Below are 72,089 nucleotides of genomic sequence, written 5' to 3' on the forward strand. Positions count from 1 at the left end.
TTTGCATGGATGGACATTTCATTTTAAAATTTTGCATTTATGTTTAAATATTTGGGCACAGTACACGGGGTGTTGATATATTTGAAAGTGTATATTGGTAAAATATTACAGTTAGCACGGCTATCTATACATATAATTTTATATGCACAATCAGTCCCCACACTTGTAAAAGTGGGGGTGCAAATCCAGAAGGCTTTAAAGGGGTTAGCTGACCTCTGAGTTTGAGCCTTGTGGACTAAGTGGGGTCAGTCTCAGAGATCCTGGGAGAATTTACTTAAAAAATAGATAAAGACAAAGGGTGTGGTTCAGCCATGCTCTCACTAGACCACCTAGGTTGGTACAGGAGCATTCTCTGGTCTTCTGTGATGTTATTTATTAAAGTGTCTAATGTCCCTTAAAAGCCAACTGTTCTTTAGTAGGGATGATCAAACGGTTCGGGTCGACCATCGGTTCGACCCGAACATTGGGTGTTCGAAATTCGGCCGAATTCCGAACTTTTTGTGGTAAAAGTTTGGAATTCGGGTTACCAGAACCGCCCAAAATGCAATGAGACAGAAAGTGGGCTTTAAAAGCCTGTGATTGGCCCAGAAACTTCAGTAAAAGCCAATGAGGGGGCAGGAGTCTGCTAGGAAGGTGATTGGAGTGACTACGTGGACCAGAGGCCAATCAGGAGTGAATAGGCCCCCCAGTATATAACATAGCCCCGCCTAACCTCTAACACTGTAATACAGAGGCTTTGGAAGAGAGTGGAAGCATTTGTGTTTCTCCTGCTGTGTTAAACAACGTTTGCTGCATAGCCAATTGCTTGTAAAGCTCCATATCAGCAGAAGAGCAGTCAGCTTACAGACAGTCAGTGTAGTTAGAAATACAGCAATTGTGCTGTTTGAGTTAGAAAAAAATAAATAAAACATTTAAAGGGACAGTGTCATTTAGAAATGATCTTCTGCTGTATGCAGCTGTTCTTTTAGTGTGAGGAAAGGGATATGCAGATTAGTTAGGGTACTATATACCACTATAGTTAGATTCAACAATCTAGTTTTTGTAGGGATACTTTTAAGTGTCAGGGTTCTGTCTAGTGAGCACGTTGCACTGCTGATATATCTACAGCAGGGTATACGTGCTTGCTAGTCAGCTATTGTGCAAAATACATTTAAGCGATACACACATCTGCTGTATTTAGCGACAACTTTGGGTCGCATAGCAGCGTGCGTCTTGCAAGTGATTTTCACATCGCACAGTTGATAAAGCCTCAGTGACAACTATACACAAGTTAAAATTCATCACCAAAAAAACAGATTATTTTTCTTAGAATTTCAGTAGCGCAGGGATGGTGTTACCCTCCTTTCATAAAGTGCAAATAAATAAAGTGCATAAATTGCATAAATAATCCAAAACATCCAACTAGGCAAGAACGGAGTCCTTCAAAAGTCTTTGTTTATGTAGTGCCAGAGCAATACACAGTGCCTTTAATGCAGGGTCATTGGAGTCAGTAATAGGAACCACCGTACAATGTCACCACCACCAGCTCTAGCACTACATAAGCAAAGACTTTTGAAGGACTCTGTTCTTGCTTAGTTGGATGCTTTGGATTATTTATGCAATTTATGCATTTTATTTATTTGCACTTTTTAAACGGAGGGTAACACTATCCCTATGCTACTGAAATTTTTTTTGTGATGAATTTTAATTTATGTATAGTTGTCACCGAGGCTTTATCAACTGTGTGATGCGAAAATCACCTGCAAAACGCACACTGCTATGCGACCCAAAGTTGTCGCTAAATAAAGCAGATGTGTGTGATACAGAGTAGCAAAGCCTTTTGCTGTGGACTTAACGCAAGAACAGTCGTTAAGTTGTCACTGAGGCTTTGGCAACTCTGCGCGGTGAAAATCACCTGCAAAACGCATACTGCTATGTGACCCAAAGTTGTCGCTAAAAAAAGCAGAAGTGCATCTACATACATCTTTTGACTTCTTGAAAACATATGGTAATAATAGCCCCATTGTGAAAATGCACCCGTTAATTATATCCACATTTAAAGAGACAGCACCTTTTTCCAAAAAAAACTTTTAATCTTGTTCCCAGTGCACTGCATTATGTTCCCATCATACACATTGGCTGTGCAGTTGATTAGGAGCAAAAGAGAGGCGCGGTTAAGCAAAAAAGTCATTTTTGAAGGTTTGGCATGCTATAATTCTGATGCTGGACATGCTACAGAGCTGAAACTTCACAGGTACACTTTTTAGACCCCCCCCCAGACACTAAATCCAAAGAAATCTCATTTTTTTTTCCAATAATTTTTTCACTAATTGGCTCTCTATCAAAAACGACAATTTTTAAGAACTTTTTTTTGCCTGATTCATAGTCCCTGTGGCATGACCCAAAACCCCAGGCACTTTTTAGGGGCATTTATTAGGTTTTAGGGCTTCAAAATGGTGTTTTTTGATTCCTGAAGTTCGGGTCCCATTGATTTCAATGGGGTCCGGGAATCCGAACCGAACTTTCTGGAAATTCGGGTGTTCTGGTCGAACCAAACTTTTCAAAAGTTCGATCATCCCTATTCTTTAGATATGTCATCAGCATCCTAGCAGCAAAACCATAGTGCCCTGCACATTTGAATAGTCCGATGCGGTATGTAGGTTTAGTTGCTTGTTACAAGCCAACACAACTAAAGCTTAAGGAGCCAGAGATTTGCTCCACCTGGTTTCTGAGACTGGAGTCCACCCAGGCAGTTGAGAGATCCCTTTGTAAGGAACTAAAATCAGTTTAAACTGGGATTTGTAGAGGCAGTGCATGGCTAACCTTTACACACAGGTCTAGAAAACACCACAATGCAGTGTTCAAAGGTCACATTGCAGGCTAGCGCTACATGTCCAGTTCATCAGGGTCTAGGAATGGCCCCCAATGCCAGGGTACAGAAAAGTGGATCTAGATAGCTTCTAAATAGAAACTAGCTCAAACAGCAATGTAGCAAGGAATCTTGAGTGAAGTCAATAAAAGAGGAATCCATGATCAATAAAAAGCTGAGGAGAGCTGGAGAAAATATGTCTCCTACAGCATAAGCAAAATCTGAGGCATTCTAGATAGATCAAAGGCTGGCTTATTTTTTTTTTTTTTTTTTTTTTTTTTTTTATCTTTGCAAGTGTCCAATCATCCAGTAGCTGTCAGTATGAGCCCAATGTATCTGAATTACTGTGTCCCTCAATGGGCAAGAAACAAATTCTAAATTCAAATATTTCAAAGCATTAGTTTGCGTTAAAGAAAAAACAAATACTGTATTTTCTGGCGTATAAGACTACTTTTGAACCTCAAAAAAATCCCCCAAAAATGGGGGGTCGTCTTATACGCTGAGTATAATATCTCCAAGGTAACCTAAGTATAAGTATTACCGGTAGATGAAAATTAGGGGGGGTCGTCTTATACGCCCAGTCGTCTTATACGCCGGAAAATACGGTACGTTTTTTTTTTAAAGTTTCTATCAAAACCTTGTCAAGAAAGGTGATGATTCATCCTCTTGTGCAAGTGTAAATTGCAACTTAGGATAAATAACCTGAAAACAAATGATGATACATACAAGGACAGCATTTCAAAGTTGCACTTACTGGCTCAAAAACAGAATGCAAGATATTACGAGAAATTTTTATTCATATTTACCCAATACATTTTCTTCCTGACAATAGTAAATAAAGAAATTATGTGTAAAACTACTACATTTGCCTTTTAGGAACACTTTATTGTTCTATGTTTAACCATAGCAATTCATATGAAATGGTAATTTTGTCAGGTCAGGCTAAACACTTTTATTTTATTTACGGTATGTTGAATGTACAGTATTACCCGTCTTCTTTTTTTGCTATTCCTGTGTCTTAATCGATGGCTGTTTTAGGCTTGGTAGCAACCTTCTTCAACACTTTGACTGCCAATGAAATAGGATTGCTTTGTCAATCATTGTGGCTGTTATTCACTTGTCACAGATGTGGATCTCATCACACACTCTTACAGGTTGAAGGTTTTCAAAAATTAGCCAGTAACCCAAGCGGAAACAGACTGTGGACCTAACATATGTTTCTCCAGGAAACTAACACCCAAGGTGTGATGTCAGTGGCTGCAGGGAGCACACCTTTCACCCATTCAGCACAGAAAATATACTGATGGGTGTGCATCTCAGCCAGCTGTCACTAAAGATTGATTGCACAGAGGATGCTTTTGAGATTAAAAATTGAGAGCATAAGATTTCTGGTCTAATGATATATGCAGGGCTAGGATTCAATGGTAATTCAACAAAAAAAGATAAATAAGAGACTCAGAACATATGGCTTTTGTGTGATATCACTTAAGCAAACAATCACTTAATACTTTCCATACTACACCAGAGACTCGTTATTTTTTTCTCTTGCAGGAATTTGTAAGACCGGTGTATGAACATCAGTATTTTTCTTAATTGATTTCAAAAGTCACTGCAAACTAGAACATGAAAGAATTTTGGGACGAGATGCCACTGTTAAAGTGAAACATACTATGTACGCTCATATATTGCATGAATTGTACCGAAAATGCTTGCAGTTTTCAGGCTGCTTCTGTTTTGTACATGAAAAAGTTTTTCTTCTATGGACAACTAAAAATGATAACATTTGAAAAAATGGGGGAGGGGGGCAAGAAATGAGGTCAGGGCAGAGCATGAAATTTCATGTAGCAAACCATGTATGCACAGTATGTTGCATGTAGCAAACCACTCACATATCTACTTTTCTTATTAAAGGCAATTCTGTATACCTGGATGGGCAACCCATCGACAGCGATCTACCTGTTGTATGTTAGGACTATAACATATATTGTGTGGATTGCACCAAAAACTCTTGCAGTTTTCAGGCTGTTTTGTACATTAAAAAGTTTTTCTTCTATGGACAACTGGAAATTATAAAAAATTGGTAAGGGGGCGGGAAATGAGGTCAGGGCAGAGCATGGAAATGTATGTAGCAAACCACGTACCTACTGTATGTTGCATGTAGTAAACCACTCACATATCTATTTTTCTTATTGAAGGCAAATTTGTATATCTGGATGGGCAACATCGACTGTGTTCTACCTATTGCTTGCGGGCAGGTGATGGGTTGATCAAGGTCCTGCTGTGCTGACTATCCTTCTGAAGTGTTCCTCCCCCCATATGCAGAACAGTGCAGAGAAGTCACATAGCTTTATTTGTCTGCACTGATCCCCACAGGCTCTTCTACAGGAGATTTCACAGATGTAGCAACCCCCCCAACCCCGCAGCCGTTGTCTTTGAGAAGTCCTCTGAAGCTGTTTCTTTCCCAACTGATTGGAATGTTACCTCTACCACCCATTAAATAAGGTAAGCTAAATGGTTTTTATGCAGAGCTGCCCCAGGTGCTGCACTCTCCAGGTTTAGTAAATCAATCCCAATGTATATTAGAAAATGGATTGGTCAAATAAAAGGAAGATATTAAAAACTATGACCAAAATGTATTAACCCATTCTTCCTATACAGGGTGATTCAATATCAACATTGCATATAGAACGCAACACCAGAGGTAACTGGGCCCGGGTTTTACCATATACCTTGACAAACCTAAACTAGAACAGGGTCACTATGAATGCAAAAGGGCAGCTTGAGGAAGGATAGTATAAACCCCCTGAGGCTGCATTTCCACCAGAAACCTGGAGTGACCTTGCTAGGCCCAAATCTGCCTGCAGGACGTTACTATAAAACTGGTGAAGCAGTTTTTGGGCTCTTTCACACGGGCGATCCAATCGGATCCGCCTGTCAGTTTTTTAGGCGGATCTGATCGGATCCTCCATGCAGCTCTATGGGGCAGCGGGTGTCAGCGGAGACACCTCCGCTGACACCCGCTGCCATCCGCATCCGATCCTGTGCGTGAAATCTGGATGGCTGGAAACTCTATTTTTCCATCCGTTCAGTAATCGGAGCGGAGCGGATCTGATGAGAGCGGACAAGCGGTCCGCTCTCATCCGATCCCCCATAGAGGGCAGCGGGTGCTGAGACACCTCCCTCTCCGCTCTGCAAGCTGAGACGGAGCTGTCACCCGCCGGCTCAGCGGGGATCGCGGATCGATCCCCGCTGAGCAACACGGATCCACCTACGGAGCGGACCGTGTGAAAGAGCCCTTAAAGAACTTTGGGTGGCAAGATCTTTACAGATTGCTGAGAGACAGAATGGGGCAGTCTTATGGGCCATACACACTTCAGATTTTCCGAAGACTTTTTCCTTTAGACTTACCAAAACCATATAATATGAGGTCAAACCTAAACACTTTCAATTTGTATGCAATCTGGCAGGCCCTTGCACTACATAGAAAAGGTAAATCTGAAGGAAATCTACTAACAAAAGTTGTATAGTGTGTATCCAGCTTTAGAATAGTTATTTCTGCCACCATTTGTTGTGGCCCTAATGGTGGTGAAGAGCTAATGATGTTCAGTGGCTTTCGTCTGCTTTTAATTTAAAGGAACAAACTATTGGGGAGTCGTTTAGTGGAGTTAGTTTGTAGAAGAACTTAATGTGATATGAACCGCTTCAATACTGGACACTATTACGACCTTCTTGCCCAGGCCAATTTTCAGCTTTCAGCGCTGTCACAATTTGAATGCCAATTGCCCAGTCACTCAACACTCTACCCAGATTACATTTTTATCATTTTTTTTTTTCACACAAATAGAGCTTTCTTTCAGTGGCATTTAATAACCCCTGTTTTTTTTTTATTTTTTTGCAAAAAAAAGAAAAAGACTGAAAATTTTGAAAAAAAAAACATGTTTTTCTTATTTTCTATTTCTAAATAATCTTTCTTCAATCATTTAGGACAAAATGTATACTGCTACATTTCTTTGGTGAAAATAACCCAAATCAGTGCATATTATTTAGTCTGTGGGAAGGTTCTAGAGTACACACTATGGTATATATATCTGAAATAGCAAGAATGAAGGTAAGATATCTGCACTCGGATATAAACATAAAGCTGCTGTGCACTGTACCCTTGATACTAAAGCCCCGTACACACGTACCGATGGTCGGCTTACAAATGTTCCTCTTTTCTCCCCGGGATGTCGGTGTCTGCTGAAAAGTGCAAAGACAGCACAAGGACAGCACAAGAATTTTGTCCGCCGACTGCAGAAGTGATGTCATGTAATGGTTAACTTTCCCTGTGTTTTCTATTTTCTGAGCATGCCCAGTCTTGCAAATCTGCGGTCTGTCGGCCGAATTGTGTACTGACAGGCGAACAATCGTCCGTTCTGGTGTCGGCATACAAATATTTTCATGTTTGCACGAAAGACTTTTGTCCGCGGATTGTGCGCAGACATCTGTCGGAGGCACCATACTAACACGCGTACAATCGGCAGATCCTTCGTCCACCGACGTTTGTATGCCGACGATCGGTACGTGTGTACGGGCCTTGAGTGTGCATAAACAATGCAAAACAAAGTGAAGCACTGTTACCTGATATGTAAATTTTCAATATTGAAATACCTTGACAAATGTGATAGATAAATAAAAAAGTCCCTTTTCATGTGAAAATTGCCAACACAAATTAAAATTCAAAACAATTTTATAAAAACACCAATCATGAACGTAAAAATGTCCTTCAGCCCAATGTGAAAAAAGGAGGAATCCAGAGATAGCAGTAGTGAGTGACACTCAAAAGATTCCACACAGGAGGCTTACCAGATAGCCAGCGATCCCCCTTATTCAGGGAGATCAATGAGCGCTTAATCTTAAACACCACACTGTTGGAATGTGGAAGCACAACTCTAGAAACTCCAGGAAGCCCATTCACAGATGCAGTCCTCATATGATTTCAGACAGATCATCCACCATTTTATTCATGTTATAGGTCACATAGGTATGAAACAAAGGCTCCACATAGTGGGATATTGTAAACTAATCACATTTATTAACCACTTAAGGACCAAGCCTATTTCTGACACATGTTGTTTACAAGTTAAAATCAGTATTTTTTTGAAAATTACTTAGAACCCCCAAACATTATATATACACTTTTTTAGCAAAGACTCTGGAGAATAAAATGGTGTTTGTTGCAATATTCTTTGTCATGCGGTATTTGCGCAGCAATCTTTTAAACGCAATTTTTTCTGCAAAAATAAATTTCACTGCATTTAAATAAAACTAAATAGTAAAGTTAGCCCATTTTTTTGTATATTGTGAATGATGAGGTCATGCCGAGTAAACAGATATCTAACATGTTACTGTTTAAAATTGCGCACAGTCCTGGAATGGCGACAAACTACAGCACTTAAAAATCTCCCTTTGGCGACGCTTTAAAAACTTTTAACGGTTACCAGTTTAGAGTTACAGAGGAGGTCTTTTTCTTGAATTATTGCTCTCGCTCTGGCAATAGTGGCGATATCTCACATGTGTGGTTGGAACACCGTTTTCATTTGCGGGCGTGACTTACTCTACGTATGCAGTTTTTTTCGTGCACGAGCTCACGGCGACGGGGGGTGCTTTAAAATGTTTTTTTTTTTTCCTATTTATTTTATGTAAACATCCCTTGTGACAGTAATAGGCAGTGACAGGTACTCTTTATGAAAGGATTGGGTCTAAAAGACCCCAGACCTCTTCACTGCACTTCAAAGTATTCAAAATGCCAAAATCTGCATTTTTGAATACTGCCACTTTTTTAAAATTGGCACCGCTAGCATCCTAGTAAACCGGAAGTGACGTTGTGACGTTGCTTCCGGGTTACTACATGAATCCAGCTTTGTTCGGGACTCCAACTACCCGGCAGACATGCCAGCTGGTTGCCCAAGAGACCCGGGCAGAGCTGCGGAGGTTGGCGGTGGATGTCCCCTCCCACTCGCTGAGATAAAGGCTGAGCGGCAGCTGAGCCACATCGGCGGTTATCTACTGAAAGCCGACCGATGGCTCTAAAAAGGTACATCGTTTAGTGGGAAGTGGTTAAATAAAATATTGCACTTACAAGTAAACAGCAATGATTTGCATGTGTATCATTTCAGTGCCGCAAAACCATCTGTTTTTAGTAACCAAGATGGCCAAATAGCGATCGTGCATGGGCTGTGGCATGTGTTCGTGGCTCTGCCCTATGTGTTTCATCATACTTGACGTCATCAGGGGCATCCATCTGTTTCCATCTTGCGCAAGCAGTGCTAATGGGAACATAGTGAACGGGCATGCCGGGACTTGTTGCCCCACAACAGGAATCTGCCAAGTTCATCTTTATTTTTTCTGTCACTTCACTTGCCATGAATGAGATGTCCCAGAGGTTTGGTCTCCCGGATGATGTCATTGACCAAATATGAACATGGCCATATTTGGTCAGTGATGCCACCTAGAAGACCCCGTCCCTTTGTTTAGTTTTTGGGGTCAGGGACCAGTACAAGTCATTTATTGTGAGTAAAGTGATGAAAGCAGATCATATTGAGGAGTTTTTTTCCTCGGCAAGCATCATTCATTATGACTCAAGTGGATCTGCTCTGCAGAATGACATGACTGATGAAAAATTTACATTGTGCGACCTTCTTGCATGTTTCATTTTTTTTTTTTTTTTTTTTTATTAAAGACTTGTCAAAAAGGGTGTATCATTATTTAATGTTTACATTTTTTTTTTCATTCACAAAAAGGAGAGAACAGTATCTGGAGGCTCCCTTATTGTTAATGGCTTCTAGATTCCCAGAAGTCCCCAGCCTGCAAATCTCCACAACCACTGAGCTAGGGTTGTAGTGAAAAGATTCTTGTCCCCCTCAGCAGAAGGACAAGGTACTTTTAGCAGGGGGTTCTCATGTTGAGGGAATGTGGCCTGGTATGGTTTAAGAGGTAGGGCAAATGCTACAGGAATGGCAAATGTGTTACTTACTAGCAATTATATCCATGGACTACTGGATGTCAAGAAAGTACAACTGGCTGGACCCGAACCAATATGCACTTGAAGTATGAGCCTGGCCTGCTGCAGGTGCCATGTCAGACATCTGACAGCAGTTGAGGAGGGGTGGTTTCCACTTGTTTTGAGAAGCTAACTTTTGGAGGAGGAATTTTTTAATGTTTACATATACTGCAGCAGGTCGGCTCATTCCCGTAAAACGGCGTACCTGTACATCGATTCGCGGGACCTTGAGAAGGGGCCCGCACGCAGTGGAAGGCGCATGCATGCACCCATTCGCCACAGGGAAAGATGATCTGTAGGTCAGGTGGCCGCGAATGTCGCTAAGCACCCGTGATTGCTCCCTGTGGAGACAGAACGGCGACTGCCGTTGTAAACTTGGCAGACCACTGTTCTGTCAGCAATGAACACAGGGCTCCTGTGATCCTCTTATTTAGGAAAACAGATCCCTGTGTTCATTCCCAAAGCCCATCCCCTACACAGTTAGAAAGCACGCCCTAGGGACACATTTAACCCTTTGATCCCCCCTGGTGTTAACCCCTTCCTTGCTAGTATCAGTATTACAGTAACAGTGTATATTTTTAGCACTATTTTTGGGGGCAATGCAAGAAGGGGAGGATCTGTGCATACAGAATCAAACAGCCTTTTTGCATAATGCAGAGGATTACCCCTTAGGCTCCAAAGTGAGTATAACACTCATAGTCTATGACCTCATAGTCTATGGTTTTGATAAATCAAAAGGAAAAAAATCTATAGAAAATTGTATAGTGTGTATCCAGCTTTATCAAGGGTGCAGGCAGCTAAGGAGCCCATCCATCGGCTCTGTAGCATATACTGGAAAGGGAGAAACGCTACCACACACCAACCTGGCCTGAAAGGTGAATCAACAAGACGGCTTTAGCTTGACTCCACCTAGGCCATTCCCCCAATGGATTTGGCCCAGACATGGGCTAAGTCATGGAGAACATCCAAAATAAAAGAACCACAGACAATCACAGACATCCAAAACACCAAAACAAAAGAAAAGCCTCCAAATCAGCTAAGTTCCACAATGCTAAAAAGGACACATCAAGGGGTATCTATCCCAAACGGGTAACAGGAAATCTGCAGAGGGATCACAAGGGGGAAAAAACAGGACTATATGATACCCAATGTATAAAGAGTAAAACACGAATAGAAAAAAGAAGGAATTACAGTAAATTAAAAATTTCTTGTTTTACTCTTTATTCATTTGGTATCGTATTGTCCCATTTCTTTTCCCCATGTAATCCCACTGTAGATTTCCTATTAAAAGAAAAGCCTCCATATAGCGCAATTCCATAAAACACCCACTGTATTTAAAATTAGAATGCCACTTCAGGGGCGTAGATGTTTGGCAACCTGAAGTGATGTCAGAGCCGGACCTGGGCGTGACGCACCAGAAGTGATGAGGTATCTGACCAGGTGAGACGCTGATATTGTCAACCTTACTGGCTCAGTACTTTTATATGGAAGATTTTATTAGATGGCCTGGATTATTCAGCAAGCTTGTGAATGGCATTTTAATTTTAAATAAAGTGGATTTTTTATAGAATTACAGTATTGGAGTGTTTTTGTTTATTTTTGGTGTGAGCTACGTAAAAGAAGAATTGGTGAAGCATTGATGCTCCTGGGTAACAATGGATATATCAACACGTGAAAGCGCAATATACTGATCATGAGATCATGAGAAGCAATGTGTTCTGGTGAGTCTTTGACCTGGGGGACTGGTATCTCACTGGCTCACATGGTGTTACAATGATGATTATTGAACACAGGAATGCTTGGATGGTGTTAGTGAAGATTTATTTTGACTTTGAGAGCAAGGTCAATGTGGACTTTTATATCACGTATGTTTACACGGGGTGCATTCTATGTTGTTTTGCTTAGATATTGACGCATGGTTATACGCTTTTGTTGAAAGTTGTAGATCACAGTGCTACCTCAAATTTCGAACTTATGTGGGCTTAAAATTCAAGTTTGATTTTTTAGTTTCAGGTCTGATATTTGGTAAGTTGGCAGCAGTGATTATAAGCTTTGTTGAAAGTTGTAGTACACCGTGCTACCTCAAATTTTTAATTTATGTTGGCTTAAAATTCAAGTTTGATTTTCAGTTTCAGGTTTGATATTTGGTAAGTTGGCAGCAGTGACACATTTATATTTTAAGTCAGTTTTCAATTTGCACATATAAATGTTATTATTATTATTATTATTATTATTTCTCTTTCGCGTGGAATGTATTTGATTTAGTAAGGACATAGTTTAGCACTTTGAGATAGATAAACCCTAGAGCAACAACACTTAGGTTGTGGAAGAAATTTGTAAAATATTGGTTCCATTTGAAAATATGCAAAATAGGAAATGTATAAATATACTTTCAAAGTATTGAGAGTGTGGTGTAACCCCTAAGAATAATACCTTAATACCTTAAATTCCATTCATGGAAATTTCTTTAAAAAATGTACTTAAAGAGACCTTGCCAACTAGGCTATTCAAGGGTGTTTGTAAAGTCCAACCAAAAAACCTTAAACTCCCCTGTTTAGTTCTCCCAAGCTACTCTTTCTGCCTCTTAATTATGTAGCCAGACACCTGGCTAAGCAAAAAGGATCAATTAAGGACACATTGTTGCAAATGCTCCGTGTGCTTTCACCAGACTGTCAAGTCAAAATAATGATTTCTGTCCCGTCTCCAGCCTTCAGAGGGAGCTAACAGATATAAGGAACTCAAGAGACTTTGGTGCAAGCAGCATTGAACTGTGGGAGTTGGGGTTTAGAGAAAGAAGACTGGAGTCACTCTAAGGCCCCTTTTCACACTTGCGGACCTTTCAGGCACCCTCACACATTTTATTTAAAGCATTGTGTTATGTTTGCAGCTGCATGGGGGTGCGGGAACACATGTGATTTACATGAATTCCAGCACCTGCACAGATGTGAACCTGGCCTTACAGACTGACTTGAGACTGCACTGCCCAGTATTAAGTCTTTCCTGTGAAGACCATAAGTTAAGGGAAACAACACTAAGAAAGCAAAAGCCAGTAGCAATACAAGCTGTAAACTGCAAGGGCTGGGGTATGAATTTTAACAAATCGTATACTGAGTAAAATGCCCCTAGGGTTAAAGCCCTGAAACTCACACCAAGTGAGGTATGCCTTCCATGTCTGATCTAGGGTTATATGTAAAGAGTACTGCCCTACTGAATTACATATGCTGAAGAATTGTTGAAAACAACCCCTTGCTCCAATCTTCCACCCTGTCCTCTGTCTATTCCTCCTCCCATTTTTCTTCAACATCTTCTAACCTGCTGCGTAGTAACCACAAGGGTTCGCTCGCTCGGCACAGACACCATTCACAGAATGCCTTGCAATTTTCTTAATGAATACAAGGCATATTCTAAATGGACAAGGTGGAGGAGGGGGCGATGACATCACACTCTCCACCTCCAAATAAATAAGGCCCTAAATTTATTGAGAAAAATGCAAGGCGTTCTGTGAAAGGTGCCTGTATAGGCAAGTGACCTCCGTGGTTACTATGCAGCAGGACAGCCATGACACAGGACCTGGATAACGATTGCTATAGTAGCAGTGACTACTACATTAATTCTCTGCTTCCACAGCAGTCCCACAGACATTATATATATATATATATATATATATATATATATATATATAAACATACATTGGACCAAGCTGACCAATGTAAATATGCAATAAAATCTATACCTGAAGTTCAGCTTTAATTTTCATTTATTTAATTATAGTAAGGGCACTGGGGGCATAGCTGACGGGGAAAATTCTATGGCCAAGGGAAGGGCAGACAGCACTGAATTCTATGGCCATAATTAAAAGGTAAGTACCTGTGCTTATGAAAATAAAAGAAAGTGCGCTGATAATGATGTTGTGCTGCTACCAAGATCTAATGTGTGGAAATAAATGTTTGTGAAAATTGATTGGTGCGCTACAATGTGATCAGTATTCATATAAATAAAAACATATATATATATATATATATATATATATATATATATATTAATATAAACAAAAGTTCAATAAATTATCCACCACGTGATGTCAATTGAAACAAGGATTGGGGAGTGTTCATACATGTGCTAAGTCAACAACTTGACCACACATAAATGTCCAAAGTGAATGTCCAAAAATCAATAAGTTGTCCACCAGGTGAATACAATTTTTAAACAATCAAAGGTGAGTGTTCATACACGTGCTGAGTCAACTGCTTGATGACACATAAATGTCCAATATATCTGTTGAACAAACTCGATCTCTTTCCCACGAAAAATAGTGATGTAAATGTGATGAAAATAAACTGGTGATAAAGTGATCATGACAAGTTGGGGACAGTTTCCCACCACCTTCTAAATGTGCTTCTTACCAGATAGAAAATTAAAAAGGGCATATATATGATCGCTATCGAGAAACTCCTGATAACACCTCAGAAACTCAGGGTAAATCAATATTCTCTTCACCAAATATTCAGACAGCTCCTTACCAGATGTAAAGAAATGAAGAGCATTTCAAAACATTTCTTTTCTTCCTGTACTGAAATGATGGGAAAGTTTCTCCTGGCACTTGTACTCGATTTACCATCCACAGCAATTCCACTGGGTGAAGGAGTTCAGCACGTCCCGCTCCCGTAGTCTCCGTTCTGTTAATGAGGTAGTTCCGGCCGTGGGTCAGTAGCGGGGACGGTGTGAGGGTCTCGGTGGAAGGGCGAAGCTCTCCCGTCTCGCTCGGTTCTCTCTTCACTTAGATGCTTAGGAGATAAATATCTATAAATAATTACAAGCTGCTGCTGATAAAAAAAGGGGGAACCTTTCTCATGTGCTATATTAAAAAGTATCAGCGCTGCTGTGTGATAATAAATTATATCTATACTATAAATATGTGAAAATAAGGTATTAAATTATGTGCTAAAAATTAATAAGTAAATATTATAAATCCAATATACACCTATATAAATGAACAATATTTTAGCTAATATGCAAATATAAGCATACATAATATATATATATATATATATATATATATATATATATATATATATATATATATATATATATATATATAAATAGAGGTGATTATAAATTATCCATAGGTTGGCCACCCTTCCTCAAGTTTTGCTTCAAGGGTCAAACATATGAGAAAGGCAGTCTAGAGCCAGTCTAGAGGCTGACATTCACTGTCAGATTGTGATGGCAGGTTGCAGAGGAATCTGACCACTTGTAGTGTGTTGTATGTGATAAGTAAATCTGGCAAAAAACATCTACAGAAAGTCCATTGCAAAGGTTTTGATGTGACCAGTCCACTCAAGAAAACATCCACTACAACTAATTCCATATTTATTGTAATGTTTCTGGTTTGTATGGTCCCACAATAACATTCCCAACCCCTAAACATTTTTTACTTATATTTTATTTAATTATTTACAAATTACATATTTATTTTACTTTATTTACAGTTTAATTATTTTTTCTTTTTTCCTTGTAAGCTACATATAAGTAAACTGTATATTTATGTAGTGACCCTGCCTGAGATGGCTAATTGTAGAATATAGGAGTACTGTACAAAAGTTTTAGGCAATTGTGAAAAAAGAATGTAAATTAAGAATACTTGCAGAAATAGAAGTGTAAATAGACCAAAAAAGGTAACAAATTTAGGACATTTTTAAAAAAAAAATAAGAGCAACACTATGAGGGAGATTTACTAAAACTGGTATGCACAAAATCTGATACAGCTGTGCATGGTAACCAATCACCTTTTAACTTCAGCTTGTTCAATTAAGCTTTGACAATAAAACCTAGACACTAATGGGCCATACACACTATAGGATTTTCTGAAGACTTTTTCCTTTAGACTTACCAAAACCATATAATATGAGGTCAAACCTAAACACTTTCAATTTGTATGCAATCTGGCAGGCCGTTGCACTACATAGAAAAGGTAAATCTGAAGGAAATCTAACCACAAAAGTTGGATAGTGTGTATCCAGCTTTAGGCCCCTTTCACACATACGGTCCGTTTGTCCGTTTTTCATCCATCCGTTGATGGATGAAAAACGGACATCAATGCATCTCTATGTAAAAACGGATGATCATCCGTTAACATCCGTTTTCATCCGCTTCCGTCAATGTCCGCTTTTTGGAACGGAGGAATGCCCTATTTTTCATCAGGTCAAAAAAATGGATCAGACGAAAAACAGATGTAAATGGACAAACGGTCCGTTTTTTAACCGTTTTTGCATTGGTAGTGGATGTAAAAAAAAACTGATGAAAAATGGATGAAAAACGTATGAAAGCGGACGAAAAACGGACAAAAAACTGATACATTTCGACGTGACTGAACTGATGAACTGAATGGACCGTATGTGTGAAAGGGGCCTAAGGCCCCTTTTTACACGGGCGATCGGATCCACCTGTCAGTTGTTCAGGCGGACCTGATCGGACGCTCAATGCATCCCTATGGGGCAGCGGATGTCATCGGTGACATGTCCGCTGACGCCCTCTGCTCTCCGATCTGATCCTGTCTGTGAAATCCGGATGGATGGATGGAAAATAGGGCTTCCATCCATCTGGAGGATCGGATTGGATCGGATGAGAACGGACAGGCAGTCCGTTCTCATCCGATCTCCCCATAGAGGACAGCGGGGATCTGACAGCTCCGTCTCCGCACACAGAGCAAATGAGCTGTCATCCGCCTGCTCAGCAGCGATCGGTGGATCAATCCCCCGCTGAGCAGAACGGACTCCGTCGGGCGGTGCGCCCCTGTGAAAAAGGCCTAAGGCTGGCCATACATGTTTATGTTCAATTTCCTTCTAAATTTTCTGTTAGATTTACCAAAAACCATATAATATGAGGTCAAAACTAAACAGCACTTTCAATTGTATCCAATTAGGCAGGCCCTTGAACTACATAGTTGAAGGTAAATGTAAAGAAAATTGAACAGCAAATTGTAAGAAAATTGTATAATGTATGGCCAGCCTAACAGGCTTTCTCTAAAGTGGTAAAACTTTATATATACCCAGTGAAGTGACTGGTCTCAGGTGATATATAGAGATTAAACAAATCCTTCTACATAGGTTGTACCTGTCTATCTGCAGTCTCCTCAATTTTACATCCCTTCAAAGTCCAGAATTTATAAAGCTTGTCTGAACTGTCAGAAAATAGGGGGCAGAGAGCTGAAGTTACACTCTGCTGAGCTCAGTGAGGGGATTTCTGAGAGCTGATTGGAGGTAAAGGACACATCCCCATTCACACAGCACACAGGAACATAGCTGAGGCTGTCAATCACAGGTTGTGTGCTGAAGGGCCCTCCCCTGTTACCTTGTTTCTTTTAGTGTCAGGAAAACTTGTCAGAAGTGATTCATGCTGACTGCAGAGGAATGATGAAGCAGAGAGAAATAGCACTTAGTGCTCTTAAAAAGACAAGTACACACTAGAAAGAGATATGCTTTGCTCATATTTCATGTTGGAGGTTTACAACCACTTTAAATGAAAAATACATGGTGGAAATTCTAACTGTGGTTTTCCTGATATCTGTACCATACACTGAGATACCGTATGAGTTAAATAATTTACTCTGAGCCTTGCAGGTTCTCCAAGGTTGCACTATTTAACATTTAATTCCAGGAATACCTTGAACCACCTTATCTCTAATTGATTTTATTATCTTTTCTTTCTACAGTGAAGAAATTTACTTTTAAAAGGTTAGAGGTGCTCTACAACTACCTTTGTCATTTTATTTAACCCTGTTAATATCAAACACTATTATGGCCTTTTCTTTATTCTCATTAGCAGAAAAGTAGAATAAAGATGTTCAGGAGCTGAATAAATATTCATAAAATAAATCTTTTATTCTCTAGATATTATTTAACTGTGTGGTGTGTAAAGCTTTATGTATAAATAACAATGAGATAATTATATAAGTGCTTTTAATTAGAAGGCACTTTTCTTACTCGGGAGGCATACTGGCTTACTTAGGTTGGCACTGCACAACAGAAGGGAAACCGACATAGGGCAAAATATATTTCTGCATTGTGAGGAATGGGTATCATGCAGTTTATTCATTAATGGGACTTGGTGTTTCCCTTGGTAGATAGTAGTGTAGCGCTACCCCCTATTACTGCACAGCCAGGCAACATGCATTTTTCAACTTCCGTCCAGACACAGAAACCAGTCCTTGGGCTTGTTTTTATGTTTTATTGAGGTAATATAAATTGTATAGGGATGAAGAGTTATGGGATTCCCAAAACTAAGCTCAGCAACAACTTGGAGGACAACTTCTTTATGTACAATTTGCAGCAAAAAATGGATCCTAGACTGTACTCCCTCCGGAATAATGTCAGTCTCTAATGGATCAGTAGAAAATATCTTCTGGCAGGAGTCCGGTCCTCTTTGTAGAAATAGCAAAGTCCCAAACCGTATGCAGGAGCACTGTGTCCCCTTGCTAGAAATAGCAAAGTCCTATCGGTTTGCAGGAGCACTATGTCCCCTTGGTGGAAAATAACACACTCTCTACTATATGTAGGAGCTCTCTGTCTCCTTAGTAGAAATATCAAAGCTTCAACGGTATGTAGGAGCTCCATGTCTCCTTAGTAAATAATACCAGCCCACCTGGCCATTTTGAGAAATGTTCCAGAGCAAGGGGTTTAGGTTAGCTTTGGAACTGTCCCATGAAAGCATGCCGGATATTGCATCTGGGAGCCTTCTGCCTTTTTGGCCCATAGGATGATCAAGTAAAGGTACTCACACTGTCACTTGAATCCTGCTGTTGGCATATAATGCTGTTCAGGCCTCCTGCTGGACAGATCTTTGCTCGCTGGGCAGGGTGTCTCTTGAATGAGAAGATAGGTTAGTGGAGATCCCTTTGTAGCTTCTCTGCCTCGCTCTTCAGGAGAGATGAGCTCAGGCGTGTTCGAGTTGCTACGTGCGTGATCCCACCAGGAGGCCGACAATGCACTCCATTAATCACAGGCAGTGAGACATTATCCGATCTGTGCAGCTGCGGATAGGGAAATGTCTCACTGCCTGTGATTAGCAGAGTACAGTGTCGACTTCCTGGTGGGATCGGGGACGTACGAACTCGAACACGCCCAAGCTCATCCCTCCTCTTCAGCTTCAGCCTGGAGGCAGATTACCCCCCCCCCCCCCCCGCCAGCCTCACGACTCCAGCCTCAACACTCTATCACCCACCCAACAGCAACCCTTGCTGGCCAGGCTCTTCCATACTTATGAGCCTATCCAATCACAGTGCCATGCCTCCTGATCAGGGATTGGTCAGATGCTCACAAATATGCTCACCACTGCCCCCTCACCTCCACACACTAGCTTCTAGAATTTTCTAGTAGTTTCTAGAGCCAGGGGAAAGCGCTGATCTGTAGAGCCCTCCAGTCTGACCTACATCTGAACCCACAGTAATTACCCAGACTCACTTAAGCTACTGTGACCATGTAAAGAAATCTTTTAAGAAAAGTACTATCATAACTAGTATATATGGATAAAGTTTCTTGTTTTTTTTTTTTTTTTTTTATTTTAGTTCTGGAAAGAGTGAAATGGGTGTATAACCTATGTCAGGATTTTTTCTGCTGCTTGTGCCCCTGTTAGACAAAATTGAAGGGGAAAGCTTCCAATAGGTCTGGTGATAACCATGGATTACCCTCACTTTTTGGGAATTTTCTCTCTCTTCCTGTTTTAGCTATAGGACAGGAATTGGGACACTGATGGCAAAAAACTGACAGGAGTTATAAACCTTCCTTACCCTAGCCAATATGAAAATGTTTTGCCTTTGGTTATACTTTAAAGCCCAATTGAACCTTTGGTTTAAGGCAGCTAAATACATTCAAGGTGCAACTAAACATAAGGTGTTCATTGTCTCATTGTCTGACTGTTTCTTTTGAAAGCAGCCACTGTCTGAGTAGAAAAGGTTATTTCAGCAGGGGAAGAGGGGGTTTAAAGTGATTTGGTTAATAAAATCTGAGCCTGCTCTGCTATGGGCTAAGAGTGTAAAATGCACAGACTGCAGAGGTCAGAAGTGCAAAAAGGCACAGAGCACAAGTGGCAGGAGTGCAGAACATGGAACACAGGGGTCAGGAGTGCATAAGGCACAGAAAATGAGGTTCAGGAGTGTGTAATACAGAACATAGGGGTCATGAGTGTATGAGCACAGGAGTCAGGAGTACATACCACATAGCACAGGGGTCTGTAGTGCATGGCGCAGAAGTAAAGCAATGAGTGCAGGGATCAAGAGTTTGAAATGCACAGAGTGCAGGGGTCAAATATGTGTAACACACAGAGTGCAGGAGTCAGGAGTATAGAAGTGTGTAAGGCACACAGTGCATTGATCAGTAGTATGTAATGCAAAGAGAACAAGGTTTAGGACTGGAGTATGTAAATCACAGAGTGCGCCCTTCCTGTTGGAGTAGCTCGGCGTTCTGACAGAGCCTGAGCTCGCCACCACTTATTATAAGCTCAGCAGCTTCACTCAGAAGCTGGTCGGGGCGGCGACGGTGGAGGCTTACAGTCCGCAGGGTTTCCAACCATTTACTAACCCTGAGGCTCCAGCACCCATTTTTGCAACACCGACAAAACTTCCAGGTGAATCCTCCGCTTCAGACTCCCTGATCAAAAACAGTGCCAGAGCTACAGAAACTTTTCCAGAAACCTGATGGCATACCTGTCCACTTTAAAGGAGGATATTCTGACAGACTTCTGTAACGAACCAATATGGCATTAGCATCGGAGGAGGGGCAATCTATTGCCTCATAGTGATCTTCATGGCCTCACAGCCCAAAAGAAATAAATGAGTCTGGGACTGATCGCAGCTAATGTCAAACATCTAAGATTTTATTTTTTTCAATATATCTATCTTAGTTCCAAAAACATTAGTTTTACTTTGGGGGGGGGGGGGGGAAGGTGTTCCAGCCATTTCCTCAATCACATAGGCTGTGAGTACTGATCAAATTAAGGAATGATTACAAAGCTGGCTGTATTTATTGGTAATTCCTCTTTCATTTTTTATGCAGATTTAAGAAATGATCTTTCTGAACAGAGCCCTAACCAGGATATTTTTTTTTCTATTCAGTTGTCACGAGCTGCTCAGGCCATCATACCAGGTTGATTTAACTCTTGTAACACACAGGTTGTGTTAATGCATCTGTATCAGTTATGGCATTAAAGCAAAGGGTCACATGTACAGTGAAAGGAAGACTTCTGTGCAAAGTATGGAGCACAATGTAACAAATAACTTCCATCTAAAAAAAAAAAAAAAAAATCACAGAGTGCAGGGGTCAGGAGGGTGTAATGTACAGAGTGCAGGGATCAGAGGAGTGTAGCACAGCATGTAGGGGTCAGTAACATATAATGTACAGACCAATGTACATAGTAGAATGAAACGTTTCACTCTTTTCCGAGTAAAACAGTACAAACACCCTTCTCCCAGTACTGCCACCTCTAAATCTTTGCCGTTACAGAGGTCTCACTCTTAAAGCTCTCCTAGAACAGAGCTCTCTGCCACCCTAATCCTGCTAAGTACAGATCAATCAAATCATATCCAAGTACAGACTGCTCCACCAAATGGCCCTTAGTACAGAACTCTCCCTTCCAATACAGAATTCTCCCACCCCTCTCTTAGTACAGACCACTGCATGTCAGATCTTCGGAGGAGCTTGTTTCACAGGGACAGACCCTTCAAAATGAAAGATCCCCATAATAGGGACAACTGGTAACTATAAGTCTGATTTGGTAAGGGGTATGTCAGACTTCTGCAGAAAGGCCACTGCATCCATACAGGGAGCAAGGGTCCCACTTTACAGCTTCTAGAAGGGAACACATTGAACTATAACACAATGAACACCTTTTGTTTTGAAGTACCTGAAATGCATTTAGATGATTAAAGCTGAAAGTGGTTCTAAAGGCAGAAGGTTTTTTTTTTTTTTTATCTTAATGCATTCTATGAATTACCTGAGCCCCATCTCAATCCAGAGATGTTGCACAAGAGCCACAAAGTCTTGGGACTCTCCCTCCTCGTTGGCTGAGACAGCAGCGGCGCCATTGGCTCCCTTTGCTGTCAGACAGTGATCCAATGAGGAGAGAGAGAAGGTGGGGCCGAGCTGCGGCTCCATGTCTAAATAGACACACAGAGCAAAGGCTCAGCTCGGGTGCCCCCATAGCAAGCTGCTTCCTGTGGGGGCACTCGGCAGGAGGGAGGGGCCATGAGCACTGGCAAGGGATCAGAGAACAGGAGGATCAGGGCTGCTCTGTGCAAAACCACTGCACAGGTAAGTGTAACATGTTTGTTATTTTTAATTAAAAAAAAAAAAAACAAGACTTTAAACATCCACAGTTAAATGCCCACAGTTAAATGCCCACAGAGTGGTGCGGCACTCGTTCTGGGGTTACATTATATAAGGGGGCACTTTACCCATGTGATAGGCTGTGCCCATTCACAGCCGATCACATGTAAACAAGGAAGTGCCATTTATGGAGTTTTCCTCTCTCACACTGACAGTGTGTGAGGAGAGCTGATAAGCGGCATCTCCTCACAGGGTTTACACGTAAAGGTAATCAGGGCACTGATCATCAGTGCTCAGATTACAATGCAGCCCCAAAAGTGCCCATAAGTGAGGCCAATGGGTGCTGCCCATCAGCGTCACTTATTAGTGCCCATCAGTGCCACCTATGAGTGCTTCATATCAGTGCCAACTCATCAACGCACATCAGTGAAGGAGAAAAATTATTTATTTACAAAATTAGCATCCAGAAACTAAGAATTTTTTTTTTTACATTTTTTTTAAGCAAAAAATAAAAAACCCAGGGCAGGGTGATTAAATACCACCAAAAGAAAGCTCAAATTGTCATTTGTGTACAGTGTTGTGTGACCGCACAATTCTCATTCAAAGTGTGACCGCACTTAAAGCTGAAAATTGGCCTGGGCAGGAAGGGGGTGAAAGTGCCCAATATTGAAGTATATATTATCAACTGAAGCTTCAATTGGGATGTAAAGGAATTTGATAAATGTATATATACTAAAGTTTAGTCATGGTATAAAAATGAATAAATATGTAAACAAAATGTTTGTCTGTTACACTCAGAAATTACTCTCGGGCCATGAGAGTTGTCAAACACACTATAGATGTAATTAGATGGATATAATTAGCTAACTGTGTCTGAGGAGTTTAATTCATGGGAAATAATGTGGTATCATCACCTATAGAGCTGCACCAGATTAACTTAATTCATATCATTAATTAGTGCTGAAAGACCTACCTTTTAAAACTTGTTCTGCAAGGTTGACTATATACATCACTGTCCTCAGACATGCGTATAATTGCTGTTCTTCTATAAGGAAGCAGAGATATGTCATTGTTTTCTATTACCAGCACCTGAAATTTCTTGGAGTGTTTACATTGGAGAGTACTTCTCAGGGCTCTTGCAGATAACTAGCAGGTAGGCACAGGTCTGATTTTGGATACTTTCCAGCCTTGTTTGAGCACATGTGCTATTACTCTCATAAATTGATTCCACGCCCTGGAAAACAAAGAATCAGTAGGTGCCACTGCCAAGGCTTGAAAGAGTCATTAGTTAATGCAATCATTTATTTCAAAGAGTCACATTGCAATGTTGCTGCAGCTATCTTTTGCGTGTTTTGTGGAAGAGCTTTCCATCAAAGGAGGAAAAACAAAGTAGTGTCATGGGCTGACAAATCTATGCCCCTAGTTTCATAACTTGGACAACTCAACATTTCCTAGACTTGGAAGTATGTGTGGTGCATATGGAACATGCTTATGAAGAACTAATGACTTGATCTATTGTCATGTCAGCGTAAAGCAAATCTAACTAATCAGTGAGCCAGGACTCCAAGCTGAGTTCAAGTGCAATGTCCACAAGCTGAGTTCTGAGTTCAATGTCCAGTGCCATGATACTACTACGTCTGAAAAAGAGAAAACAAATCCAGATAATTGAATAAACCTTTTACAACAGTTCGACATGAGTTTCCTTTAAAACTACCAGCATCTAATTCAGGCAAGTTTTGCGTCATTTTTGGTAACTGTACCAACACATATGACACAGTCAGGTCATTTTTACTACCACCAATTTAAGAACCTACCCCAATGGCTGTGACAGATTCAAAAAGAGTTACCACCAGTTTGCAGACTAGGAAACTGACAGTAAATAGGACTAAAGCCCCGTACACACGAGTAGAAATTTGGCCGGGAAATTTCATCCGACGACCGATCTGCCGATTTTTGGCTTGTTAGTATGGTGCTTCCGACAACCGACTCCGACTTTTTGGCCGAAAAAATCCTGGTGTGCAGGCTATAAAATTTTTGTCGATCGTCAAAACACGGCCGATTTTCGTCTCATTAGTACTGATTTTGATGGGGAAAAATCTTATGAGCAAAACTAGGCATGCTCAGAGATGAAAGAAAGCAATCCAACACATGACATAACTTCTGAAGTAGAATTCTGTCATGCCGGAAAATTCCAACCAACAGACACCACTCTGGACAAAAGACGGACGACCGGTCAGCGGAAATTCGTTGCGTGTGTACGAGGCTTAAGGCTGGCCATACATTATACAAATTTCTTGTTCAATTTTTCATTTAGGGCTCTTTCACACTGCTCTGTGGTTATGAGTAAGTGAGTGTAAGCTCGGGAAACGTGTCAACCTTTTGTCCTTGTCCGTGATGTTTTGATGTCCGGTTTTGGATCTACAGTGGTGAATAAACTTCACATGTTCACTTACATCCGTGTGCAGTCATCACTTTGTGTTTAAAGATACCACCAGTTTGCAGACTAGGAAACTGACAGTAAATAGGACTAAGGCTGGTCATACATTATACAATTTTTTTGCACAATTTTTCATTTAGGGCCCTTTCACACTGCTAGTAAATTCGTAATTAACCACTTGCCGCCCATCCGCCGTCAAATGACGGCGGGACGGTGCGGCCATTGTTCTGGGCGGACGTCATATGACGTGATCCCATCCAAGCAGGGCAGGCGCGCAATCGTGTGCGCGCCGCCCTGCACTGCCGGCGTGTCCCAGGGACACACCCCGTCACCGGCAGGGGGGAAACAGCCATTGGCTGTTTCCCACGTGATCGGCTGTGTTCCAATGACACAGCTGATCACAATAGCAAAGCCCGGAATCAGACCGCGCATGCACGATCGGGAGCGTGCAGCGCGGTCATGTCGGTGGCTCTGTGTTCCCTAGGAACACAACTAGTCACCGGCAGTAGTAAACAGTCACTGATAGTGACTGTTTACTATGTGATCGGCTGTGAATCCATTCACAGCCGATCACAAAATGTAAACACAGTGCAGTAACTCACTGTTACTAGCTCTTCTCCCCTCACACAGTTTCCAGTGTGAGGAGAGCAGAGCCAGAAACCGTGAGTTACTGCTCTGTACACCTGTAAAAGTAAAATCACAAAAATAAATGTCCCCACACAGTCCTCAGCCCCCTCCAATTGCACCTGTCACCCAACAGTCACCTCATCAGTGCCCAGAAATTGACACCCATAAGGCTACGTTCACATGTGAGCGTAGCGATCGCGAGCAGAATCACTGCGATTCTGCCCGCGATCCGGAAATCATTGCAAATTGCGGGACTCCTGTGCGTTGCCCGTGATTTGCAATAGCACCCCAAACGCTGTGCGATGTTGCCGCGATTTCCACCTGCCGAATCACGGTAACATCACGCAAACAACGCATGACGCCCAAAAAAGGTACAAGAGCTTCTTTGGGGCGTCATGCGTTGTTTGCGCGATGTTACCGCGATTCGGCAGGCGGGAATCGCTGCAACATCGCACAGCGTTTGGGGTGCTATTGCAAATCACGGGCAACGCACAGGCGTCCCTCGATTTGCAATGATTTCTGGATCGCGGGCAGAATCGCAGTGATTCTGCCCGCGATCGCTACGCTCACATGTGAACATAGCCTAAAGTGCACCTGTCACCAGAGACTGCCATCAGTACCGCCGTGCACCATCGCCCGTCACCTGTCACCCATCGGTGACCATCGCCCGTCACCTGTCACCCCATCAATCACCGTCACCTGTCACCCCATCAGTCATCGTCATCTGTCACCCTATCAATCATCGTCACTTGTCACCTCATCAATGATCGTCATCTGTCACCTCATCAATCATCGTCACCTGTCACCTCCTCAATCATCGTCACCTGTCACCTCCTCAATCATCGTCACCTGTCACCCCATCAGTCATTGTCACCTGTCACCCCATCAGTCATTGTCACCTGTCACCCCATCAGTCATCGTCACCTGTCACCCCATCAGTCATCGTCACCTGTTTGCCATAAACTTGCAACCACTTACCGACCGCCTAATGACTATATGCGTCGGCCATTAAAAGCTAAATACTGGGGTTATGGCAGCAGATAGCTGCCATAACCCTGGTATTTTTTTAAATGGCGGGCGGGCGGCTTTCAGATAAGGGTAGTCCCAGTGGTGTATTCGCCGCAGAATTACCCTTACTGTGCAGGGGAAGAGGTGCCCCCCCCCTCCCACCGCGTCCCAGACGTTTTCCCAGCTTACTGGACCCGCCAGAAGCGGGGAAAACTATCCGGTCCCGGATCCTCAGAGACAGGAAGTCGAGTGAGGGCAAGATGGCCCTCACTCGACTCTATGGTCTTGGAGGACCGGAGCTACGTCAAAAGTCGTTGCCTAGCAACCGGTTTAAAGGGCCGCTTTTTTTTTTTTTTTCCTTTTTCAACATTTTTTTTTTTCTTTTTTAGTGTAGTTGTGAGGTGTGAGGTCTTTTTGACCACAGATCTCACAATAAAGAGGACCTGTCATGCCTATTTCTATTACAAGGGATGTTTACATTCCTTGTAATAGGAATAAAAATGATCAAAACATTTTTTTTTTAAACTGTGTAAAAATAAAAAAAATAATAAATAAAATAAATAGGAAAAAAAAAAAATTAAAGCACCCTGTCCCCGTTCGCTCGCGCGCAGAAGCAAACGCATACGCAAGTCCCGCCCACATATGTAAACGATGTTCAAACCATACATGTGAGGTATCTCCGCGATCGTTAGAGCAAGAGCAATAATTTGAGCCCTAGACCTCCTCTGTAACTCTAAGCTGGTAACCTGCAGAAATTTTTAAAATGTTGCCTATGGGGATTTTTAAGTACCAATGTTTGGCGCCATTCTGTGAGCATGCGCAATTTTGAAGCATGACATGTAGGGTATCTAATTACTCGGCGTAACATTATCTTTCACATTATGGAAAAAAAATTGGCTAAATTTACTGGTTTCTTATTTTTTAGTTCAAAAAAGTCATTTTTTTTCCAAAAAAATGCATTTGGAAGACTGCTGCGCAAATATAGTGTGATAAAAAATATTGCAACAATCTCCAATTTATTCTCTAGGGTCTCTGCTAAAAAAATATATATATATAATGTTTGGGGGTTCTAAATAGTTTTCTAGCAAAAAAAATGATTTTAGCTTGTAAACACCAAGTGTCAAAAATAGGCCCAGTCTTAAAGTGGATAAATGGACAACATTGTGAAAAGTGCTACTTGGATGTTAGGCCTCTGTATGTGGCTAGGCTGTGTAAAAGTGTTACACATGTGGTATCACCATACTCAGGAGGAATAGCAGAATGTATTTTGGGGTGCAATTTTTGCTATGTACATGCTATGTATTAGAAATATTGCATAAATGGACAGCTTTGTGTAAAAAAAAATGCGTTTTCATTTTCTTTCCACATTTTCCAAAAACTTGTGGAAAAAAATTACATATTCAAAAGACTCATTATGCCTCAAAAATTATACGTTGAGCTGTTTGCTTTCCAAAATGGGGTCATTTTATGGGGGTTTCCATTGTCCTGGTGCTCCAGGGCCTTCAAAAGTGCGATAGGTTCTCAGGAAATTATATGTGTAATTTGTGCTCCTAGAATGCCTGACGGTGCTACTTGGATGTTAGGCCTCTGTATGTGGCCAGGCTGTGAAAAAGTCTCACACATGTGGTATCGCCATACTCAGGAGGAGTAGTAGAATGTGTTTTGGGGTGTAGTTGCAAGTATACATATGCTGTGTGAGAGAAATAACCTGTTAATACGTCAATTTGTAAAAAAAACAAACAAATCTTCATTTTGTAAAGAGTTCTGGGAAAAAATTACAACTTCAAAAAAACTCACCATGCCCCTTATTAAATACCTTGGAATGTCTACTTTCCAAAAAGGGGTCATTTGGGGGGTATTTGTACTTTCCTGACTTTTTAGTGTCTCAAGAAATGAGATAGGCCTTCAGTACATCAGGTGTGATCAACTGTGATAAATTTTCAGTGATTAGCACCATAACTTGTGGACTCTATAACTTTCACAAAGACCAAATAATATATACTTATTTGGGTTATTTTTACCAAAGATAAGTGGCAGTATAAATTTTGGCCAAAATTTGTGAAGAAAAATTACTCATTTGCTAAATTTTATGACAGAAACAAAGAAAAATGCATTTTATCACAATATTTTCAGTCTTTTTTTATTTATCGCACAAAAAATAAAAAACCCAGTAGTGATTAAATACCATCAAAAGAAAGCTCTATTTGTGTGAAAAAAAGGACACAAATTTTTTATGGGTACAGTGTTGCATGACTGAGTAATTGTCATTCAAAGTGTGAGAGCGCTGAAAGCTGAAAATCAGTCTGGGCAGGAAGGGGGTGAAAGTGCACTGTAGGCAAGTGGTTAAAATGCATATGTGTTTTTATCGCAGTTTTGCTGTATTACAGATGCATTTCCAGTGCGTTTCTGGTGCATTTTTAGATTGCCTGCACCTGTGAAAAAATGGACATGTGACTCAAAAACGCACCAAAAAACGCAAATTGTGCTGCGATTTCCATTAATTTCAAAGGGAGGCTGCATTTTTGGTGCGGTTTTCAAAACTGCACCAAAGATGCAGCATGCAGGACTTTTCAAAACACACCAAACCCACAGCGCAGTGGTGTGAAAATGTCTCTTAGGATTTAAAGGGAAACTTTTTTCTTGCAAAGTAAAAATGCAAGAAAAACATAGTGTGAAAAGGGCCTGAGATTTACCAAAACCATATAATATGAGGTCAAACCTAAACACTTTCAATTTGTATGCAATCAGGCAACCCCTTGCACTACATAGTTGAAGGTAAATCTAAAGGAAATTGAACAAGAAAATTGTATAATATATACTATATAGCCAGCTTTACTCTGACCTAGGGTAAAGAGAGACACCAGTGCTCAAAGTGGGGCATGTCTGTGTGGCAATGCTGTCATGAATGTGACAGCTTCCTGCACAGGGTTCTTTCCCCACCACCATTTAGCTATCAGCCAGGAGATTTCCTGGCTTAAGGCGGAATGTAAACAAAATAGCTGAGGATACCAGCTGATGTTATTCCCAAAATATGACAATGCCATGCAAGAAGCAGACCTGATGGAGGACTAATCTCCATAGATGCAGTGCCTGTTGGGTGGGTGAAGCCTGGTGAGAGTATGGTTCCCAATCAGGTCTGCCTTGCTTTTGATTGGCAGTTTATAACAGTGGGTGAATTCCATAGCCATGGCTTGATCGCCTTAAAGTGTATTTCTACTTTTGCTGCCATATTGGGACAAGACCTACTTTATATGTAGTACATGTCTTCAGCCAGCCACATATCATAACTTAAAAAAAGATGAAAAACCCTAGGTAGTTTTCTTTGTTTATGAATTGGATGAGCAGCTGTGTTTGCATTAATTAACCACTTGCCTACTGGGCACTTTCACTCCGTTACTGCCCAGGCCTATTTTCAGCTTTTCTGTTAATCTTTTCAGATTCTGTTAAGCCCCCCACCTGCAGACCCCGACAACCACAGCCCAGGGTTGTTGGGAAGAGGCCCTTGTCCTCATTAACATGGTGACAAGGTGCTTTGGGGTGGAGGGGCAAAGCCCCCCTGCCCCAAAGCATTCAACCCCCTATGTTGAGGGCATGTAGCCTGGTATGGTTCGGAGGGGAGGGGTGCTTGTTCATCCCCTCCCCTTTTCCTGACCTGCCGGCTGCATGCTCAGATAAGGGTCTAGTATAGAATGAGGAGGGGGGTAACTGGCAACTGTAACTGTGAGTCATTTTAAATGGGATTTGACTTTTTTCTTTTTTTTTCTTTAGAAATTTCATTTTTGCTATAGCATGTTTTATGCATGCTACAGATGCGCCACTTTACAGGCACTATATTTAAAGGAATTTTTCATTTTTATTGTTGCACTTTAAGCATAATTAAAATCACTGTTCATGAAAAAAATTATCGTTTTTATTTTTTACATTTTTTCCTTGATACATGTCCCCCAGGGCTGTACCCAGACTGCCTGTCATTGATTTGAACAGGCTGCCTGTATGTCCCTGATCGGAACACCGAACACTGAATCCAAGGCAAAGGTGGTACAGAACTGCTAGAACTGCACAGAACTGCTATTTGACAGGATCAAGAAACACAAGGTGACCTTGCCTAGCAGATCAGATCCTTGTGAACTATGAGTATTTTTCTTGCTTTTGGCTGATTCATCCAGTATAACTGGCTGAGATTTTATGGTTTACCCTTTTGGACGTTTGGGAGATACATCATAGCCTGAGAAGAAAGATATTATTACCTGAAGCCATAATTGCTGTCCTATAATATAGACAGTTATTATTTCTGGTGAGTTTGTATTTCAGCCCTTTGGTGGAGGCCTATTGTGCACAAATTATTTCCTATGTAGCACTTCTATCTTCCACCGTTTTTACTTTTGACGGAATATTCCTATTATCAAGGACTCTTCATCACATCTGTTTTCACTGTAACAGAATATCTTGATGGACATCCAGCACTCTCTAATCATATTATTTTCACAGATAGGAGCATTTGATTATTTGGAAATTTTCAGGACCTTGATATTTTTGCATATATTTTTGCTTATTCATTTTATTTTGTATACTTTATTGTGATACATTAATGTTCATTTATAGCACTGCAATTTTCTCTTTATTATATACACTAGTTTTGGTATATTAACACTATTTGCATGCTGCTGACACCTATATTGGGCACGGACATCATTTTACCATTATATTTAGTACCCCTTTTTTGGCCAATTACTTGCATATAAGCCTTCAAAATGGGCCCTTTTGATTTTTCATGTTTGGCTCCCATAGACTTCAATAGGGTTCGCCGTTTAGGCTAGAACATTTCCCCTGTTTGGGAGTTTTGCTACGAACCGAACAGGGGGGGTGTTTGGCCATCCCTATTACAGAGCTTCCCATTTATTCATAAAGTTAGGCATAGTAAACACAGTTTACTATGCCCCAGCTATGAATGAATAAAAAAAAACCCCAGAGTCAGACCAGTGATTGATACCAATCACTGACATAATTTATTAAGATAAGGAAGGGGCAAATTTACTGGTTCCTTCCCCGCTCTCCATCCTGACAGATCCCATGCAGTAGCCAGCGGGAGATGGGAGAGGGAAACCTGGCAGTGCTGCAGGGGCAAGGGGGGCAGGTAAGGACACAGGGTCCCAGGGCAGCAGGACAGGGAAAAAAGGGGCGGTGGGAACGGCATGTGGAGGAATTAATGCCCTCCATTTACCTCCTGTAGCTGCTAAATGTCTGCGATAGTGAGAGGAGGGGAAGCGGGCATTCAGTGGCTGCATAGAGGGATTGGTTCCTCTACATGCCACCGCCACCACCGCCCTCCAGGCGTACAGGGGGGCTTGGGTCGCAATGGCTACCCCTGGGGCCCCTGTACATACGTATGCTCCTGCTGGAAGGGATTAGCAGCACATAAATGGAATAAGAATTAAGAAAAGGACCCATACAGTTTTATGGGGAAAAAAAATGGCATTTATTTATGACATACAATGCACAGAGCAAACTAAATGTCACCCAGTTAGGTTTTAGATCTACTTTAAAGATATAAAAATAATAGAATTGTTTAATTGGCTGATGAAGCATAGCTTTCTGCTCAATGCTATGCCTGTTTACCTACAGATTAGATAGCTGGCCTGATAATAATATAATGTATAGTCCAAGCATTTCTTCCCAGAGTAACTCACATTAATAAATAATGATAAATATTATGCTGACCCATAAAATGAATACTGTGTGTGTTACTCTATACAGTTTATTTAATTTTCTTATTATAAAACAAATTGTCACCGTAGAAACAAACCACATTGCTTCCATTTTAAACGTGCTAAGAGCTGGACTCTACCTCCACAAACAAAATAATGGTACTTTTATCACTAATGATTTTGTCTCCTACTGAAGCCATAATTATGTACAATAATTTGTTTGCAAATTAAAATTAATGTGTTTTTCATGGCCAGATATACACAGATATTACCCAGTTTGCTTTGAGCTACAGTTGTGGTTCTTCCGGAGACTAAGAATTATTTTTCGCTGGTCAGATGTCACAAAGAATATCTTGTGCAAGATAACATTTTCACAAAATATTTAGTATATACAGTATCTCCTAAAATTGCTAACATTTTCCTGTTAATTTTAATATGCAACTCCAATTCATTTATTTACAAATAACAATCGCGGTAAAGATTGATAAAGCCATGCAAGTTCATAAGCTTATCAATAATCTTGTGTAGGATACATTTAACCAATAATATCATTGGTTTATTGTTCAAAGTGTAATTCTACTTTTCAGGGGAAAAAAAGCAAATACAAAAAAAAAAAAAAATATATATATATATATCGTATACAATTGCGACACAAGTCATATAAATTACCTTTCCTTTTCAATATGCAGCTCTGTATTTTGTGTGAAATGCAATGCAATATGTCTACCTGGAGTATGTGTACAGAAAGCCCCCTAATTTTGTAATTTGCTTGTGTGATTGGCTCACTGATTTTCCCAGAAGCCCACGCTAAGATACAGTTCAGAATTTAGGCATCCCCTGCAACAAAAATGTCATTTTTGGTGAGAACCTTGCAATAGGAAATCACATCTAAAGGGCTGCAGACACTGTCACTTTCCTCATTAGAGCCCTGCGAGTGCATCAGCTGGTTGATAATTAAGAAACCACTCCCATTAGACTCACTTCTGCACATGGGCACAGATAAACATACAGGGATTGCCTCAGCATAACAAAAGGTAGGAATCTGCAAGAGCATTTGTTAAAATCCTTGCAATGTACAGAGATCACCCAGAGGAGAATGTTTTTTTTTTTTCTCAACAAACGTGGAGCTGTTATTTAACTGGAATTATACATTTTATATGTTATAGTGTATATTTTTACTGAAGGAAAACAATGTGACAAAGGACTATTTCTGTGCCAGTGATGGCAATTTTAAAGGAGTGGATAGACTTCGCACCAGTATATATAGTGTCCATAGTGTAGAACTACCAAGTTCACATTTAGAATTGAGGGCTTATTATGGCAAAAATGACACTGTGAGCCAAATGATGCCAAGGAATAATAAAAGAAATAAGATATGTAGCTGTGATAAATATCCACACACTGCCTTATACATAATCCCCTTACATAAAATCCAATGAAAGTGCCAAACAAACATCTCAGGTAATTTAATGATAAAATTGATTCATAAGAGAATAAATCCAATGTATTTTAATAGCCAAACACATCCATCTTAACCAGGGCTACAAAACCAGTGCATATATTTGTATTTGTACTAGTTATTAGTCTGATGAAAGGGGGAGGGGGGTTTGGCCCCCCAAAACATGTTGGATTTATTCTGCTATAAATACACTTTATCATTAAATTACCTTGGACTCTTAGATGTTTGTTTGGCACTCTCATTGGATTATACAGTATGTATGAGGATTCTTAACTCTCAGTCCTTTCCCCTGGGTGGCCCCCATTTTGTGGAGTGCTGTTGAACAAGAGCAAGTGTCCTGTGACCCTGAGAAAATCTGAAACCAGCGCCCAGTTTGGATCATAGATAATCCTGTCATTCATCCACTCACTACTCCATTACCAGAACAATTTGCATTCTGGGAAAGAACACTACAAGTTCTCTATATAGGCAAGAGAGAAGGGGGGTAGTGAACAGCAGCAAAGCTTCACATGTGCAGCTGCTGATCTTAAAGTGAATCTAAACTCTGGTTTTAAAAAATTATATTTAATTATGTATTCTTAACTTAAAGAAGGTACCTTTTACAATATTGCTTTCAGCAGCCTCTGAAAATCTGAATTTCTTTTTATTGTGATCTGACTTGCCGTCACGTTTGTTCTTCATGGTCCCACTGTATGTAGAGACATAGTCCCCATCTCTTGCTCGCTCCTGAGATAGACTATGGACTATGGGATAAGATAAAAGTCAGATTTTAGGCATCCTCTGCAAAAGGAATTTCAGTTTTGGTGGGATATTCCACAAGGGTTAAATACCTCTAAAGGGATGCAGACGCTGCAGCTTTTCTCATTAGAACACAGAGTGCACCAGTTGATTATATTGAACCAAATTCTCCAATTCTGTTGGTGTCTGGAAAGGATTTGGTGAAACAAATTGCTATTTATTCAAAGCAGCAAAACTTTGCTAAAAATACCTGCAACGTATAGTGATCACCCAAAAGGGATTGTTTTTTTTTCAACAAAGTGGAGTAAGGCCGGCCATACACCAGCAAATTTCTCTCCCGTGGTTGCAGGAGAGAAATTGGCATGATTTCTCTATCAACACAGACAGTGCTGACATCAGCAAATGTCTTCTGCTGGCAGGGGGGTTTAGGGTGGGTGGGAGAAGCTGTCCTCGCCGGGAAAAGACAGTTATTATCACTAGCGGCTATAGCAGCCACTAGCGATAATCGCAAGAGAGTCTGGCAGGCTGAATGTACCCAAGTTGATCGATCGATCAACTTGGTACATTTAGCCTGCCCATTAACAGTTCGAATCTCTGCTGAACCAGACTAGATTCGAACCGTGTATGGCCGACTTTACTCTTTATCTTCTGTTCTGGCAACTGTAAAATGATCACTTTTCTTTCTTTTTTTTTTACAAAAGTCATTAGGATATATAGGTGAAACCCTTCCCTAATCTATCCAAAAGCATTTTGGCTTCACATTCATTTTAATTTGATGTTAATCTGAATCTTTCTTTTTTTTTTCAATCTGGATCTTTCTTAAATTATTTGTCTCAGATTATGTAAACTATTTTTCATAAAAAACCCACTGCATGTTTACCATGTTTATACTTTATTCTCAATAATATTCTCCACAATCCAGGTATTAGCCGTGATATGTAGCCTTGAAGATAAATTAAACAGTTGTTCAGCTAAAATTTAGGGTTAGAAAAAAATTCTCTTTATTCATGTGACTATAATTCAAAAATATTACTACATGTGTAGGTTTGTGATGTAGATAGTTAGAGCCTTGTACTGCAATATCTATGGTTAATAGTCCCACTGAACAATGTAGTGAATGAGTCTGTCACATAATAAGTGTGAATGGTAAATCAACTAGGCAATGCAGCAGTATTCACTTTAATTTGTTACCAAGCTGTAGGAGTATAGATCTCCACCGATGACAGTTAAGCTGTCAATGTGAAGCTCAGTCCCAGAAATCAATATCTTATACAACTCATCAACACATCAACAGACAACACCCTAAACCAGGTGCTTCGATGCCATTACATTTTTTACACCTTAATAATATCCCTGAGGTGCTTCTGTATCTGCATGCAGCCAGAATGGAAGATTAGAAACATTAATTAATGTGCTGTGTATATGTACTAACTATAATGTGTGGCATGACCTTAAGATGAGGTGAACATGACCAAGGAAAGCTGGGTAACAGAAACAGCCTCACAACCTTTAATAGTCTGTAGAAGTTTTCTTTTTTTTTTTGTTTTTTTTTTTTAACTTGGATAGTGTGTTTAGAACGTTCTGTATTAAAGCTTAATCCCAAGCAGACAGCTAAATACATTGTTGAACTACCATACATATACTATATTACCAAAAGTTTTGGGACGCCTGCTTTTACACACACATGAACTGTAATGGCATCCCAGTCTTAGTTCGTAGGGTTCAATATTGAGTTGACCCACCCTTTGCAGCTATAACAGCTTTAACTTCTCTGGGAAGGCTGTCCACAAGGTTTAGGAGTGTCTCTATGGGAATGTTTGACCATTCTTCCAGAAGCGCATTTGTTAGGTCAGGAACTGATGTTGGAGAGAAGGCCTGGCTTGCAGTCTGCACCCTAATTCATTCCAAAGGTGTTCTGTCAGGTTAAGGGGCAGCCCAGTCAAATTCTTCCACCCCAAACTCACTCATCCATGTCTTTATGGACCTCGCTTCCGCCTGTTCCCCTTGCTGCTGCTTCATTGATCTGTTAATGACTACATATGCCTACATATGACCCGGTTTGTCTGACTCGGCTTCTGTTTCCATCGCTGCTGGACAGCCTTCTGTGAGCCCCTGACTATATTCCACTGGTGCCGTTTACCCCCTGTCTGCTACCAACCTGTGCCTGTCTGCTATCTCCAGTGCCAGTCTGCTCCTGTCTCCTGTTCACTGGTGTCCTTTCTGCTCCACTGTGGCCTATTAGCGGTCTTCCCGTGCTGGATTCTGAGAGTTCCATCCAGCCCTGCTGCTAACAAAACCAATAGGCAAATCGTGCCACTCTGTACTCCTGCGCTACCTGTCTGCTCTATCAGAGGACCTGAAATCAGAAGAGAGGCCTTTCTCATCACATCAGGCTCTTCCACCAGGTACACGACAGCTGTTTAAACAAGGATTTTCATGGCAGAAATTTTCAGGTAATATTTTAATGAAATCTGCAGTTTTTGAAAATTTTAGAATGGCTTTTAAAATCATATCAAGATTTTCTTGTATATAACGTATATGTAAACCCAAATTCAAAAAGGTCTGACCCCTCTTCCAGCTTGTGATTGGGGAGGATAGTGAAAGGAGAAGCAGCAGACCCATCTCTCTTCTTTTTCAGCATGTTCCTTGTTAAAACATCTAATAAGCTCATTATTATTGCTGCAAATAATAGCTGGTAAGGGAGATTCATTCATCCTGGCTTCTTAGCATGGATGGGGAATTAAATGATTTCTCTCTTTCAAAGAGAAATATAAAGGTTTATGGCTATTTCTGCACTGTGTCTGTGGTTAAAAGTGTAAGCAATAACTGAGAAAGAGACCATGTTCTGTTTCAAGCATTGCTTTATGCATTGACATATCTCCTTTAGACCTAGGTCAATCTGGCCAGTAGGATCACCTGATGAATAATCACTCCCCATGGTTATGACTAAGCGAACATAGTTTCGTGAAACGCTTCAACTGTTTTTTACCCTCCTGTCCCTGGTTTGTCGTTTTGGATTTTATGGATTTTCAATAAAAGGTTTTTATCATCTACTATCACTCTCAAGTTGGTGTGTGGTTGCCTTCTTCTAATTGTACAGCTGTCGGGACTACGGACCTAACCTGCACCCTTCTGATTGTGAGGACATTTCAACACCAGAGCGGTCTCTGTGCTCTCATATCTATTTGGCCCCCCACAGACAGCTTAACTCTCCAATAAGACACAGCAGTTTAATCCTACATACTTTTACTTGTCAAAATGCAATACATAATAGTTTTTCAGTTATATCCAAATGTAAACAACAATGACCTTCTACACCTTGAAACCTCTATGGAGGCTGGAAACTAACTGAGGGAACAAGAAGAAGAGAAGGGTCTAGCAAAGGGCCTAAACCAACTAAAGCATACATGCAGGTAAACTGGAATATATTATTTTACAGACATTACATTACAAGTACTAGTTACACAGGATTACCATTAGATGGCAACACAAAGGTATTTACACAGGTGCCTCTCATAAAACTAAGAATGTCATCAAAAAGTTAATTTATTTCAGTAATTCAATTCAAGAAGTAAAACTCATATATTTTATATAGATGCGTCACACAGAGAGTGATATATATCGAGCATTTCTTTCTTTTAATTTTGATAAATATGGCTTAAAGCTAGTGAAAACCCAAAAATAAGTATCTCAGAAAATTTGAATAGTACATAAGACCAAAAACAAAAAAAAAGGATTTTTAATACAGAAATGTTTAATACAGAAATGTTGGCTTACTAAAGTGCTTGGCAGTATGGACAGGTGCCAAGTCCTGCTGGAAAATGAAATCAGCATCTCCATAAAGCTGGTCAGCAGAGGGAGGTATGAAGTGCTCTAGAATTTCCTGGTAGAGGGCTGTGCTGACTTTGGACTTGATAAAACACAGTGGACCAAAACCAGCAAATGACATGGCTCCCCAAATCATCACTGACTGTGGAAACTTCACACTGGACCTCATGCAACTTGGATTCTGAGCCTCTCCACTCTTCCTCCAGATTCTGGGACCTTGATTTCCAAGTTAAATACAAAACTTTCCACAGTCAGTGAGGATTTGGGGAGCCATGTCATCTGCTGGCGTTGGTCCACTGTGTTTTATTAAATCAAAAGTCAGAGCAGCCATCTACCAGGAAATTCTAGAGCACTTCATGCTTCCATCTGCTGACCAGCTTTATGGAGATGCTGATTTTATTTTCCAACAGGACTTTGTACCTTCCCACACTGCCAAAAGTACCAATACCTGGTTTAATGATCATGGTATCAATGTGCTTGATTGGCCCGCAAACTTGCCTGACCTAAACCCCATAGAGAATCTGTGGGGTATTGTCAAGAGGAAGATGAGAGACACCAGACCCAACAATGCAGATGAGCTAAAGGCCGCTATCAAAGAACCCTGGGCTACCACTACCATATACCTTAGTAGTGCCACAGGCTGATCGCCTCCATGCCACGCCGCATTAATGCAGTAATTAATGCAAAAGGAGCCCCAACCAAGTATTGAGTGCATACTATACTGTACATGGACATACTTTTCAGTAAGCCAAAATTTCTATATTCAAAATCCTTTTTTTTTTTTTTTTATTGGTCTTATGTAATATTCTATTTTTTTGAGAAACTGAATCTTGGGTTTTCACTAGCTGTAAGCCATAATCATCAAAATTAAAAGAAAGAAATGCTTGAAATATATAATTCTGTGTGTAACGTATCTATATAAAATATATGAGTTTTACTTTTTGAATTGAATTACTGAAAAAAAATTTACTTTTTGATGATGTTCTAATTTTATGAGATGCACCTGTACATTGCATAATAAAATCCAATGCATGGGCGATGGATATGTGATAGGTGTTTCACAAGAGTCAATAAAGCATGCTTATGTGGGAAACAATTTAGCATTGTTTCCTGCTATCTCTGTGGGCTACAAAACACCTCCAACCATTATGGAGAAGAGACGGAGGTGTTATGTAGTCCTAATAATGTGTTATGTAATCCTAATTCATTTTTCTAGGGTGACAACACTGCTCAGTGTGGTTGCCATCCTGGTACAAGAAGTATGTTAATGACAGAATTAGCAGGTTAGAATTAAGGGGGGAAAAAAGGTATGCAGCCACCATATCTAAGGGCAAGTAAGCTGCAATACTATCGATACGCTTTATTGTATATCTATAGCCAACATTTTTTTTCTAAGTTACTGTATATTTTGGCTTTTGGAACAGTAGAAAATAGTTCACACCTTTAGCACCTGTCAGGTTTTTTTTTTATATCTGTGTCTTGGAGACACAAAAGGAAGTGAGAGGAATTTTTAGAAAAGTGAGGGAAATTTCGTCTGAGAACATTGTCACTGAAATATGTGTCGCTACTGGAAAAATCACCCCCCATCTTCATTTGTTATGACAATCATACAGTTCTCTTTTATTCCCAGTGACAGTGGTGACCACAACCAAGACTTTCTGTATACTGTATTAGTAAACACTCTATTTATAGCACATACAGTAGTATATAGTAATTGGGTCTGTGGGAGCCCAGAGAATGTTTATACTTGGTACAGGCATAGGTATCTGGAAGTATAAGCAGGTGCTTCCAAGTGGGCTCTAAAGTGTTAAAAGTTTTCTTCTACTGTGTTCATGCTCTGAAGTTAACCAGGGCAACTATGTTGCAAATTGTTACAATGTATAAATGTTGCACTACGTCCCTAGGTTTATCTAGTGAGCTGATGGTTCCTGAGAAGGAGGGGTAATGCTGCTGGACAGGTTTTCTTGCTTATTTCAGGAAGGTTACCACCCCTGCGCAAGTAATTAGTGCCCTAAAAGGAAGTCAAGTGAAGTTTTCCAAAATGTAGCTGTTACTCTGCCAGAGTGGACCACCCCCTTGGGAGGGTGGTGGGAGCCCAGTCAGTATTCCCAGTGGGGTCTAAACCCAGGATATGCACTGGAGTCAACTAGTAAAGAGACCATAGCACGTGTACAGAAATGTAGGCAGATGGGGAAGAAAAGTTGGCGCAATCGGACAGTGTGGGTAACTGCAGCAGTGTCAACTATGGGCAGATAATGTAGTGCGATCCGGTGGCTGTACACTGGGATGGCTGCAGGCTTGTAGAGGGTGAAGCAACCCTGTAAGATACCAAGAGAGAGAGAGAGCCCAGCGCCGATCTGAGTGTAGCACAGCAGTACTTTAATGACACACAAATAGCAATGCTACTCACAAGAGGTAGATAAAAGCAGGCATCTTAAAATCAATGGGGGAAGGTCTCTGTAGTCACATCCACGGTGGAAGGTCCGGTCGGGCGGGAGCGCTGTGATGGGGGAGGGCAGCCGATGACCTCATGTGGGAGGCGGGGGACGTGCCGATCCTCTTTGATATTGATGCAGCGTGGGACCGCCGGTCGGATGGGTGTAAACGTCACTTCGGGAGACACCAGGGGATCAAACGGTGACGCGTTGCGGAGCTCAGCTCCTTCTTCAGGCCGTGCGGGGGCCATATTGGTTGTGGTATTTATGCCAGTAGTCCGGGGTAGGCAGTATGGTGGCTCGGGAGGGACAGAATTGGAAAAAGCAAACCAGCAATGAGATGTTGTAGAACGAGGGGGGGAGGAGGCTAGAGAGCGGAGGAGGAGAGGTTTGGATGTGTGGGAAGGGGAGAGGAGGGGGAGGGATGGGGGGAGAAGGGGGGGAGAAGGGGGGGAGGAAATTGACTGAATACACTGGATGTTATTGTATTGAAGCCAATGTAGGTGTAGCCATACAGAATGAAACTGTATGGAGAGGAGAATAATGTGCCCCTTCATGCACATTATTCTCCTCTCCATACAGTTTCATTCTGTATGGCTACACCTACATTGGCTTCAATACAATAACATCCAGTGTATTCAGTCAATTTCCTCCCCCCCTTCCCCCCTTCTCCCCCCCCCTCCCCCTCCTCCCCCCTTCCCACACATCCAAACCTCTCCTCCTCCGCTCTCTAGCCTCCTCCCCCCCTCGTTCTACAACATCTCATTGCTGGTTTGCTTTTTCCAATTCTGTCCCTCCCGAGCCACCATACTGCCTACCCCAGACTACTGGCATAAATACCACAACCAATATGGCCCCCGCACGGCCTGAAGAAGGAGCTGAGCTCCGCAACGCGTCGCCGTTTGATCCCCTGGTGTCTCCCGAAGTGACGTTTACACCCATCCGACCGGCGGTCCCACGCTGCATCAACATCAAAGAGGATCGGCACGTCCCCCGCCTCCCACATGTGGTCATCGGCTGCCCTCCCCCATCACAGCGCTCCCGCCCGACCGGACCTTCCACCGTGGATGTGACTACAGAGACCTTCCCCCATTGATTTTAAGATGCCTGCTTTTATCTACCTCTTGTGAGTAGCATTGCTATTTGTGTGTCATTAAAGTACTGCTGTGCTACACTCAGATCGGCGCTGGGCTCTCTCTCTCTCTCTCTCTCTCTCTCCCCGTGTACAGAAATGTGACTAGGTATGTGAAAGGAAGTGCGTCCAGATCGTGATCCGTAATGCCAGACCACATGTTGCCTAGTAATTGCCCCTTGCAACATAACAACGAAGGGCTTCCTGCTCAGATATGGAAGTCCTTTTACCACCAAATGGTTCTTGCTGCCAGATTTTCTGCTGCTATGTTTTACCAGCTGCTGATATGGAAACAAGCTACTTTGAAGTCTGCAACAGAGCTTGCCATTCTGGACACCAGACTGTCTTACTGGCCAATCGCGGGGATTGTCAGATCATTGTTAGATCAGAGATCGGTATGTGCTCCATCTAGTTTGCCTAAAGTGCTGCCGCAGGTCATCCAACTTTTCCTCACGGGCTCACTGTTTGAGTTGTCAGGCTAAGGTATGTCTCCAGCTGGGCTCGCTGTTTGATTTTTCACACAAAGGTATGTCCCCAGCTGGCTGTTACAGAAGAACCACAGCACTTGTGGACTGATGGACTGCCTTTGTCATTTTCTTCCACTACTGCTGCTTCCTCGCCTCAAGTAATGTTGCCGTTGTTGGTTCAGCAGTCCATTCCTGGTTCCCCGAGTTCAACATTGATTGGCTTGAAGGTACAATGCTTAGATTCCCCTATTTGGATTGGAATAGAGTTGGCACACAGGGAACCCTCGGAGGGACCTATGTCTACAAGGGATACTGTACCTGCCATATCTATTCTGCCTAGGGGCCTCTCTGTGCTTGCTTCTGCTCTGGTGGAAACACTTCCTGCCTGCCTTCCTGGCCCAACTCTGGACCAGTGAGATCAGAGCCAAGTTTACTTAAGTTTCCGGCTGCTGCCATCCCTGAGTCGGTCAGCTTTCCGTCAACTGCAATACTGGATGTCTGCCCATCAGTACGAGATCCTCCAGCTCAGGATGCTCTAGTGCAGTCTCCTACCAAACCAGAGCTTGGGGAGACCAGTCCTCTTTAACTGACAACAGTGAAGATGAGACTGTCCCCTCTTCTGCTTCTGCTTCTTCTGGACCCCTAAGTACATACCAGTGGGAATGAAGGAACAGTCCTACGCATCTGCTGAACAACCCCATTCTCTCAGAACTTGCATCAATGCTTTGGATTCATTCCTCCCACCCATCAATGCTAATGTTATCAGCTCAAGTACGTGCCAGGGCACTTGTTCTTTCAGTTAGAATGAGAACTTCCTAAGCTCTTTAATCAGACTGTATGAGAAGATCTCCAGATACCCGAACCCTTCCGGGACTTAAAGTATCAAAATGAACATACTGAAGCAATTAAAGTATTGACAACTGCCAGGTCAGGCGTGCGGCCATCCCGTGACGCCTAGGCCCCCGAGAGTCGTAGAGACTGCCGAGGACCACCTGGTCCTCGGCAGACTCTATGGTGTACTTCCAGCGCCAGCGGTTTCCTTCTCCGGCTCGCCGATTGAATGGGCGAGCCAGTAGAAGAACCGGAGGGAGGCGTGGGGGGGGGGTGGGGGTTGTCCCCTCCCGTCGCCTGTAAGAACGATCAAGCGGCTTAACAGCTACTGTGATTGTTTTCATGGTGAAGGGAAAAAAAATGATATATGAATGATGCCTGCAGCTGCACCCATTTTTCAGATATCCCCACTTAAAGCCCTGGACATCATATGACGTCCAGCCTGAAGGAAGTGGCTAGATTACCACACATTGTCCCTTTTATAGTCCACCACTAGATGCATAAAAATGTCTTACAGTATATACATATCTACAGTATATATATATACACATATATATATATATATATATATATATATATATATAGGAGATTTAATGTAAATGTGTTATTTGCTGGATAGCAACAAACAGCCATTGTGGTACTTTTTCTGCTGTAGAAAAATGTATCAGTTAACTCTTTCATGCATACAGCCAGCGTATTGAAGTAGCTTGAACTAAGTTATTTGAAACGTGCGCTAAAGAATGCTATGGAATGTATTCTACCTAAAAGCCAGTGTTTCACAAACAAAATCCATCTGTCACTGTTCTCACTCTATCTGCGTCACAAACTATTTTAATATTATATTATGAACCTGCTGGCTGATAATGCAACAGTGAAAATGACAGTGGAATGCAATCCCTGGCAGACAATTTGAGACAATTATACACATTTGTATTAAATTGAGGTCACTCTCTTCCTTGTTCTAAACTTAACAAATTACGCATCCTATTCTGTGAAATCTAGCAAGGTTGCAGTATGTTGAGCTTGTGTTTTTTTTTTTTTATTTTTTTTTTATTTAATTTGTTCTTCAGAGAAAGATAAAGCGGTCTTGGATGTGGTGTTACTCCTTGAAAAGATTCTCAGAATCCATCCTTAAAGTGACACTAAACAATATCTCTACTCTCCAAAAATATTCCATAAACATCCACTACTTAATGGCCATGTCATTTATTTTCATTAAATCATTTCTTGCCATATTTTTCTTTTCCTCCCCTACTTCCATTTGTATAGAACAAGCAGTGCACAGTGGTTGCAGTCATGTGCACTGCTCTATGTACAGTACAAATCCCATAGTCTATAGCAAGATAGGGTGGCTACCAGTGGTGGCCCGTTCATTGGGGGGGCAGGGGTGTCGCCCTCCCATCCATGCATCCGGTCCTCTAATCTACATGCAGGGCGCCAGATGCATTGATTCCAATAGGGTTTTTCTTTTTTTTTTTTAAGCGCCTGATTAGAGGCAGAGGAACATTCACTATTATCACACTGATTCTCCTCCCAGCCAATCAGAAAGCAGGTCATGAGACCCCTTTCCTGATTGGCTGAAAAGATAAGTGATTTTACTGGCCATTGGCCAGGAAGAGGGAGGAGACACACTCCTGGAGGAGATAAGAATGCTGGCTGTCCGGACGGCCATCTGTCCCGCTGGGGGGGTGGTGTATTTGCCTGCCCCCCTCCCAAAATTATTATGGCCCAGTCGCCACTGGTGGCTACATTTACCATACACCATGGAGAATGAATGCAGCCTAATAGGATTTGAGCAGCAAAAAAACCCCCAGAAATTGGAAATTTGGGGAAAGCTGAGCGCAACTGATGGTACCTTTCTAAATTAAGAATACATACTTGAATAGATTACATTTATGCTAAACCAGGGTTCAGTATCACTTTAAAGTGGCCCTGTCATCAGACATTTATTTCAACAGTAATTTTCCCATAGGATTATATATGCATTTAACATATTTTAGGCATGCTATTTATTTGTAAAAACCTACCTTCTGAAGAAATAAAAAAGTTCTTAGACTGCTACTTGGTGCCACAATCTTGGATGTGATGTCAGCAGCCCCAGCAGACTCAGAGCTGTCACTCAAGTGGTAGGGGTGTAGGAGAGGAATTTGACACAATTAACTCTTCCTGAAGATGTGAAATTTGCTAGCAATGTTTAGTGTCAGTTCACATATATGCGATGCGGGAACCCTGCGAATCCACTGTGGGTTCCCACATCGCATTCAACTCGCAGGCAGTTCACACTGCCATATGCGAATCTCTGGGGGTGTCAATTCAAAGTTAACGACACCCCCAGATCAGTTCCCATACCGCAATGGTCAGTTCGGACATGAACCGGATCGCATAGGTGTGAACACCCATGCGATCCAATTCTGGTGTGGACCCAAAAAAGGTCCTGTGTGAGTTCTGTCCGAATGTGATGTAAATTCAGCCATACAATCTGTATGGCTAAATTCGCATCGCACAGACATCGCATGTGATTTGCATAGCAGTGCGCTCTGAATCACATGCAATGTCTGTCATCACGCATATGTTAACGGAGACTCAAAGGCACATTTCAATGGAATAAAACTAATTATAGGGGGAATAATCAATTGCTAAAAGTATGTCTGTTGTGTGAAGTAAACGATTAACATATAGGACACCACTAACATGTTAGACAAGCTGTCTTGATAAGGAAATAGTATACATCTTTATTAGGTAAGAGCCCAGGGGCATTCGAACATGAGTCTGAGTCTTCCTGAAATATCCTGCCAGGAAGCTGTGACTTTTTGATAGCCAATCATAAGCAGCGGAGGCATGCTCTGCAGCCACACCACTTGTATATGTCCGGCTGAGGGGAAGGAAATGCCTCAGCTGCTTATGATTGACAGTCTGCAATGCCAGCTTCCAGGTAGGATAGCTCAGGTGGGTTCAGATCCTGTTCAAACATGCCTGAGTCCATTCCTAAAATTTATTAGTGTCAATTCACTAACGTTTATAATGCATGAGATAACACGGTCACATGACTCATTTGCATAAATTACTGCATGCAGTAAACAAAAGTAAAAAAAAGTAAATTCACAAAAATAAAATTATGATTATGTGTTAATTACTGCAAAATGAAAAATGTGCCCCTAAATATCACCAAAAATAACATGCAGTAAGCTCTTAAGTCCAATTCACAAACGGAACAGAGTAAAAAACATGCAATATTTATCACCGGAGTTTTGCTGGTGGTATAGCATGCAGTTTTTGTCAGAAACAGTGTGGGGGTCCCCCCCCAATAGCTGGTTGCTAAGGAGCGGGCCAGGAAGCTGGCCACCGCATCCTTAACAACAGATGACTCATCAGTTGTTATCGGGTTCCCCACTGACAGCCGAATGTAAAGAGAACATGTCGGAAATTAAAAAAACAGCATAGGGCCCCCCTTAATGTTGACCAGGACCTTTGGGTCTGGTATTGATTTTAAGGTTAACCCCACATCAAACTTTAAAAAAAAAACGCACGGGGTCTCCCCCAAAATCCATACTAGACCCTTATCCAAGCATGCAGCCCAGCAGGTCAGGGAAGGGGATGACCAAGTGCCACAGTGCTACCGGGCAACATGCCGAAACATGGGGGGTGCTTTGGGGCAGAGAGCTTTGGGGACCCCCAGTCTAAAGCACCTTGTCCTCATGTTGATGTGGACAAGGGCCTCTTCCCCACAACCCTGGGCTGTGGTTGTAGGGCCTGCGGGTGAGGGGGGTTCTTACCGAAATCTGGAAGTCCTCTTTAACAAGGGGGCCCCCAGATCCCACCCCCTATGTGAATGAGTATGTGGTACATTGTATATAATAAAAACACACACACAGTTGTTGACAGTTCCTTTATTTAAAAAAAAAATCCTCTGATGAAGATGCATGCAGCCCGGCAGGTCAGGAACAGAAGTGTTTGACTTGAAACAACTACACTGTTCTTGCGAACAGATGATGGCTTCCTGCTCTGGGAGAGCAGACCGCTCATCTTTACAATGGTTACCATGGAATAATTGGTATTCAGTGCATTTTTAATCATTTCTCTATATATATGTGCTCTCACTCTGCTTGTACTCCATTTGGAATGTCTCATTTTCCACTATGTGCATTGAATTAGAGCAGAGACTGTGAGCAAGGCCTTCTCATCCACAATCAGTGCCTGATAGGGATGCGCTTCAAGTTTGATTTGAAAGTAAGTTTGACTCGAACATCGGGTGTTCGTGCCATTCACAGAAAATTCACCCGCCATAATGCAATGATGTGATTGGCCAAAGCATGCACCTTGACCTGTATGCTTTGGCCAATCACAGCACAATGTCATTTCAGAGCTATGATTGGCCAAAGGCAAGGAGTGACATTAGGCAGGTAGTTAGTGGATTGTTCGTTTTATATATTAATAGATCAGCCAGTGTAATATATATATATATATATATATATATATATATATATATATATTTTTTTTTATCAAATAGTGCAGTATATGTATTTATCAGTTATTGCAGGATATATATCAACCAGTGCAGTATATATATCAGCCAAGTCTGGTGTATATATCTGCCTGAGCAGTATATATATACAGTGGGTACGGAAAGTATTCAGACCCCCTTAAATTTTTCACTCTTTGTTATATTGCAGCCATTTGCTAAAATCATTTAAGTTCATTCTTCTTCCTCATGAATGTACACACAGCTCCCCATATTGACGGAAAAACACAGAATTGTTGACATTGTTGCAGATTTATTAAAAAAGAAAAACTGAAATATCACATGGTCCTAAGTATTCAGACCCTTTGCTGTGACACTCATATATTTAACTCAGGTGCTTTCCATTTCTTCTGATCATCCTTGAGATGGTTCTACACCTTCATTTGAGTCCAGCTGTGTTTGATTATACTGATTGGACTTGATTAGGAAAGCCACACACCTGTCTATATAAGACCTTCCAGATCACAATGCATGTCAGAGCAAATGAGAATCATGAGGTCAAAGGAACTGCCTGAAGAGCTCAGAGACAGAATTGTGGCAAGGCACAGATCTGGCCAAGGTTACAAAAAGATTTCTGCTGCACTTAAGGTTCCTAAGAGCACAGTGGCCTCCATAATCCTCAAATGGAAGACGTTTGGGACGACCAGAACCCTTCCTAGAGCTGGCCGTCCGGCCAAACTGAGCTATCGGGGGAGAAGAGCCTTGGTGAGAGAGGTAAAGAAGAACCCAAAGATCACTGTGGCTGAGCTCCAGAGATGCAGTCAGGAGATGGGAGAAAGTTGTAGAAAGTCAACCATCACTGCAGCCCTCCACCAGTCGGGGCTTTATGGCAGAGTGGCCCAACGGAAGTCTCTCCTCAGTGTAAGACACATGAAAGCCCGCATGGAGTTTGCTAAAAAACACCTGAAGGACTCCAAGATGGTGAGAAATAAGATTCTCTGGTCTGATGAGACCAAAATAGAACTTTTTGGCCTTAATTCTAAGCGGTATGTGTGGAGAAAACCAGGCACTGCTCATCACCTGTCCAATACAGTCCCAACAGTGAAGCATGGTGGTGGCAGCATCATGCTGTGGGGGTGTTTTTCGGCTGCAGGGACAGGACGACTGGTTGCAATAGAGGGAAAGATGAATGCGGCCAAGTACAGGGATACCCTGGACAAAAACCTTCTCCAGAGTGCTCTGGACCTCAGACTGGGCCGAAGGTTTACCTTCCAACAAGACAATGACCCTAAGCACACAGCTAAAATAGCGAAGGAGTGGCTTCACAACAACTCCGTGACTGTTCTTGAATGGCCCAGCCAGAGCCCTGACTTAAACCCAATTGAGCATCTCTGGAGAGACCTAAAAATGGCTGTCCACCAACGTTTACCATCCAACCTGACAGAACTGGAGAGGATCTGCAAGGAGGAATGGCAGAGGATCCCCAAATCCAGGTGTGAAAGACTTGTTGCATCTTTCCCAAAAAGACTCCTGGCTGTATTAGATCAAAAGGGGGCTTCTACTAAATACTGAGCAAAGGGTCTGAATACTTAGGACCATGTGATATTTCAGTTTTTCTTTTTTAATAAATCTGCAACAATGTCAACAATTCTGTGTTTTTCTGTCAGTATGGGGTGCTATGTGTACATTCATGAGGAAGAAGAATGAACCTAAATGATTTTAGCAAATGGCTGCAATTAGTGTTGAGCGAACACGGACTGTATTATTCGTGTTCGTACCGAATAATTGGATTTTTTGTACCCGAACACGGACACGGACACTTTACTGTATGTTCGGGTAAAAATCCGTGTTCGGTCGTTTTATTTCCGGGTTTTGCATGCTTTGGCGCTCTTTTCATGGCGGGCTTTCAACAGCCAATCAACAATCGTTTAACTGGTGTGCCTTAAGCCATCCCAGCCATGCCTGCAAATGTCTTAGTAGCTGTGATTGGCCGTCTGAAGCATGTGACCAAGTCTTTATAAGTTCGAGGCAGCCGCCGCAGCAGCGTCATTCTGCTGCTTAGCTAAGGGACAGAGCACACATCAATGTGCTGGCTGCTGATTAGGGAAAGATAGGCAGGAAAAAACCATTTGTGTCCGGATAGAATTGAGGGACAGGTCGGAGTGTTTAGGCAGGGCGAGTTGTAGGCATTTTAGGGATAGAGTCTGCTGAATTATAGGGTCAGTGTCTTCTACAAACTACAATCGATATTGCTGTGTGGGGGGTGGGGTGAATCTGCACTCAATCCTGATCTACGATCTCTTCTCAATCCTGTTAGGGACAGAGTCTGCTGAATTTTAGGGAAACTGTGTTCTACAAACTACAATCGATATTGCTGTGTGGTGTGGGATTGGAGATAGGCAGGTGTCAGTGATCCACATCCATTTTTCTGTGTGTGAGCTGCAGTGAACACAATCTTTTTGGGCTGCAGTGAACACAATCTTTTTGGGCTGCAGTGAACACAATCTTTTTGGGCTGCAGTGAACACAATCTTTTTGGGGTGCAGTGAACACAATCCTTTTTGGTGTGCAGTGAACACAATCTTTGTGGGGTGCAGTGAACAAAATCCTTTGTGGGGTGCAGTGAACACAATCTTTTTGGGGTGCAGTGAACAAAATCCTTTTTGGGGTGCAGTGAACAACATCCTTTTTGGGGTGCAGTGAACACAATCTTTTTGGGGTGCAGTGAACAAAATCCTTTGTGGGGTGCAGTGAACACAATCTTTTTGGGGTGCAGTGAACACAATCTTTTTGGGGTGGAGTGAACAACATCCTTTTTGGGGTGCAGTGAACAAAATCCTTTTTGGGGTGCAGTGAACAAAATCATTTTTGGGGTGCAGTGAACACAATCTTTTTGGGGTGCAGTGAACACAATCTTTGTGGGGTGCAGTGAACACAATCTTTTTGGGGTGGAGTGAACAACATCCTTTTTGGGGTGCAGTGAACAACATCCTTTTTGGGGTGCAGTGAACACAATCTTTTTGGGGTGCAGTGAACACAATCTTTGTGGGGTACAGTGAACAGAATCTTTGTGGGGTGCAGTGAACACAATCTTTGGGGGGTACAGTGAACACAATCTTTTTGGGGTGCAGTGAACACAATCTTTGTGGGGTGCAGTGAACACAATCTTTTTGGGGTGGAGTGAACAAAATCATTTTTGGGGTGCAGTGAACAACATCCTTTTTGGGGTGCAGTGATCAAAATCCTTTTTGGGGTGCAGTGAACACAATCTTTTTGGGGTGCAGTGAACAAAATCCTTTGTGGGGTGCAGTGAACAGAATCTTTGTGGGGTGCAGTGAACACAATCTTTGGGGGGGTACAGTGAACACAATCTTTTTGGGGTGCAGTGAACACAATCTTTGTGGGGTACAGTGAACAGAATCTTTGTGGGGTGCAGTGAACACAATCTTTGGGGGGTACAGTGAACACAATCTTTTTGGGGTGCAGTGAACACAATCTTTGGGGGGTACAGTGAACACAATCTTTTTGGGGTGCAGTGAACACAATCTTTGTGGGGTGCAGTGAACACAATCTTTGGGGTGGTACAGTGAACACAATCTTTTTGGGGTGCAGTGAACAACATCCTTTTAGGGTGCAGTGAACACAATCTTTGTGGGGTGCAGTGAACAACATCCTTTTAGGGTGCAGTGAACACAATCTTTGTGGGGTACAGTGAACAGAATCTTTGTGGGGTGCAGTGAACACAATCTTTGGGGGGTACAGTGAACACAATCTTTGTGAGGTGCAGTGAACACAATCTTTGTGGGGTGCAGTGAACACAATCATTGTGGGGTGCAGTGAACTCAATCTTTGTGGGGTACAGTGAACACAATCTCATACTTCTGAAGATTTGAGGGTGCTGCCTGTTCCATACTCCCCCTACTCCTCATCTAGCCTTTTAGGGGTACAAACAATAGTAATTGGGGCCTAGTGTGGTTGTGTACGTGTGATATACATACACTTTTTTTGGATCATATTTTCTATTCCGCTATTTAATCAAAAACCTTTGGGGATCAGTTAAATTGGGGGATAGTCTGTGTTGGTACGTGTGAGAGAGATCCACCTTTCCAAGTTGTTGGGGTTCATCTCATACTTCTGAAGGTTTGAGGGTGCTGCCTGTTCCATACTCCCCCTACTCCTAGCCTTTTAGGGGTACAAACAATAGTAATTGGGGCCTAGTGTGGTTGTGTACGTGTGATATACATACACTTTTTTTGGATCATATTTTCTATTCCGCTATTTAATCAAAAACCTTTGGGGATCAGTTAAATTGGGGGATAGTCTGTGTTGGTACGTGTGAGAGAGATCCACCTTTCCAAGTTGTTGGGGTTCATCTCATACTTCTGAAGGTTTGAGGGTGCTGCCTGTTCCATACCCCCCCTACTCCTCATCTAGCCTTTTAGGGGTACAAACAATAGTAATTGGGGCCTAGTGTGGTTGTGTACGTGTGATATACATACACTTTTTTTGGATCATATTTTCTATTCCGCTATTTAATCAAAAACCTTTGGGGATCAGTTAAATTGGGGGATAGTCTGTGTTGGTACGTGTGAGAGAGATCCACCTTTCCAAGTTGTTGGGGTTCATCTCATACTTCTGAAGGTTTGAGGGTGCTGCCTGTTCCATACCCCCCCTACTCCTCATCTAGCCTTTTAGGGGTACAAACAATAGTAATTGGGGCCTAGTGTGGTTGTGTACGTGTGATATACATACACTTTTTTTGGATCATATTTTCTATTCCGATATTTAATCAAAAACCTTTGGGGATCAGTTAAATTGGGGGATAGTCTGTGTTGGTACGTGTGAGAGAGATCCACCTTTCCAAGTTGTTGGGGTTCATCTCATACTTCTGAAGGTTTGAGGGTGCTGCCTGTTCCATACTCCCCCTACTCCTCATCTAGCCTTTTAGGGGTACAAACAATAGTAATTGGGGCCTAGTGTGGTTGTGTACGTGTGATATACATACACTTTTTTTGGATCATATTTTCTATTCCGCTATTTAATCAAAAACCTTTGGGGATCAGTTAAATTGGGGGATAGTCTGTGTTGGTACGTGTGAGAGAGATCCACCTTTCCAAGTTGTTGGGGTTCATCTCATACTTCTGAAGGTTTGAGGGTGCTGCCTGTTCCATACTCCCCCTACTCCTAGCCTTTTAGGGGTACAAACAATAGTAATTGGGGCCTAGTGTGGTTGTGTACGTGTGATATACATACACTTTTTTTGGATCATATTTTCTATTCCGCTATTTAATCAAAAACCTTTGGGGATCAGTTAAATTGGGGGATAGTCTGTGTTGGTACGTGTGAGAGAGATCCACCTTTCCAAGTTGTTGGGGTTCATCTCATACTTCTGAAGGTTTGAGGGTGCTGCCTGTTCCATACTCCCCCTACTCCTCATCTAGCCTTTTAGGGGTACAAACAATAGTAATTGGGGCCCAGTGTGGTTGTGTACGTGTGATATACATACACTTTTTTTGGATCATATTTTCTATTCCGCTATTTAATCAAAAACCTTTGGGGATCAGTTAAATTGGGGGATAGTCTGTGTTGGTACGTGTGAGAGAGATCCACCTTTCCAAGTTGTTGGGGTTCATCTCATACTTCTGAAGGTTTGAGGGTGCTGCCTGTTCCATACCCCCCCTACTCCTCATCTAGCCTTTTAGGGGTACAAACAATAGTAATTGGGGCCTAGTGTGGTTGTGTACGTGTGATATACATACACTTTTTTTGGATCATATTTTCTATTCCGCTATTTAATCAAAAACCTTTGGGGATCAGTTAAATTGGGGGATAGTCTGTGTTGGTACGTGTGAGAGAGATCCACCTTTCCAAGTTGTTGGGGTTCATCTCATACTTCTGAAGGTTTGAGGGTGCTGCCTGTTCCATACTCCCCCTACTCCTAGCCTTTTAGGGGTACAAACAATAGTAATTGGGGCCTAGTGTGGTTGTGTACGTGTGATATACATACACTTTTTTTGGATCATATTTTCTATTCCGCTATTTAATCAAAAACCTTTGGGGATCAGTTAAATTGGGGGATAGTCTGTGTTGGTACGTGTGAGAGAGATCCACCTTTCCAAGTTGTTGGGGTTCATCTCATACTTCTGAAGGTTTGAGGGTGCTGCCTGTTCCATACTCCTCCTCCTACTCCTCATCCATCCTTTTAGGGGTACAAACAATAGTAATTGGGGCCTAGTGTGGTTGTGTACGTGCGAGATACATACACTTTTTTTGATCATATTTACTATTCCGCTATTCAATAAAAACCTTTGAGGATCAATTGAATTGCGGGATAGTCTGTGTCGGTACGTGTGAGATCCACCTTTCCAAGTTTTTGGGGTTCATCTCATACTTCTGAAGATTTGAGGGTGCTGCCTGTTCCATACTCCTCCTACTCCTCATCCATCCTTTTAGGGGTACAAACAATAGTAATTGGGGCCTAGTGTGGTTGTGTACGTGCGAGATACATACACTTTTTTTGATCATATTTCCTATTCCGCTATTCAATAAAAACCTTTGAGGATCAATTGAATTGCGGGATAGTCTGTGTCGGTACGTGTGAGATCCACCTTTCCAAGTTTTTGGGGTTCATCTCATACTTCTGAAGATTTGAGGGTGCTGCCTGTTCCATACTCCTCCTCCTACTCCTCATCCATCCTTTTAGGGGTACAAACAATAGTAATTGGGGCCTAGTGTGGTTGTGTACGTGCGAGATACATACACTTTTTTTGATCATATTTCCTATTCCGCTATTCAATAAAAACCTTTGAGGATCAATTGAATTGCGGGATAGTCTGTGTCGGTACGTGTGAGATCCACCTTTCCAAGTTTTTGGGGTTCATCTCATACTTCTGAAGATTTGAGGGTGCTGCCTGTTCCATACTCCTCCTACTCCTCATCCATCCTTTTAGGGGTACAAACAATAGTAATTGGGGCCTAGTGTGGTTGTGTACGTGCGAGATACATACACTTTTTTTGATCATATTTCCTATTCCGCTATTCAATAAAAACCTTTGAGGATCAATTGAATTGCGGGATAGTCTGTGTCGGTACGTGTGAGATCCACCTTTCCAAGTTTTTGGGGTTCATCTCATACTTCTGAAGATTTGAGGGTGCTGTCTGTTCCATACTCCTCCTACTCCTCATCCATCCTTTTAGGGGTACAAACAATAGTAATTGGGGCCTAGTGTGGTTGTGTACGTGCGAGATACATACACTTTTTTTGATCATATTTCCTATTCCGCTATTCAATAAAAACCTTTGAGGATCAATTGAATTGCGGGATAGTCTGTGTCGGTACGTGTGAGATCCACCTTTCCAAGTTTTTGGGGTTCATCTCATACTTCTGAAGATTTGAGGGTGCTGCCTGTTCCATACTCCTCCTCCTACTCCTCATCCATCCTTTTAGGGGTACAAACAATAGTAATTGGGGCCTAGTGTGGTTGTGTACGTGCGAGATACATACACTTTTTTTGATCATATTTCCTATTCCGCTATTCAATAAAAACCTTTGAGGATCAATTGAATTGCGGGATAGTCTGTGTCGGTACGTGTGAGATCCACCTTTCCAAGTTTTTGGGGTTCATCTCATACTTCTGAAGATTTGAGGGTGCTGCCTGTTCCATACTCCTCCTACTCCTCATCCATCCTTTTAGGGGTACAAACAATAGTAATTGGGGCCTAGTGTGGTTGTGTACGTGCGAGATACATACACTTTTTTTGATCATATTTCCTATTCCGCTATTCAATAAAAACCTTTGAGGATCAATTGAATTGCGGGATAGTCTGTGTCGGTACGTGTGAGATCCACCTTTCCAAGTTTTTGGGGTTCATCTCATACTTCTGAAGATTTGAGGGTGCTGTCTGTTCCATACTCCTCCTACTCCTCATCCATCCTTTTAGGGGTAGAAACAATAGTAATTGGGGCCTAGTGTGGTTTTGTACGTGCGAGATACATACACTTTTTTGGATCATATTTCCTATTCCGCTATTCAATAAAAACCTTTCTAGGGCAAGATCTTAAATTACAGAAATATGAGGAGACCGTCAAATAAGGGCCGTGGCCTGGGTCGTGGTGCTGCTGGTAGAGCTCCTGTTGCAAGGAGAGGACGTGGTCGATCTGTGCCAGCTACACGCACAAGTGAAACACCTTCCTCAAGTGTGAGTAGGCGACAGAACCTGCATCAGTATTTGGTAGGGCATCAAACGCCCCTAGAAGTGATGAGGCCAGAACAAGTTGAGGCGATAGTAGATTGGTTTGCTGCTGACAGTGCCTCCAGTTCCTTCACATTGTCTCCCACCCAGTCTACTGCAGAAAGGTCATAGTTGGCACCTGCAGCCAATGTCCAACCGTCTTTCACCTCACCCCCTTGCAAATCAGGCCAGCAGTCTGAGCCCCAAGCCATACAGCAGTCTCTTATTCTTTTTGAGGACTCTGTCAGCAGGGTTTCCCAGGGCCATCCACCTAGCCCTGCCCCAGAAGTGGAAGAGATTGAGTGCAGCGATGCCCAACCACTTATTTCTCAAGATGAGTACATGCAAGGATCATCGCAGCACGTCTCCGATGATGACGAAACGCAGGTGCCAACTGCTGCGGCGTTCAGCATTGTGGAGACCGACAAGGAGGGCAGGGGTGAAGACTGGGTGGAAGATGATGTGGAGGACGATGAGGTCCTCGACCCCACATGGAATGAACGTCATGCAGGTGACCTGAGTAGTTTGGAGGAAGAGGCGGTGGTCGCACAGAGCCACCAGCACAGCAGAAGAGGGAGCAGGGTGCAGAAGCGGAGCGGCCGTGCCCTAGACACTACGCCCGCTACTGCCCAACGCAGCAAGGGAACGAGCGCACCAAAGTCAGCTCAAAGGAGTTCTCTAGCGTGGAAGTTCTTTAGAAAATGTGCTGATGACAGGTTTGCACCCTGTGCAATCAGAGCTTGAAGCGAGGCATAAACCTTCTCAACCTGAGCACAACCTGCATGATCAGGCATCTAAGTGCAAAGCACGAGCTGCAGTGGAGTACACACCTTCAAAACCAAGAAACGTCTCTGGCTCATCCTGCTTCCTCTTCTGCTGCAGTCTCGGCCGCTCCAGCCACATCTGTAGTGATACCGGCACCTGCCACCCCGCAAACAGACGATCTGTCAGCAACACCACCACCTGGGTCACCAACAACCATCTCCACAATGTCCCGTGGAAGCGTTCAGCTTTCCATCTCCCAAACACTTGAGAGGAAGAGGAAGTACCCCCCTACCCACCCGCGATCCCTGGCCCTGAATGCCAGCATTTCAAAATTATTGGCCTTTGAAATGCTGTCATTCCGTCTGGTGGAGACGCACAGTTTTAAAAACCTTATGTCGGTGGCTGTCCCACAGTACGTCGTGCCCAGCCGCCACTACTTTTCCAGGCAAGCCATCCCTTCCCTGCACAACCAAGTGGGGGAAAATATCAGGTGTGCACTGCGCAACGCCATCTGTGCCAAGGTCCACCTAACTACGGATACGTGGACCAGTAAGCACGGTCAGGGGCGTTATATCTCCCTAACGGCACACTGGGTAAATTCAGTGGCGGATGGGCCTGAGGCGGATAGCAATTTGGCGCATGTCCTTCCACCACCGAGGATTGCAGGGCGCTTCAGTTTGCCTCCTGTTCCTAACTCCTCCTACTCCGCTTCCTCATCCTCTACCGCCTCCTCATCCGGACAGCGTAACACCTTCACCACCAACTTCAGCACGGCCAGGGGTAAACGACAGCAGGCAGTTTTACAACTTGCCTGTTTGGGGGACAAACCACACACCGCGCAGGAGTTGTGGAGGAGCATGGAACAGCAGACAAATGAGTGGTTGCTGCCAGCGAGCCTCAAGCCCGGCCTGGTGGTGTGCGATAACGGGCGAAATCTCATAGCAGCTCTGGGCCTAGCCGGTTTGACGCACATCCCTTGCCTGGCGCATGTGCTGAATTTGGTGGTGCAGAGGTTCCTTAAAAACTACCCCGATATGTCAGAGCTGCTGCAGAAAGTGCGGGCCGTTTGTGCGCACTTTCGGCGTTCTCACCCTGCTGCTGCTCGCCTGGCAGCGCTGCAGCGTAACTTCGGCCTTCCCGCTCACCGCCTCATATGTGACGTGCCCACAAGGTGGAACTCCACCTTGCACATGCTGGAAAGACTGTGCGAGCAGCAGCAGGCCATAGTGGAGTTTCAGCTGCAGCACGCACGCGTGAGTCGCTCTGCGGAACAGCACCACTTCACCACCAATAACTGGGCCTCCATGCGAGACCTGTGTGCCTTGTTGCGCTGTTTTGAGTACTCCACCAACATGGCCAGTGGCAATGACGCCGTTCTCAGCTTAACTATCCCACTTCTATGCCTCCTTGAAAAAACAATTCGGGCGATGATGGAAGAGGATGTGGCACAGGATGAGGAGGAGGAGGAGGATGAAGAGGTAACATTTCCAAGGCTTTCAGGGCAGTCATTCGCAAGGGGCTCCGAGGGTGGGTTCCTGCACACGCAAACGCCAGGGACGCAATTGTCCAGCAGGGGCACAGTTCTGGAGGATGAGGAGGATGAGGAGGAGGAGGAGCTGGAGGAGGAGATGGAACCATGTTCACAGCAGGGTGGCACCCAGGCCAGCTCATGGCCATCACTGGTGCGTGGCTGGGGGGATACAGAGGACACGGACGATACACCTCCCACAGAGGACAGCCTTTCGTTGCCTCTGGGCAGCCTGGCACACATGAGCGATTACATGCTGCAGTGTCTCCACAACGACCGCCGAGTTGCCCACATTCTAACTTGTGCTGATTACTGGGTGGCCACGCTGCTGGATCCCCGTTACAAGGACAACGTACCGTCCTTAATTCACTCACTGGAGCGCGATCGCAAGATGCGCGAGTACAAGCGCACGCTGGTAGACGCCATGCTGCTGGCATTCCCATCTGACAGCGGGGCCACAGTGGAAGCACAAGGCAGAGGAGGAGGAGGAGGAGGTCGCCAACGCAACCAGGGCACCGCCAGCACCTCAGAAGGCAGGGTTAGCATGGCCGAAATGTGGAAAAGCTTTGTCAGCACGCCACAACAAACAGCAGCACCAGCAGCTCAGATGGAACGTCTTAGCAGGAGGCAGCATTTTACCAACATGGTGGAGCAGTATGTGTGCACACGCCTACATGTAGTGAATGACGGGTCTGCCCCCTTCAACTTCTGGGTCTCCAAATTGGGCACATGGCCTGAGCTTGCCCTTTACGCCTTGGAGGTGCTGGCGTGCCCTGCAGCCAGTGTATTATCTGAACGGGTATTTAGCACGGCTGGGGGCGTTATAACAGACAAGCGCAGCCGCCTGTCCAGAGACAATGTGGACAAGCTCACGTTCATTAAAATGAACCAGGCATGGATCCCACGGGACTTTTCCGTACCTTATGCAGAATAGCAATGGATACCGACCTTACCCACCCATTGTTCCATTTTTGCTCTTTCTCACTCTTTTGGGGTGTACCCTCATTTAAAATTTTTGAAAAGAAGCAGTGTTGGCTACCTCGTCCTCCTCCTCAGGGCCAGATTAATGTAGGGGCTATTGGAGCTGCAGCTCCAGGCCCCTACCTTTTATATAGGCCCCGGGTTGGCCATATTCACTGTTACCGCTCTTCTGTCACTTGTAAACACAGAAGTCTGGCTTCTATGCTCGCTTCCCCAGGCAGCACCCTCAGAACCTCCCCACACAGCGTGAAGGCTGGACAAGGAGGGACAGTTGGCGATGCATGGATGTGTTTATGGGCTTCAGAGACAGCATCCCATGTTGAATTAGGCATGCATGGCTGCACCCTTCCTCCTCTGGGTGCATGGCAAGGCACGGCCCTTAAGGCCCTTCAAAATCCTCAGCACCAAGCCCATGATGCTGTTAATCCGGCCCTGGTCCTCCTCCACCGCCGCTTCCACCTACACCGCCCATAGGTGTGCGCAGCCTATTGCATTAAGGTGTGCACCCCAAAGTTGAAATACACATGCATGTGTTTGCCAGCAGGGAGAGTAATGTATCGGGGCCATGTACCTGTAGGCAAGGAGAAATAGAGCAGAGCAGGTCCCAGGGAGATCTTTCCCATCTCCTCACTGGCAATGCTATGTGCCCTAGGTGATTAGGGTGTGCCCAGGCACACCCAGCACACCCTGTGCGCACGCCTATGTCACCGCCACATCCACCACCACCTCAACCTCCCTCCTACTCCATATGGGCCTCGTCCTTCAGAGATGAAGAAGAACATTGTTTTATTTTTCTGTTTTTTTTTGTTGTTTTAAGTTATTTCCCTATCCACATTTGTTTGCAGAGCACTTGCCATGCTCTTAATTACGTTTTGCTGCCATTTGCAGCACTCTAGCCCTTTCCTTTGGTGTTTTAGAGCCATTTTAGTGCCTTAAAGTTCGGGTCCCCATTGACTTCAATGGGGTTCGGTGTCCGGGAAAAGTTCGGTAAAAGTCCGGGACACGGACCCGGACTTTTTTTTAAAGTTCGGCCGAACCCGTCGAACACGGACATCTAGGTGTCCGCTCAACCCTAGCTGCAATATAACAAAGAGTGAAAAATTTAAGGGGGTCTGAATACTTTCCATACCCACTGTATATCAGCCATTGCAGTGTATATATCAGCCATTGCAGGGTAGTGTAGGGCTGATTACACAGTGTACTGCAGTCAGTTTAGTGCTGTGCTGTGATTGTAGTGTGGCCACTAAAGTGTATTGTATACAACAGGCCTGTGTCATCCCACTGATACCCTTTTTTATTTCATTGATATATATATATTTTTTCTTATATTTTTTTTTTTTTTTTTTTTTTTAGCAGCATCAGGTTCTGTTGCTGCAATATTACATTGGGAGCAATCTGTAGCCTCAAGGAGGGAACCCCCCTAAAACTACCACAGGTGCTTCCGTCAGGACTGGGCCCAAGACCCTGTCACTCTTGAGAACATCCCGATGTTTTTAAAGTATGTTTTTAACTACATAATGTTGAGTAGAATAAGACGTGAAAAAAGAAAACTTGGGTGAAAAATTAGAGGAATATTGTTTAGCTAACTGAGATCGGGGTGCTAAGATGTCAGATCTATCCCTATTACCTACTTCATGAAAAACCCATTCGACTTCTACAGGGTCAAAACCCTTCTTCAAAAACCGTTTCTTCAAGGTATCCGCCTCTTGAAAATATTTCTCACAGAAAGTACAGTTCCTCTTTAATCGTAGGAACTGGCTTTTCGGTATTGCCTTAAGCCAAGAAGTATGATGGCAGCTCTTCATATTTATGAAACTGTTACAATCAGTATCTTTGAAGAAAGAGGAAATCACCAATCTATCATCCAACACTTCGATGTTTAGATCAAGGAAATGAACCCCAACCTTACTAATCTCGTGTTGGAGACTGATTCCTCGATCATTCTTATTAAGTTGACCCATAAACTCACTCAAAGAGTCCATATCGCCATCCCGTAGGAGGAGGACATCATCAAAATATCGCCTCAAAAAGATAAATTCAGGTCTTCGGGGGGTATCAATGATGTCCTCCTCCCACTTAGCCATAAATAAATTAGCCTTGCCTGTTGTGAATTTCATGCCCATGGCTACTCCACAACATTGAAAATATTAAGAACCTTGAAACCAGAAGTAGTTATGCTTCATGGAAAAATCCAGAAGCCGTAAAACAAATTCCTGTCAAAGAAATGGAAGAGATGAGTCCTTACTCAGGAAATACTGAACAGCCTCCCTACCATGTTGATGAGAGATTATAGTGTAAAGGGATTCCACATCAGCAGTAGCTAAAATGTAGCTCTCCTTCCTCTCAATCTTACTGAGCATCTTAATCACCTGAGTAGAATCTTTGAGATAAGAGGGGTTTTTGACAACCAAAGTCTGCAAAAAATTTATGTGATAGACCAACACAAAGTGGCACATAACTGTGAAGAAGCAGGACAATGATAAATGGTTTTTAACATTTTTTTACAAATAAATGTCTGAAAAGTGTGATGTGCATTTGTATTCAGCCAATATACTCTGTTAGCCCTAACTAAAATCTAGTGGAACCAGTTGCCTTCCGAAGTCACCCAAATAGAGTTCACCTGTGTGTAATTTAATCTTAGTATAAATACAGCTGTTCTGTGAAGCCCTCAGAGGTTTGTTAGAGAACCTTAGTGAACATACAGCATTATGAAGGCCAGGGAATACCCCAGACAGGTCAGGTATTATGTTGTGGAGAAGTTTAAAGCAGGGTTAGGTTATAAAAAAATATCCCAATCTTTTAACATCTCATGGAGCACTGTTAAATCCATCACCTGAAAACAGAAAGAGTATGGGACAACTGCAAACCTACCAAGACATGGCTGACAGGCCAGGCAAGGAGAGCATTAATCAGAGAAGCAGCAAAGAGTCACATGGTAACTCTGGAAGAGCTGCAGAGATCCAAAGCTCAGTTGGGAGAATCTGTCCACAGGACAACTATTAGCCGTGAACTCCACAAATCTGGCCTTTATGGAAGAGTGGCCAGAAGAAAGCCATTGCTGAAAGAAAGCCATAAGAAGTCCCCTTTGCTGTTTGCGAGAAGCCATGTGGGGGACACAGCAAACATGTGGAAGAAGGTGCTCTGGTCAGATGAGACCAAAATTGAATTTTTTGGCCTAAAAGAAAAATGCTATGTGTGGCAGAATACTTAAACTGCACATCACCCAGAACACACCATCCCCACGTGAAACATGCTAGTGGCATCATCATGTTGTGGGGATGCTTTTCTTCAGCAGAGATAGGGAAGCTGGTCAGAGTTGATGGGAAGATGGGTGGAGCCGAAACACAGAGCAATCTTAGAAGAAAACCTGTTAGAGTCTGCAAAAGACTTGAGAATAGGGCGGAGGTTCACCTTTCAGCAGGACAACGACCCTAACTTTACAGCCAGAGTTACAATGGAATGGTTTAGATCAAAAGCATATTCATGTGTTAGAATGGCCCAGTCAAAGTCCAGACCTAAATCCAATTGAGAATCTGTGGCAAGACTTAAAAATTGCTGTTCACAGACGCTCTCCATCCAATCTGACAGAGCTTGAGCTATTTTGCAAAGAAAAATGGGCAACAATGTCACTCTCTAGATGTGCAAAGCTGGTGGAGACATATCCGAAAAGACTTGCTGCTGTAATTGCAGCGAAATGTCATTCTTGAAGCATTGACTCTGGGGGGGGGGGGCTGAATACAAATGCACACCACACTTTTCAGATATTTATTTGTAAAAAAAAAATTGAAAACCATTTATCATTTTCCTTCCTCTTCACAATTATGTGTCACTTTGTGTTGGTCTATCACATAAAATCTTAATAAAATACACTTACCTTTTTGGTTGTAACATGACAAAATGTGGAAAATTTCAATTTATACCTATTTCAATATATACAGTGTACATATATACAGTATCTCACAAAAGTGAGTACACCCCTCACATTTTTGTTAATATTTTATTATATCTTTTCATGTGACAACGCTGAAAAAATGACACTTTTCTACAATTTAAAGTAGTGAGTGTACAGCTTGTATAACAGTGTAAATTTGCTGTCCCCTCAAAATAACTCAACACACAGTCATTAATGTCTAAACCGCTCGCAACAAAAGTGAGTACACCCCTAAGTTAAAATGTCCTAATTGGGCCCAAAGTATCAATATTTTGTTTGGCCATCATTATTTTCCAGCACTGCCTTAACCCTCTTGGTCATGGAGTTCACCAGAGCTTCAGGTTGCCACTGGAGTCCTCTTCTACTCCTCCATGATGACATCACGGAGCTGGTGGATGTTAGAGACCTTGCGCTCCTCCACCTTCCATTTGAGGATGCCCCTCAGATGCTCAATAGGGTTTAGGTCTGGAGACATGCTTGGCCAGTCCATCACCTTTACCCTCAGCTTCTTTAGCAAGGCAATGATTGTCTTGGAGGTGTTTTTGGGGTCGTTATCATGTTGGAATACTGCCCTGCCGCCATGTCTCCGAAGAGAGGGGATCATGCTCTGCTTCAGTATGTCACAGTACATGTTGGCATTATGGTTCCCTCAATGAACTGTAGCTCCCCAGTGCTGGCAGCACTCATGCAGCCCCAGACCATGACACTCCCACCACCATGCTTGACTGTAGGCAAGACACACTTGCCTTTGCACTCCACAACTGGTTGCCGCCACACACACTTGACATCATCTGAAACAAATACGTTTATCCTGGTCCCGTTAGGCTACAGGACATGGTTCCAGTAATGCATGTCCTTAGTCTGCTTGTCTTCAGCAAACTGTTTGCAGGCTTTCTTATGCATTATCTTTAGAAGAGGCTTCCTTCTGGGACAACAGCCATGCAGACCAATTTGATGCAGTGTGTGGCGTACCCCCCCCCCACCCCTTTAACCTCTGAAGCAGTGCTGGCAGCACTCCTACATCTATTTCCCAAAGACAACCTCTAGATATGACACTGAGCATGTACACTCAACCTCTTTGGTCGACCATGACAAGACCTGTTCTTAATGGAACCTGTCCTGTTAAAACACTGTATGGCCTTGGCCACCATGCTGCAGCTCAGTTTCAGGGTCTTGGCAATCTTCTTATAGCCTAGGCCATTGTTATGTAGAGCAAAAATTCTTTTTTTTTCAGATCCTCAGAGAGTTCTTTGCCATGAGGTGCGTGAGAGCATTAACATCAAATTTACCACACCTGTTCCCCATTCACGCCTGAGACCTTGTAACACTAAAAAGTCACATGACACCGGGAAGGGAAAATGGCTAATTGGGCCCAATTTAGACATTTTCACTTAGGGGTGTACTGACTTTTGTTGCCAGCGGTTTAGACTTTAATGGCTGTGTGTTGAATTGTTTTGAGGGGACAGCAAATTGACACTATTATACAAGCTGTACGCTCACTACTTTACATTGTAGCAAAGTTTAATTTCTTCAGTGTTGTCACATGAAAAGATAAAATATTTACAAAAATGTAAGGGGTGTACTCGCTTTTGTGAGATACTATATATACAGTGGTGATCGAAAGTTTGGGCACCCTAGGTAAAAATTTGTATTAATGTGCATAAAGAAGCCAAGGAAAGATGGAAAAATCTCCAAAGGGCATCAAATTACAGATTAGACATTCTTATAATATGTGAACAAAAGTTAGATTTTATTTCCATCATTTACACTTTCAAAATAACAGAAAACAAAAAAATTGAACTTTTTGGCTGGAATGAGCAAAGGAGACGAAGGGGCACAGAATTTAATGAAAAGAACCTCTGTCCAACTGTTAAGCATGGGGGTGGATCAATAATGCTTTGGGGTTGTATTGCAGCCAGTGGCACAGGGAACATCTCATGAGTAGAAGGAAAAATGGATTCAATAAAATTTCAGCAAATTTTGGATGGTAACTTGATGGTAACTTGATGCCATCTGTGAAAAAGCTGAAGTTAAAGAGAGAATGGCTTCTACAAATGGATAATGATCCTAAACACACCTCGACATCCACGGGGGATTACATCAAGAGGCGTAAACTGAAGGTTTTGCCATGGCCTTCACATTCTCCTGACCTCAGCATAATTGAAAATCTATGGATAGACCTTAAAAGAGCAGTGCATGACAGACAGTCCAGAAATCTCAAAGAACTGGAAGACTTTCGTAAGGAAGAATGGGCAAAGATACCTCAAACAAGAATTGAAAGACTCTTGGCTGGCTGCAAAAAGTGTTTACAAGCTGTGATACTTGCCAAAGGGGGCAGTACAAGATATTAACTCTGCAGGGTGCCCAAATTTTTGCAGGCACCATTTTTTTTGTTTTCTGTTATTTTGAAAGTGTAAATGATGGAAATAAAATCTAACTTTTGTTGACATATTATAAGAATGTCTAATCTGTAATTTGATTACTTTTGGAGATTTTTCCATCTTTCCTTGGCTTCTTTATGCACCTTAATACAAATATTTACCTGGGGTGCACAAACTTTCGATCACCACTGTATATGTTAGATATTCTGGTCCACAATCATAATAAACCTAATACATATTGTACTTTAGGAGTGATGATCATAAGTTATAGAACAAATGCATCATTGGTTGCAAGTATGTTAATAGCTGCTAGTGTCCTAGCAATCAATAGACCCTGAGTAAGACTCAGTTGGTTGCATTGACTTTGATTCAGTGCGCATTAACATTTGCAATTTGCTAGCATTTTGTAAACTTTAAAACTAATGCACAATTACCCATCCTTAGATCTGAAGCATCTGCCTCTGCGCGGCAGATTGCTCATTCAGCTCAATGCAGAGCAGTTCTACCCAAACAGCTCCCTCTAGGGGCGGATACAATTACAGAGCCATGCTGCTGTTACTTGGATTTATTCTCAGTAAACGTTACTAATCATACAGGTTTTTTTCATGTAATGCAAGGAAAACTGTAGTTTTGTAATGTCTAGTTAAAGTGCAGTTACACTTGAAAGTAAGTGTAATGGTATTTAAAAAACAAAAAAACAAACATGTCATACTTACCTGCTCTGTGCATTGGTTTTGCACAGAGCAGCCCGGATCCTCCTCTTTTGGGGTCCCCCCCTCCCTCTGCCCTACCAATTGCCCCCATAGCAAACTCCTTTCTATGGGGGTAGCTTGTGGGGGCTTGATTCCAAGTTGGGCTCTGTGTGTCTATTGTTACACACAGCATGGCTCCGCCCCACCCCCTGCTCTCTTCTCACAGGCTATGATTGACAGCAGCAGTAGCCAATAGCTCCCCCTGCTGCCTCTATGGCCAGTGAGGAGAGAGATAGCGGAGAGGGCCGCTGGATCAAGATTGGGCTCAGGTAAATATATGGGGCTGGGGGGAGCTGCACACAGAAGGTTTTTACCTTAATGCATAAAATGCATTAAGGTTAAAAATCTCCTACCTTTATATTCACTTTAAAATCCAAAGATTACAACACATTGCATTGGTTTATTGGTTGAACTAGATGGACTTGTGTCTCTTTTCAACCAGACTAACTATGTAACAATGCATGATACTCATAAAACTTGTGCATGCCATAAACTAGGTCAGTTTTTTTATATATTTAAAGCCCCTATTTTTTCTGGTGTATATTATTTTTGACACACAAATGTGTACTATTTACTGTTTGCTAATAAGTGCAGTTATTATCTAGTATTTTGCTGGTCTAGCGGCCTGCCACAAATGGACAAGATTTTAATAGTTTAATTTGTTTCTGTTAATAACAGAGTACCACAAATAAAGGGTGGATGAAATCAACACCCATGAAACGTTTTAATGATGACAGACTAACTGTAATCATTCACTGTCTAACTTGACACTATCTTTTAATTTGCATTGTAAAATGGGTGGGGTGAGATTCTTTAATACTTCCACATTGCCCTGAGCAGTCCTTGATTACCACATATGCTTAAATTAAATAGAAGAAGAAGTGTTTAGAACAAAACATATTTACAGTTCCCAATTAAAAATATTTTATTTACATTAAAAAAAAATTATATGTAATTCCGCGCTATGGATCTATGATGAGTATAAAGGTCTAGCTGCTGCCCCCGCTGCAACTAACCACCCAAGGTGGCATCTAAATGGAGTGTGTTAAATTAAAGTGGGTGTTGGCACTGCTTGAATATAATAAATGTAATAAATATGTGCAAATGTCACCTTATGTAAATAGTGTAGGGTCCTCTATCTGAAAATGAGGCCCTGTGCAAATTGTAAATACATTTACATAAATAAGTAAAAATGAATAAAAGTTGTGCAAATGGTGTATGTGCAAATAATGCTTACATTTTACAGTATCTATCTATACAATGTGTTTATACATAGAACTCATGTGAATCCACTAATGGTACTGTCCACACTGTGAAGGTGCAAGTGCAATATTGAAAAGTGACGGTGTGCCAAATAACCTTTATTGAATTCTCTTCCACAAGTAGTGGTATCAGCAAGGAGCATCAATAGTTTCAACAAACTATTACATGGGCACCTTAAATCCACAACATAAAGGGGTATACAATATATGGTTACCAGCAAACACACACATCATAGGTTGAACTGAATGTACTGATGTCTTTTTTCAACCTCACAAACTATGTAACCTAAGTGCAAATGAATATTGTGCAAATAACAAATTATAAATAAAGTAAAATATAAAAAATGGAATATACAGCAAACCCCTTGTTAAGGGGTATCCTCTTTCATAAAGTATATATAATTCCCAAGGTTATACAGTTCATACAGTTGTAGTATTGTCCTATTAAAGTCCACTATTCTGAGATGTTGTTGTCCATTATGGTGCTTCAATAGGGGACAGCTGCAGTAAAATCAACAAATCCAAGAAACACCCCATAGTGAGATGGCTCCCAGTGCTCTCACTTGTGTCCCCCAATGGGGTTACACTCACCAGATAGCAGGCCCCTTTGCAGGGGTATTCAGCTTTATGTATATTGCTTTAAAGGGCCACTCCTCTCCCCTCGCCTCCAATCAATGATATTAACTCCACATGAATATAGAAAAGATAGACTCCAAAGTGCAGTAGCATTAGACTAATGTTTATTGAAGAAAATATTCACTTACATATAAGATAAGGCATTAACCACTTAAGCCCCGGAAGATTTTACCCCCTTCCTGACCAGGGCCTATTTTGCTATTCGGCACTGCGTGACTTTAACGTACAATTGCGCGGGCTTGCAACGCTGTACCCAAACAAATTTGACATCCTTTTTTTCCCACAAACAGAGCTTTCTTTTGGTGGTATTTGATCACCTGTGCGATTTTTTTGATCATACGCTATAAACAAAAAAAGAGCGTCAATTTTGCAAAAATAACAATATTTTTCACATTTTTTTATATGAAATTCCCCCCCCAAAAAATGTAAAAATCAAATTTTTTTAACATTTTAGGCCAATTTGTTTTCTGCTACATATGTTTGGTAAAAAAAAATTGCAAAAAGCGTATTTTGATTGGTTTGCGCATAAGTTATTGCGTTTACTAACTAAGGGAAAGATTTTTGTCATTTTTATTGGGTTTTTTTTAACGAGTAATGGCGGCGATCTGCAATTTTTTTTGCGGGACTGCGACATTGCGGCAGACAGATCGGACCCTTGACTGACATTTTTGACACTTTTGGGGTTACCAGTGACATTACTACAGTAATCAGTGCTATACATATGCACTGTTACAGTAAAAATGACACTGGCAGTGAAGGGGTTAACTTTATTTGAGAGGGAGGGGTTAAGTGTGTCCCTAGGGGCGTGATTCTTACTGTGATTGGATGTGACTGTGAGTGTAACAGCACAGATCAACGGTCCTACATAGCAGGACCGTATGATCTGTGCTGTTACACAGGGGAGAATGACAGGCGGCTTTGTTTACATTGGCCGCCTGCCTTTCTCCCGCTGTGACCGACGATTGCGAGTGACCGGCGGACATCGGGTCCGCCGGTCACTCGCGCGGGGGGGGGTCTGTGACCAAGCGGGAGTGGGAGTGCGCCCGCTCCCTAGACCCTCACAGGCTAGCGACGTAGACCTACGTCGCTTTGCCTGTGAGGGGCTGACTGCCGACGTAAATCATCGTTAAGCAGTCGGCAAGTGGTTAAATCGTGGATACAGGCGATGTAGGAAGTCCGGGTTCGCCAATGCGTTCCACGGACAGGAACTAGAAGTGACGCAATGACGCTAGACTTGTGTCCATTTACATTAGGATACCTTTGATTTGTCATGTTTACATCCAGAAATACATAGAAAGATGCTGTCCTTTTCCATTTTCTTTTTCTGAGCCTGGACAGACACAGAGATAGACAGGTGTAAACAGACACCTGTCCATTTACATCAGCCTGCAATTAGAGCTGCATAGAGCTTTCAGTTATGTTTGCCTGAAAAACTGACAATCAGACCTGATCAGAAAGCATGTGTGAAAGGGCCCTTAGAGCAGGAGAAAAAAAGATAAGATCTTATTGTAGAAAAGTCACAATACTGCCCTATTTCCAGAAGCTACAGTTCTGTGAACATACCCTTGCATCATCGTTCCTTTGTAAAAAAAAAAAATAGGGATCTTGATGGGATTTTGCAAATAATGACTATTCACTCCACCCACATAGAATGACAATGCCTGGGCTTGTTGATGGCTAAAGCCGGCCATAGATGGTTTGAATCTAGTTCAGCAGGGACCGGTTGAGATTCAAACCATGCATGGGCAGACTGATTCTACCCCAGATGATCTATTGATCTACTTGGGTATAACCAACCTGTCAGAATTTGATAACTCTGGAATTGCACTTTGTGAAATAAGAACATTAGGGTTCTCCATTACAAAGAAGTGGAGATCCAGCACAGCCTCCATCAGTGCTGAACTGCACTGATGCTAAAAAGAGTTACGTGTTTACAGCTTATGCTGTCCACTATTTTTTGAAATTTCTATTTTTGATTTATTCACCAGTTAGAAATTTTTACCTTTAGCAAACACTTTTAATGGTTTTGTCAGAAGTAAAAGCGAAGTGGCTACAACACAGTGGTGACTACAAGAGGACACCTATTTACCATTTTGAAGGTTAATACACAGGGAACGTCTTTCAGGGAATGTTTAATAGATGCTTGGTAAAAATGACAACAAACTATAAAAATGTTATTAGTGTAAACTGGTGGCACCAAAAATTACTATTGTGATTGTACTATGACATTTCACTAGGACTTTAACTGCACATATTAACTCCATAAAGCATTTGGCCATGTCAAGATTTTCAAAACCAGTGAGCTATTTCCTTCCCATATATTACAAACATAATTTACATTTGACACTCCAGCGCTGTAATTTTGTGATGAAAGGCCAGCTCTTGGATGTCTCTTGGAAAACATCAAACTAAAAATGCTAATTCATTTTTATTATTACAAACACTTATTTTGTTCCATTTCCATTTTATTAAATGAAACCAAATATACACACCGCTACTTTCATTTAGTTGCCCTGCTGCACATGATATATATGTGAATATCTCATAAGTTTAATGAAGATAGCAAAACTAATTTAAAAATGGGAGGATAACTTATACATAGAAAATGCACTGTACTATCCATCTCAGTGAATAAAACTGTTTATTAGTATGCCTTTCTGAAAGAATTAAAATCATAATGTGGCACTTGACAAATACTGACAGATGGCATGAAAAGGACTATGTCTGCAACAGTTTTATAATACCTCTTACTGTTATAATTGATGGCTGTGCCAGAGAAGATAGCTACAATTTTTAAAAACTTTTCCAGGTGTCATCTCTTCCAAAAAGGTAAGAGTGGAAAACTTAGGCAAGGTTATAGGTATCAGTGCATATTAAAATAACCACAAGTGACACTAAAGCCTCCATTTATAATGTAGAGTTGATATTGGATCTCTGCTGGATAATGGCGACTCCAGACGCAACGTCCACACGCCCCTACTCTGAGCCGGCTACTATTGTCTATGTGACTGGATACATGCGGGACGCCGTGATTGAATTCCCAGCCACCATACTATATGTGCTTGCCTATACTACATTTATGTGAGTAGTTTTTTCTGAAATAAACGTCACTATTGACTTTTTCTATATATCCATCTGACCTGTACGGAGCTTCCTTGAGGAATTTACTATTCCACACCGTCTTCTATGGTTTCTTGGAGTTCCTGAGATTTATGTGATATACTTTATACTTCTTGGAGTTCCTGAGGTCCATGTGATAGGCTTTATCTGGCGAGGCTTTCTCATTCATTTGAGTAGCCATGGCCTTTTGGTAAGCTGCTTCCCACATTAGTGCACCGTGGTGTCCCCACTCTACACATTCCCTGGGTGTCACAGGAAGGAGGGACTATTATCACAAATTTTTGGATTTGTTTATTTGGACTTTCCTTGGGATTCTTAGTCACTCCACACTCACTTTTATATGATTTCCCTAATGTCATTTGAATGAACTTTTGTCACTGTACTTCATTTTTTTATGTTTAGCGCTGCACTTTTTGTGAATTATCTCTGCTGGATAACCCAGTGTTTATCCATAGTGAACTTTGCGTTGTATAAGTCTACCAAGTTCTTCCAAGCATTATCTGCATAACTCCACACAGTGACTGGTGCAGTCAAAGTCATATGACTGCAGCTTTTTCCTCCCTATTTTGTCAATTGCTTGCTTTAGTTACCACGCATGTAAAACAATAAAGACATTTGTGAAACACATCATTGTATAGAAGTATAGCTATGGTAAGGCTATACTGCTGCTTTATGCCTGGGAACCCAACGTTACATTTACATCACTACAACATAGCAAGCTCATTATGATGTCTACATATATGTCAGTTTACTATGGTGATTTGGTATCCAGGGTGCTATGGAAATTCAAATATCAGCCAGCCTTCTTGTTTGAGAATATTACCTAGCTCCTGCCTGTCCAACCCTAATGAACCATTACTTTGAAAGATATACTCACTGGTGTTTTTGCCACCTTAGTGTTCCTTTTGTGACACTTAAAAAAGGGGATGACTGTGGGCTGGACTGTAAACTACTTAATTAATATACAGTACTTATTATACTTAGTATACTTAATATACAGTATATACAGTATCTCACAAAATTGAGTACACCCCTCACATTTTTGTAAATATTTTATTATATCTTTTCATGTGACAACACTGACCAAATTACACTTTGCTACAATGTAAAGTAGTGAGTGTACAGCTTGTATAACAGTGTAAATGTGCTGTCCCCTCAAAATAACTCAA

This window comes from Pelophylax lessonae, assembly GCF_965119305.1.
Source record: "Pelophylax lessonae genome assembly, chromosome: 2".
Taxonomy (NCBI): Eukaryota; Metazoa; Chordata; class Amphibia; order Anura; family Ranidae; genus Pelophylax; species Pelophylax lessonae.